At 35.6% G+C, this 62,015-nt stretch overlaps 1 pseudogene; it reads left to right on the top strand.

Annotated features, from left to right (window-relative positions):
- Positions 1 to 1,734: 1,734 nt before the first annotated feature.
- LOC113925501 lies at positions 1,735 to 46,379 on the top strand (annotated as a pseudogene).
- The last annotated feature ends 15,636 nt before the right edge of the window (positions 46,380 to 62,015 follow it).

Raw genomic sequence — 62,015 nt, 5'->3', positions numbered from 1 at the left:
ACTCAAGACATTAAGTTGATGTTACTCAGAAGGATGAATGAGATGATCTAAGTGTCATGCTGATTCAGTTGTTTATGTCTTTAATAATTTTGCTTAAGTTTATGATACTTTTGCTTGTTTTCAATAATTCTGTATTATTAGTCATACAATTTTGTGCTCAGTGAATTCTAATCTTTACAATCCACCAGATATTTCTTAAAATTAAATGTTTTCTATCTGTATTGGAGGTACATTGTGATTTTCAGATTGATTGGTTGATTTAATGGATGATGATGAAGAGATGGATCTTCCATGCTGGAAAATAGAACTAATGAGATAATGCCCATGCAGTGGATAGTGCATGCCTGGTACCTAGGAAGAGTTCAATAAATGTTAGCTATCATTCCCATTCATATGGCAAAATTGACAAGAGTGTTCATTTAGAGCAAATGAATAAAATCATCCACAGGAGTTATATTCAGTCTTTAAATTAAAAAGAACATTGTAAAACTCAGTGTATTATTTACCTGCTGCTGTTTAACAATAGTACTAAAAGCTCTGTGGCTTCAAACACACACATTTATTGCCTCACAGTTTCTCTGGGTCAAGAGTCTGAGCACAGCTTAGCTTAGGGTGTCACAAAGCTGCAATCAAGGTGTCAGCCAAGTGGTGATCTCATTTGAGACTTGACTGTAAGAGACCCGACTTCCTAACTTACAGTCTTTTTTTTTTTTTTTTTTTTAAAGATTTTATTTATTTATTTGAGAGAGAGAGAGAATGAGAGATAGAGAGCACAAGAGGGAAGAGGGTCAGAGGGAGAAGCAGACTCCCTGCCGAGCAGGGAGCCCGATGCGGGACTCGATCCCGGGACTCCAGGATCATGACCTGAGCCAAAGGCAGTCGCTTGACCAACTGAGCCACCCAGGCGCCCCTAACTTACAGTCTTGTTGGTAGAATTCAGTCCCTTGTAGTTTGCCAGACTGTGGGCCTAAGGGCATCCTCAACTTCTTGCCACATGTCCTTCACATGGCAACTCACAATATGGCAGCTTGCTTCAAATCCAGCAAGAGAGAGAATCTACTAGTAAAATGGGTTACAATATTTTGTAATATATATACACATATATATCACCTATATGTGTCACCTTTGTCATATTCTATTAATTAGAAGCAATTCAAAAGTCCCACCCACACTAGAAGGAAAAGTATTAGACAAAACAAGAACACCAGGGGGCATGGATAATGAGGTCACCCTAGAGTCTGCCAACAACATTCCATGGAACAAAAATCACAAAGCAGTAGCTGTAATTCTTTGTTTAAATTCACTAATATCTTTCTTGCTACCCTTTCATAATGAGAAATATTTTTTTCTAATTGAAACATTTGATTTTTTTTTGTAAGAAGTAGGCAATTTAATGAGACAGTAGCATCTTAACTATGTTTAAAGGTATTTGGATGGTTCATGTTGTCAACCTTCTAGAAATTCTGAAATTCCTATCAGTTTTGAGAAAGCAGTATTCTGCAAGGAAGTCTCAAATAAATTAATAGAAAAACTAAAATATTTTAAGATCTACGTAATAAATAAATAAAACTGGAAATGGCAGACTCTTGATCTACTAAACATTTGAGGAAAAAAAGCTCTATTGTAAATTTTTCAGTACTAAAGAGTTGGAAAGAGTTAATAACTTGGTTTGCATGACACTTTAGAGTTCACAATACATTAATATTTATGAATATTATTTTTTCAGACTCGAAGATGGAGGATGGAAGTAATATCAATTTCAATATTGTAACAGAGTTAGGCTCCAGGTAAAGACTTAATTACAGCATCCTGCTGTTTATTTGATGAATTCAATATGTCCTCGCCCCAACTTTAGCCATTCTTTTAAATAATTTTGTTAATTAAAAGTAACTCATAATGGAATGGTGGTAAGGGAGTGGGCAGAAGGCAGGCTTACACTATGACCAGATAAGCTGTCAAGTGCCAAGAGCACTGTATTGAAGGCATCAAGATGAGGTGCATCATAGGTCAACTGGAAAAATGGATGATAAGGATGAATTAAATTAGTGACATAGATCATTTAATTTCTTTGTTTGAAATACATGTTTTGAACCATTTTCTGGAGCTTGTCTACAAGTTCTGTGTGCAGATGGTCTGGTAGTCAAGAGAATACTGCAACAGGACATGAAAACCAGAGCTCCACACACAACTCCAAAAATACAGCCGCCTTCTATTCTCAAAATAAAATTGCTTACCTCACAACTAAGACTGTACCTTCTGCTCCAGCAGTAAACAAATGCCACACATACTACTTACAGACACTTGGATCTGAAATACTCTCTTCTTGCAGAGAAGTTACCTGGTATCTATGTGTAGCCATTCTATAGCCCTTCAGTAATGTGGTTTGGAGTAACATTCATACGGACTTTATCAAGATGGCATATTTCAGTTTACACTGTTTATCTGATAACTACCCAAATGGTGACTGTTCATGATGGGGTTTGATATTTCTGTCTTTCACTGATAGCCAGTTGATCCCAACTCGGGTCAACTAGATATGCAGAGAACATTTGCAAAATGCAGGTGGAACCATAAACATAGTTGTTAAGTATTTATTAATCCATGGAGAGTTGAAACAGCACAGCTCCTAAACCCAGAGGCTATAATACTATATGAAAAGATATTCAGCTTTCTGAACGTAAAATGCTTGACAACACTAGAATGTGCACTCCTTGTTTGTTTGATAAATCTAAATTAGAAGACCCTATGCAATTAGCTTTTCTCCATGGAAATCTTCTATATGTGATGAACTCATAGAGAAGATGCTGTCTCATAAAAAGAAGCCTGATGAACACCACAATAAATGTGTTCATGTTACAGAATTCCAGTCTAAACTCCAATGTATAAAGAACTTGTAAGTTGTCAGTTCTATGACTACAACAAGAAAAGTTAGAACAAACTGAAAATCCATGACTTTTCTTGGATGCATCAGACCAGGAACCTTGCTGCCCTGAAATCTGGAGAGACAGGCAAATCTAGAGTCACCTCTGAGATCTGCTTACCTCGAGCAGAAGCTGCTGAAGCCATAAACTGAGAAGGACACTTAGACGGTAATTTTGAAGACTTGCTGGAGGCTGAGTGAGGACTAGTGTGAGAGTAAGAAGCTCAAGGGGGCTGCAGTCTTGGATGACCCCCACACTTTCATAGGTTTTATTTCCAGGAGCTTTACCAGGTTCTCACGGTGAACATAAAAGTTCTCTGACCTTGTGACTTCGGCTGAAGAGGGGAAGAGTAATCACTGTGAAATCTGCCCAGAGTATTCTTCATAACAAAGGCCTACTTTTCAAGGGGAAAAGACTTTACACAGAGCCTTATCCCGGATAAGGGAAGGGAATTTTTCCCACTCCAACTATCTCTTGCCTTCCTGTCAATGTCTTAGCCCAGAGTTACAGACTCACTAAAAGACCAAGATTTAATCATAAGATGACAGGATCGTTCCCCTGTCCCACATCTTAGCACCACACACACTGGATTTCAGTATAATGACAGCAGAAATTGTTGAAAGAGCTGCAAGATACAGACACACCCTTAGGAGGGAGTACCTAGGGAAGACCAAAGTGAAGGAGGGAAACAAAAATAATAGCAAAATAAAAAAATAATTTAAAGCCACTGGCATCCACAGCCACAGCAAACATTAATCACTGCTCAACTTCTACCCAGATTAGCATACATGCTCATACTAAGACCTCTTTACTGTGGTTCCTATTCCCCAATACACCATGACTCATGTTGAACAAAAAACTACAAACATGCCAAAAAGCAAGAAAAAAAAATCTGAAGAGATAAGGCAAACATCAGTAGCAGACTCAGATATGACACAAATTTTGGAATTATCAGAAAAACAATTTAAGATAACTATGAATTGCATGCTAAGTGCTCCAATTGAAAACATAAGTCCATATTCAGGAAGAGATGACTAATGTAAGCAGACAGGTGGGAACTCTATAAAAGTTCAAAAGGAAATGCTAGAAATCAAAAACACTGTAACACAAAGAATAACTTCAAAGCTCTTATCAGTATGGAAACACTGAGAAAGGATTCAGAGAGCTTCACGACAGACCAATGGAAGCTTCCCAAACTGAAATACAAAGAGTGAAGAAAAAAAAAGAGAGAGAGAGAAGAAGAATAGAAACTCTGAGAACTTGGAACATTTCAAAAATTAGCATATATGTATTAGGAATGTCAGAAGAAGAAAGAGACAATATGGAGCAAAATAAATATTTGAAGTAATAATGGACAAAACATCTTCAAAATTAATAGCTGACACCAGACTACAGATCCAGGAATCTCAGAGAATAACACAGCATAAATACAAAACAAGCAAATAAACAAATTAAAACTATACTTAGGCATATAGTCACACTATAGAAAAAAAAAAAAAAAAGAAGCAAATCTTTAAAGAAACCAGAAGGGAGGGAGGGGAACTATCTTACTTACTAAGCAAAAGAAAAAAAAATTTTTCTATGGACTTCACATCAGCAATCATACAAACAAGAAGAGGAGAGTGAAATATTCAAATTATTGAAAGAAAGAAAAGAAGCATCTAGAATTCTATACCCAGTGAGATTACCCTTCAGAAGGATGTCCTTCCAAAGAACATAAAGACTTTTTGGGTCTTTGTCTCTCTTGTGTGTGTACACACACACACCACATGTATACACACTCACAACTAAGGGAATTCACTCTCAGCACACCTGCTTGCTCTGAAGGAAATATTAAAAGTTCTTTAGGGAGAAGTAAAATAATGTAAGTCTGAAACTCAGATCTACATAAAGAAAAAGGTTGAAGAATAATGAATGAATGAAAATAAAATATTCTATTTTTCTTTTTTAATAGATCTAAAATATAACTTTTTATAGGGATAGTAGTAACAATTTATTTTGTGATTATAGCATATAAATAAGTGAAATGAGTGACAAATGCCATAAGGGATGGAGGGAGGAATTGTGAATACTCTTCATGGGAAAGCCATCTTACACATGAAGTGGTATAGTACTGTTTAGAAGTGACTTTGATTAATTTAAATATATATTTCAAACTCTCAGGAAACTTAAAAATTTTTTAAGTAGCATAATTTATATGCTAGGAAAGGAGAGAAAACTCAAATTATATAACATGCTCAATGAAATCCAGAGAAAGCAGAAAAAAGAGGGGGAAAAGTAAGCAAAGAATATTAAAAAGTTGCATACGTGGTAAATACTACTCCAACTCTATCAATAATCAATGTAAGTGATAGTGGTATAAATGCACCAATTAAAAGACATAGATTATCAGAGTGAATAAAACTACATGTTGTCTACAGGAAACCCACTCTAAATATAAAAACTCAACAAGGTTAAAATTACAGGATGGAGAAAAGTATATACAATGTTAACATTGATTAAAAGAAAACCGGAATACCTATATCACTTTCAGAAAAAGCAGACCTCAGGGCAAGGAAAATTATCAGAGATGATGATGGGCACCATGTACTAATAAAGGGATTAATTCTCTGAGAAGATATCACAGTCTTAAACATGTGTGTGCTCACCAACAAAGCATCAAAATATGTGAAGCAACAAGTGATATAACTGAAAGGAATAATAGACAAACCAGTATTGTAGTTGGAGTCTTCAAGGCACCTCTTCCAGTGGTTGAGAGATCTCAGAAGCATAAAAACACTGATAGAGTTTACCTGAAAAACACTAACAGTCAACTTGACCAAATTGACCTTTACAGAATGCTCTATCTAATGATAGTTGAAAAACCTTCTCAAGCTCACACAGCATTTGCTAAAATATACCATATTCTTGGTCATAAAACACATCTTAACAAATTTAAAAGAATAGAAATCATACACATATTTCTCAGGCCACAGTGAAATTAAACTAGAAATCAAAAATAAAAAGATAGCTAGGAAATTGTCAAGTATTTGGAATTAAACAACATACTTGGAAATAAAACAGGGGTCAAAAAAGTGTCTCAAGAGAAATTTAAAATATTTTGATATGAAAGTAAATGAAAATATAATATAAAAATATGTGGGATGCAGTAAAATCAATGCTTAGAGGAAAATTTATGTAGTGTTATATAACAAATAATGTAACATTAAATTCATGTACTAGGGAAAGAATATATACGATCAATAACATAAATTTCCACTCTAAGAAACTAGGGAAAGAATAACAACTGAAGACTGAAGGAGGCGGAAGAAAATAATAAAATTTGACACAAAAATCAGTGAAACTGAAAAGAGAAAGAATAGAGAATATCAGCATAACCAAAAGCTGGTTCTCTGAAAAAATTAATGAAATTGATAAACATTTAGCCAGGCTAACAGAGAAAAAAGAGGACACAAATTACCAATATTAGAAATGAAATAGGACTGGTTCTGTGAGTGCCAAAAAGATAATGAAAGAATACCAAATAACTTTATGTCCATGATTTTATTAACTAGAAAAAGTGGACCAACTCATTGAAAGATACAAATTACCAGAATTCATAAAGAGAAATAAATAATCTAAATTGGCCTATATCTGTTAAAGAAATGGAATCAATAATTAATAACCTTCCAAAAAAGAGAACCCCAGAGCCAGATGTTTTCACTGGTGAATTCTATAAAAGATTTGAGGAAGAAATGATACTAATTCTACAAAGTATATTCCAAAAATAAAAGCAGATGAAAACTTTCTAGCACATTCCATGAGAATAGCATTACCCTAATAGCTATGCAGTCAACAGTTAACTCAGCTGACCAAGATCACTCAAACCCTGCACATTCCAAAGAAAGGTTTGTCTTCAGGAGGCCTGGTTGTTGCCCGGCTAGTGAGAGATAACCTCAGAGAGCTTGTAATATTGTATCTGATAATGGTGATTTTGTATGCTTGAAGTCTTGGACCACACTGTATCAGTTTGGTCAGTTTATGCTAATAATATGATTTATGGTGAGTTCCTGTTTTCGTATGCCTGAAGTCATAGGCCATGCTGGTATCAGGGTTCTGCCCCTGTAGCTATGCCAGGCCACCCTATTCCCGTGGCTCTGCCAGGTGGTCCCTTGCCCAAGACTCCAGGTGGTTCCATCCCCATGTTTCTTCCAGGTAGTCCTACCTCCAAGTCTCTGTAAAGTGGTCCCATTCCCAAGGTTTCAGGTGGAGGCTATCTGGCCTTTTGAAACCAAGATGGTTTTCCTGATGATATTTCCTGATGATCCTGATGCCTTCAGGGTCGTTTTTCCTTCTTCTTGAAGAAAAGATAGCACTTCATCAACTGAACAATTCTATCATTCCATTCTGTTAAATCCAAGAAGTCTGACAGGCTTTTTTCAGTGTGTCTGTCTCCATCTCCTTCAGGTCAAATTGACAGTACTTCTGCTGTATAATCCCATAAATTCTTCGCAGGGTGATAGTCCAGCCATACTCTTGGTGTTCTCTTCAGAACATGCTTTCTCATTTTTTGCAATATAGAAAGACTGAGAAGTTTCCAAATCTTCAAGTTCTGGTTCCTTTTTGCCTGCCATTTTCTTCTTTAATTTCCCTCTCTCTTCTTCCATTTTACTATAAGTAGCCATGAGGAACCAAGTCACTCTTTCAACACTTAGACTTACCTTCAACTAAATATCCAATTTCTTTGCTCACAAGTTCTACCTTTTACAAAATGCTAAGATAAGAACAAATTTTTTAGTCAAGTTTTTTGCTACCTTATAACAAGGGTCACCTTTCCTGTCCTTTCCTTCAGTTTCCAATAACATGTTCTTCATTTCTGTCTGAGACCTCACCATAATGACCTTTTATATCCACATTTTCACCAATATTCTATTGTGGTTACTTATGATTATTTATGGATTCTCTAAGAAGATGGAAACTTTCTCTCCAGCTCTCTCTTCCTTTCTTTCCGAGTCCTCACTGGAATCTCTCTTACTGCCCGTATTTGTAGCATATACCTCAAAACTCTTCCAGTCTTCATCCAATACCCAGTTCCAAAGCCACCTCCACACATGAGGTTTTTGTTACAGCAGCGCCCCACTTCTTGGCACTAAAATCTATCTTAATACCTAACCTATCAAAATACCATAGACTGGGTGGCTTAAACAACAGAAATTTATTTGTCTTAGTTCTGGAGGCTGGGAAGTCCAAAATCAGGGTGCATGGTGATTTGGCTCCTGGTGAGAGTTCTTTTTCTATCTTGCAGATCTATGTCTTCACATGTCCGTTCCTCAGTGCATGCACTTGGAAAGAGATCACTTTCTTTCTTCCTCTACTTATAAGACCAAAAAGCCTATGGAATTAGAACCCATCTCAGTCTGTTAAGACTACTATAACAGAAATACCATAGACTGGATGGCTCACAAGCAGAAATTTATTTCTCACAGCCTGGAGGTTAGGAAGTTCAAGATCAAAATGCTGGCAGATTCCATGTCTGATGAGGCCCTTCATCTTGGTTTGTAGATAATCACCTTTTTGCTGTGTCCTCACATGGCAGAGGAGGAAGAGAGCTCCCTGGGGCGTCTTCTGTAAGGGCATTAATCCCATTGATGAGGACTCCATCTTCATGCCTTAATCATCTCCCAAAAGCCCCACCTCCAAATCTTCCAAATGGGGATTAGGTTTCAACATACGAATTTTGGGGAGACACAAGTATTCAATTTATAGTAAGACCTAAACCTTATGACCTTATTTAGCTTAATTACCTTTTAAAAAAGACTTATCTCCAAATATAATCACATTGGGGATTAGGGCTTCATCATATGAATTTTAGGAGAACCCCATTAAGTCCCCATTACAGATAACCAGAAAGGGCTGGAGTTGAGTTACATCCCTTTCCCTGGTCAGTAAGGCACTGAAAAAATTTCTGTGGTTAGGCTCTGGTAAAACAGTTTATCTTGAGGGCAAGCCTTGTTAAGAAGACCAGAATGCTCTGGTGTATTTCAAAACTGGTTACTTTTCCACTCCTCCAGCCAAAGGCAAAGAGATTTTTCTCCAGTATTCGCTGTGAGAACCAGGTCAAGCCCTGAAGGTAAAATTCATAAGTGGGTGGAGACCTCCCTATGACTGGGAACCCTGGAGTTTTTAACTCTCAAACTTGTCCACACGGAGCCTCCAGCAATTCCTCAATTAGAGTTCAGGGTTTTTTTATCCTGGTACTGGCTCCCAGGGAAGTTTCTGCTCAGGTAAATTATGAATCTCTGTACCTGGAAGCCCTTGTGTCTCTCCAATTTTGAGGGCAGCAGTTTGCCCTGTGACCTCATTTCAGATGGATTTAAGAGGATTTGTTGTTGACTTTTCAGTTTGTTCAATTTTTTGCTTGTTGTTAAGATGAAGTGGCAACTTCCAAGCTCCTTACATGCTTGGACTAGAAACCAGAAGTCTCAAGTCATTGACAATTGAAGAGACTAGACCACTTGCCTTTGGGGATTTTTCTGATTTGTTTGTTGCCATGTTGTTGTTATTTATTTCTCTATCTCTTTATTTTACCTACACTGGAAAAGAGGTTAAAGGCTTCATTATTTCCAGTCTGTTTCATCATATTGTATCACAGTAGGGGGCACATAATATCAGATATTTCTCAGTATTAATGATGCTAAATTTGGTTACTAAGTTAAGGTGTTGACCACCAGATTCCTCCATTATAAAGGTTAATTATCAAAAAAAGTTAATTATCCAAAAAATGTTAATAATCCTTTTGAATTAGCATGCAATCTTTGAAGTAATATTTTGGAAATATTTCAGTATCCATAGATGATCCTTGCCTGAATTGACTGTTTCATTGGGTGTCACTATAAGTGATTTTTCTAAATCTATTGCTCTTTTGACATTTATTATTGAGAATACTTCTAGAATAAGATCTTTCCTTCACCAACTTGAGATGTACTACATTTTCTCCAAAAGGCAGAGTAAGTGCTAGTACTTAACCACTAATTACGAATTTTTATATTAAGGTATTGTAATAGTCCATTTAGGTGGTGGAAAAATTTCTCTTCCCTCCCCTCCCTTCCCTGCCCCTCCTCTCCCACTCTCCCTTCTGTCTACAAGTATTATTATGAACATATACATTTAATTAGTAGAATATTTTACAATCAAACACACTTATTATTCTTTTCTATGCTTAAAATGTCCCAAATTTGGGCATTGGGAGCCTACTAAACTGGTTTCTTTGTCCTTTTGACATTCTTCCTTTAGTGCTTCCTTAGTTTCTGGTACATTGAGATGTCAGGGCTCACCTTACACTTTCCCTGCTGATACCCCAATCAGTCATTTCCCCATGGGCCTCTGGCTCCCTTTAATGTGAAATGTATTTAGAAATCTAGGTCTCTGCGTACATGTGCTCATTGCTTCTGGTTGTTACTATCTCCAGGCTCTTTCCATGGACAGATTCAGGATCTGTATTTAAAAAAAATAAAATGAATTAAAATTTTCCTCAAAGACAAAGAACTTTGTTTGTAAACAAAAATAGGAAACCATATATATATCATCAAATTTTAAATAAAATTTTTAGTAAATTTAAATTAATATTAAATAGTTCATTTTTGGACAATATCTTCCATCTTATAGAGATTTCAATTCTGCTATTACTCTCCATAGAAGTCAATAAGTACTAGAATTACTGTGTTCAACTTTAGCTTGCAGAATATGCTTTTCTTAATTTTTAATGGAAATTTTAAAAAGATACACGAAAATATAGATAATACTAATACTACTATGAATTTTATGCCAACCTAGTAAGGTGAAGCTTAGATATTTTGGTTATTTGACAAATATAATTAATGTGCTAAAAAATGCCTAGCAACTTGAAGGCATTGGGGAGAAAAAAAAGTTAGGCCCCTATACATCTAGTTCCAGTGTTAGGCAGAAGCGGGTTAAAATCCAATTCTGACATGTAGTAGTCATGTGATGCTACAGATCACAGTTCTTTGACATCAGAGTCCGAGTTGGAATCTAAAGATCCCTGTCCAGGGTTTGTGTCAGTACTCAATGACAGATGAATGAAATAGTGCTTGCAAGCCATAGACAAGTTACATGTATCTACCTCAAAAGCAGGTAGCAAGGAATAGATGATGCTTCGCACAGTAATAATATTCCCACAAACGGGCTCGCTACACTGATTAAATTAACACCGTGCCGGCTTCCCTTACAGAGCTAAATGCTTAAGAAAAAGAACTTCTAAAAATGTTGTTTTTCAAAGTAGCCACATGGTGGCAGACTTTAGCCAAAAAGGGACAATGTTTCTAAAAAGCCATTTACAATATCATTTTTCTTTAGATCATTTGTAAAACCCAAAATTTCATAAAATTAAACACAGAACGGGCACTATATCTTTACTCATCTTTATAGTTTAAAAACATAAAAAGAGAATTTCATGTATTAAGGAGCATTCTGTTTTGGTATCAGATGGGATGTGGGAGAGGGCTCTTTCCCACGTCCCAGAGGTTGCTCTGGAGGGAGGAAGATATGCATTTCCTTTCACTGGATAGTTTTTCTCCTCCAAACCTCTTTTTTTTTTTTTTTTTTTTGACCAAGTAGAGACAGGTTCTGCCTAATAGAAAAAAATCAATTGTATTATAAGAGTTTAAGAACATGAATATTAAAATCAAAATCAAAAAAATTCATAGGTTCTTATTCTGGCTTTACCCCTTACATTCTTGAACGACCTCAGGCAAGTTTGTTAATATTCCTTGCCTCAGTTTTCTTTCCTATAAAATGGGAATAATAAAAACAATTGCCTCAAAGATTCATTGTGAGAATTGAATGTGCATGCAGAGCACAAAGAGGACTCGCACAAAGCAAACACACAGTGCATGCTGTTATTATCATTAATATTAGTTATCATTAGCAAAAGGAAGGAAAAGAATGAAGGGCTAGCAGGCTTATCACCTATATCTGAAAATTAGGAAAATGTCATAGAAAAAAGTTGAATTGCAGAATTTTGGAACAGCTCAGTGTCTGGAAAGATTACAAGCACATAATCCCTTTTCCTTCCCAAGTATCCTTCTGCTCTTCTGTTCCTCATTCGTAGCCACCCCACCCAGCCATGACTCCCCTCGTGGACACACAGACATGCATGTGTGCCCACAACACCTCAAAGAGTAACATAGGGCATCACATCTGGAAACATCAAAGAATGAGGATGCTATGGTGAGAATTTAAAAACAAAGACAGTTGTTTTTAAATAAATAAATAAAAAGAAGGTTGAAAAAATGCCACTATAGCAAATCCTCTCTTTTCTCCACTTCTAGTTGGTGCTCTCAGCATGAGGGAAAGATGAAGAGGAATATGTAAATGTGGGACTAAGAAGTTTCTATTTTTCTCAGAATCCACTATAACTGGTAAAAGAAGATAGTTGTTGGGCCCAGAAGTTATGGGAAGAAAAGCCACAAAAAGAATGGCCATTAAAGAACAGAGACTACCGGCTGAAATTACACATTTTGTTCCATTTTTCTTATCCCACCTGAGAAGGACTCTAAGAATTTAAATTAGAATGGCCTTTAGCTTATAGAGAGAGTTAAATACAAACACATTGTTCATTTCTTCCTTCTTTTATTCATTTTCTCATCCATCTACTCATACAAAAAACATTCATAAGACCCTGTCATAACTTAGAGGCTAGTGGGTGCTTTGAGTGTACGTCTGCGTATGGTTTGAACAAACATGGACGTGATGGTTTAGTGATGGGAAAGCTACTGGAAAGCCTGCGAGAATGAAAAACTGGGATAAGGTGAAAGTTAAACGAGCACATTACATATGTTAATTACAAAACAATAAAGCACAGAAAGTCCTAGAGTTGAAAAAATTATATAAAATAATAAAAAGCATTTTCTATAGTCAAAAATTTACAAACTGGTTATGTGGCACAAGACGAATTAAGTTGCATTTATAAGGACCGTAGATAGCACTTTCTCCATGGTTCCAGCATTTAATGATCACTAAAAACTAGAAAAAGTTCTGTAGAGTGTATATTTACCTTCTTTCCCTTAGCATATTTTACAAAAACTCACTACTCTCTACTTTTTGAAAAAAATTATCTTCTTTTTATTAAATTTTTCTTCAAAGGCTCAATTCACATATGACTGTACATCACAATATATTATAGTAGTCTACCACTAGTGTATATTTTGCCTTTTACTGCATCAGAGTAATTTTCCCAACCAACTGTTGATTCTTCCTGTCATATGTAGAGAACAGGCCTTTCTCTCTCCCATTACACATCACTGCCCCCACCAAAATATACAATATGCTCATTGTCTTTTACGGAAATATTACAATATATTATATATGTCAATATATACTCATTGTCTTATATGGGAATTATTATAACACATTAACTTTCAAAGGGGAATTATAATATTAGGATTTCTATTAATTTTAATCTTATCTACAATCTTATTGAAGATATATAATATTTGCATTTTATATGTTAGTATGCTTTTAAAAGTACTACAAAAGCAGCTATAATATAAGTAAATTAGCATATTAGCTGTCACTGAAAGTTCTGGTCTCTGAGGAGAGCTGGCAGAAAACAACTTTATTTTTTTCCCTGTCTACTCCCTCCTTGGACCCCATCTGCCATCTACTATCTCTCCACTCATTTGGATAAAATCTTGATGAGTTGCAGTGTTTGGGGTATTTTCAAAACCAGTCCAGTCTAGCATAAAATCTTCAGACTACCTACCAATTTACAGCATTTCTTATTGCCCTACCTTGGGTCTGCCTCCAATATGCACACTGGCAGTGTGGTGAGAAGGTAGTGGCTGACAATTTCTCTTTTCTTCATGCTACTCTATTTGTGCTACTCCATCTCCAGGTTTGAAGAATACGGAGGAGTAGCAGTGAAGGACAGAAGAAGTCTTTTTCTTCTTGGGGTGCCTGGGTGGCTCAGTCAGTTAAGTATCCAGCTTGGGATTTTGGCTCAGGTCATGATCTCATGGCTCATGGAATCAAGCCCAGCATCCAGCTCCCCGCTTAGTCAGGAGCCTGCTTGAGATTCTCTTCCTCTGCCCCTCCCCCCACACGTGATTTCTCTCTCTCTCTCCCTCTCTCTCTCTCAAATAAATAAATCTCTTTTTTTAAGTCGTCGTCGTCTTCCTCTTCTTCTTCTTCTTCTTTTTCTTCTTCTTTTTGAAAAAGTCTTCTTAAGTGGAAGAATTGCAATCAGAGGGGACAGGTGTCTATAACTACCTCTTTCTCAGGGCTCTGTAGAGACTCTGTGCTGTGGACCTCCAGCTGAAGTTCTCTGTGGGCGATGCCTTTTCCAGCTGCTCACTTACAACCTCCCATTCTATTATCACACTTAATGCCCATGCCCTCTCTGCTGAGGTCACCTCCCTCCTATCAGGAAAACTTTTTGAATGCATCCTATTCCAGCATGCTTGCTTTCATCCAGATGTCCACAAATGACTCATGACAATCACACCTCTGGCTCTCTGTCAGTGAAAGTATAGATCAATCCCAGAGGGACCTCTCCTGAAATGCTCACTCTATAAATAGCCCTTTAATTTCAGACTTTCTAGGTCTGTCTCTTTCTTATTTATTCCGGAGCACACACATCAACCTCTCCCTCTGGCTTAACCTAAGGTGAAATGGCATACCACTCTATTTGCCACTGTGGAGGGGGTTGGGTACTGGGAAAGACATGACAAATGAGCTTTTCAAAATTCAACTTCAAATCTCCTCTTGGTCTTCTCTTCTGTAGGCTGGGGTACAGGTGATGCACTGATGCTGACAGAAATAAATTCACAGTGTTCTGAGTAGGTGGCCCATTACCTCACTTTAGCATATGAAGGTTTTGAGGGTTTATTATATTGACCTCAGCAGCTGGGATTTTTATAAGTCTATAATACAATGGAAATATCATATTTAAATCTTATGCTATACCTATTTGGATTTTATTAAACTGAAAATGATATGCAATAAAAATTTTTTAGACAGTTGTTTAGTAGTTAAAATATAAACTAGATAATTGGTCTGTTTGAGAGCAGGATGGGATTATTATTAGCTTTGCCAAGTTACTTAATTTCAGGGCCTCCTTTTCGTCTTTAAAGATTTTTTTTTTACATTTTTATTTATTTGACAGCGAGACAGGAAACAGAAGCAGGGGGAGTGGGAGAGGGAGAAGCAGGCCTCCCACTGAGCAGGGAGCCCAATACAGGGCTCGATCCCAGGATCCTGGGATCATGACCTGAGCCAAAGGCAGACACTTAACAAATGAGCCACCCAAGCGTCCCTTCTTTTCATCTTTCAGAGAGAATAATGAAAAAATTGTTATGGTATAGAATTAAATGAGATAATGCATAAAAATTACTTAACATAGTTTCTATTCTATTAAGCTCATTTAATAAATGGTGGTTTTTAAGACATCTCCACTTCATTGTTCTTCAGCAACCATGCTCTCACTCCTCAAATTGGTCCTATACCCTACTATCAAATTGATGCTCTAAATATCCCACACCGATCACATGCCTAGTTAACTTACCAATTAGCAGTGCTTCCTTGGTGGGAGTCAAATGTAAATGTTTTAGCCTAACAATCAATCCTGTTCAAATTCTTTACCAAACCCTCTGTTGAGTCATTTTTTTTAAAGTATTATATGTTTATTGTATATTTTTAAATCTTCACATTTTTAGTTGTGTCATTATTCTCATTCTTAACATTGATTACATCTTTTTTAAATAATTTTTATTGTTATGTTAATCACCATACATTACATCATTAGTTTTTGATGTGTTCCATGATTCATTGTTTGTGCATAACACCCAGTGCTCCATGCAGAATGTGCCCTCTTTAATACCCATCACCAGGCTAATCCATCCCCCCACCCCCTCCCTTCTAGAACCCTCAGTTTGTTTTTCAGATTCCGTCGTCTCTAATGGTTCGTCTCCCCCTCCGACTTACTCCACTTCATTCTTCCCCTCCTGCTATCTTTTTCTTCTTTTTTTTTCTTAACATATATATTGCATTATTTGTTTCAGAAGTACAGATCCGTGATTCATCACTCTTGTACAATTCACAGCGCTCACCATAGCACATACCCTCCCCAATGTCTATCACCCAGCCACCCCATCCCTCCCACCCCCCACCACTCAGCAACACTCAGTTTGTTTCCTGAGATTAAGAATTCCTCATATCAGTGAGGTCATATGATACATGTCTTTCTCTGATTGACTTATTTCACTCAGCATAACACCCTCCAGTTCCATCCACATAGTTGCAAATGCAAGATCTCATTCCTTTTGATGGCTGCATAATATTCCATTGTGTATATATACCACTTCTTCTTTATCCATTCATCTGTCCATGGACATCTTGGCTCTTTCCACAGTTTGGCTATTGTGGACATTGCTGCTATAAACTTTGGGGTGCACGTACCCCTTCGGATCCCTACATTTGTATCTTTGTGGTAAATACCCAGTAGTGCAATTGCTGGATCGTATGGTAGCTCTATTTTCAACTGTTTGAGGAACCTCCATACTGTTTTCCAGAGTGGCTGCACCAGCTTGCATTCCCACCAACAGTGTAGGAGGGTTCCTCTTTCTCCACATCCCCGCCAACATCTATCGTTTCCTGACTCGTTAATTTTAGCCATTCTGACGGGTGTGAGGTGGTATCTCATTGAGGTTTTGATTTGGATTTCCCTGATGCCAAGCGATGTGGAGCACTTTTTCGTGTGTCTATTGGCCATTTGGATGTCTTCTTTGGAAAAATGTCTGTTCATGTCTTCTGCCCATTTCTTGATTGGATTATTTGTTCTTTGGGTGTTGAGTTTGATAAGTTCTTTTTGGATTTTGGATACTAGCCCTTTATCTGATACGTCATTTGCAAATACTTTCTCCCCTTCTGTCGGTTGTCTTCTGGTTTTGTGGACTGTTTCTTTTGCTGTACAAAAGCTTTTTATCTTGATGAAATCCCAATAGTTCATTTTTGCCCTGACTTCCCTTGCCTTTGGCGATGTTTCTAGGAAGAAGTTGCTGCCGCTGAGGTCGAAGAGGTCGCTGCCTCTGTTCTCCTTTAGGATTTTGATGAACTCCTGTTTCATGTTTAGGTCTTTAAACCATTTGGAGTCTATTTTTGTGTGTGGTGTAAAGAAATGGTCCAGTTTCATTCTTCTGCATGTGGCGGTCCAATTTTCCCAACACCATTTGTTGAAGAGACTGTCTTTTTTCCATTGGACATTCTTGCCTGCTTTGTCAAAGATGAGTTGAACATAGAGTTGAGGGTCCATTTCTGGGCTCTCGATTCTGTTCCATTGATCTATGTGTTTGTTTTTGTGCCAGTACCATACTGTCCTGATGATGACAGCATTGTAATAGAGCTGGAAGTCTGGAATTGTGATGCCACCAGCTTTGCTTTTCTTTTTCAAGATTCCTCTGGCTATTCGGGGTCTCTTCTGGTTCCATACAAATTTTAGGATTATTTGTTCCATTTCTTTGAAAAAAGTGGATGGTATTTTGATGGGGATTGCATTGAATGTGTAGATTGCTCTAGGTAGCATTGACATCTTCACAATGTTGGTTCTTCCAATCCATGAGCATGGAACGTTTTTCCATTTCTTTGTGTCTTCTTCAATTTCTTTCCTGAGTATTTTATAGTTTTCTGAGTACAGATCCTTTGCCTCTTTGGTTAAATTTATTCCTAGGTATCTTATGGTTTTGGGGGCAATTGTAAATGGGATAGACTCCTTGATTTGTCTCTCTTCTGTCTTGTTGTTGGTGTATAGGAATGCCACTGATTCTGTGCATTGATTTTATATCCTGCTTCTTTACTGAATTCCTGTATGAGTTCTAGCAGTTTTGGGGTGGACTCTTTTGGGTTTTCCACATACAGTATCATATCATGTGCAAAGAGTGAGAGTTTGACTTCCTCTTTGCCGATTTGGATGCCTTTGATTTCTTTTTGTTGTCTGATTGCTGTGGCTAGGACTTCTAATACTATGTTGAATAGCAGTGGTGAGAGTGGACATCTCTGCCGCGTTCCTGACCTTAGGGGAAAAGCTCTCAGCTTTTCCCCATTGAGAATGATATCTGCTGTAGGTTTTTCATAGATGGCTTTTATGATATTGAGGTATGTACCCTCTATCCCTATACTCTGAAGAGTTTTGATCAAGAAAGGATGCTGTACTTTGTCAAATGCTTTTTCTGCATCTATTGAGAGGATCATATGATTCTTGTTCTTTCTTTAGTTAATGTATTGTATCACGTTGATTGATTTGCAGATTTTGAACCAGCCTTGCAGCCCAGGGATAAATCCCACTTGATCATGGTGAATAATCCTTTTAATATACTGTTGGACCCTATTGGCTAGTATTTTGGCGAGAATTTTTGCATCCATGCTCATCAAGGATATTGGTCTGTAATTCTCCTTTTTGATGGGGTCTTTGTCTGGCTTTGGGATCAAGGTGATGGTGGCCTCCTAAAATGAGTTTGGAAGTTTTCCTTCCATTTCTATATTTTGGAACAGTTTCAGGAGAATAGGTATTAATTCTTCTTTAAATGTCTGATAGAATTCCCCTGGGAAGCCATCTAGCCCTGGGCTTTTGTTTGTTGGGAGATTTTGGATGACTGCTTCAATTTCCTTAGTGGTTATAGGTCTGTTCAGGTTTCCTATTTCTTCCGGGTTCAATTTTGGTAGTTGATACATCTCTAGGAATGCACCCATTTCTTCCAGGTTATCTAATTTGCTGGCATAGAGTTGCTCATAATATGTTCTTATAATTGTTTGTATTTCTTTGGTGTTGGTTGTGATCTCTCCTCTTTCATTCATGATTTTGTTGATTTGGGTCATTTCTCCTTTCTTTTTGATAAGTCTGGCCAGGGGTTTATCAATCTTATTAATTCTTTCAAAGAACCAGCTCCTAGTTTCGTTGATCTGTTCTACTGTTCTTTTGGTTTCTAGTTCATTGATTTCTGCTCTGATCTTTATTATTTCTCTTATCCTGCTGGATTTAGGTGTTATTTGCTGTTTTTTCTCTAGCTCTTTTAGGTGTAGGGTTAAGTTGTGTATTTGAGACCTTTCTTGTTTCTTGAGAAAGTCTTGTTTTGCTGTATACTTTCCTCTCAGGACTGCCTTTGCTGTATCCCAAAGATTTTGAACAGTTGTGTTTTCATTTTCATTGGTTTCCATGAATTTTTTTAATTCTTCTTTAATTTCCTGGTTGACCCATTCATTCTTTAGTAGGATGCTCTTTAGCCTCCATGTATTTGAGTTCTTTCCGACTTTCCTCTTGTGATTGAGTTCTAGTTTCAAAGCATTGTGGTCTGAAAATATGCAGGGAATGATCCTAAACTTTTGGTACCAGTTGAGACCTGATTTGTGACCTAGGATGTGATCAATTCTGGAGAATGTTCCATGGACACTAGAGAAGAATGTGTATTCTGTTGCTTTGGGATGGAATGTTCTGAATATGTCTGTGAAGTCCATTTGGTCTAGTGTTTCATTTAAGGTCTTTATTTCCTTGTTGATCTTTTGCTTAGATGATCTGTCCAGTTCAGTCAGGGGGGTGTTAAAGTCCCCCACTATTACTGTATTGTTGTCAATGTGTTTCTTTGCTTTTGTTATTAATTGCCTTATATAATTGGCTGCTCCCATGTTAGGGGCATAGATATTTACAATTGTTAGATCTTCTTGTTGGATAGACCCTTTAAGTAGGATATAGTGTCCTTCTTCATCTTGTATTACAGTCTTTATTTTAAAATCTAATTTGTCTGATATATGGATTGCCACCCCAGCTTTCTTTTGGTGTCCGTTAGCATGGTAAATGGTTTTCCACCCCCTCACTTTCAATCTGGGGGTGTCTTTGGGTCTAAAATGAGTCTCTTGCAGACAGCATATGGATGGGTCTTGTTTTTTTAATCCAATCTGGTAGCCTATGTCTTTTGATTGGGACATTTAGCCCATTTACATTCAGGGTAACTATTGAAAGGTATGAATTTAGTGCCATTGTATTGCCTGTAAGGTGACTGTTACTGTATATTGTCTGTGTTCCTTTCTGATCTATGCTGCTTTTAGGCTCTCTGTTTGCTTAGAGGACCTCTTTCAGTATTTCTTGTAGGGCTGGTTTTGTGTTTGCAAATTCCTTTAGTTTTTTGTTTGTCCTTGAAGCTTTTTATCTCTCCTTCTATTTTCAATGATAGCCTAGATGGATATAGTATTCTTGGCTGCATATTTTTCTCGTTTAGTGCTCTGAAGGTATCATGCCAGTCCTTTCTGGCCTGCCAGGTCTCTGTGGCTAGGTCTGTTGCCAATCTAATGTTTCTACCATTGTAGGTTACATATCTCTTCTCCCGAGCTGCTTTCAGGATTTTCTCTTTGTCTCTAAGACTCGTAAGTTTTACTATTAGATGTCGGGGTGTTGACCTATTTTTATTGATTTTGAGAGGGGTTCTCTGTGCCTCCTGGATTTTGATGCCTGTTTCCTTCCCCACGTTAAGGAAGTTCTCTGCTATTATTTGCTCCAATATGCCTTCTGCCCCTCTCTCTCTTTCTTCTTCTTCTGGGATCCCAATTATTCTAATGTTGTTTCTTCTTATCATATCGCTTATCTCTCGAATTCTGCCCTCGTGATCCTGTAGTTGGTTCTCTCTTTTTCTCAGCCTCTTTATTTTCCATCATTTGGTCTTCTATATCGCTGGTTCTCTCTTCTGCCTCATTTATCCTAGCAGTTAGTGCCGCCATTTTTGATTGCACTTCATTAATAGCCTTTTTGATTTCGACTTGGTTAGATTTTAATTCTTTTATTTCTCCAGAAAGGGTTTCTCTAATACCTTCCATGCTTTTTTCAAGCCCAGCTAGTATCTCTAAAGTCATGATTCTGAACTCTAGGTCCTAGAGTACTAGTTAGTCCTCTCTCCCTCTCCCACCCCCCCCCACTCTCTCTCTCTCAAATAAATAAATAAGTCTTTTTAAAAAATTAAATAAAATAAATTTAAATTTAAATATATAAAATATAAATTTATATAAAACATAAATTAAAATTAAAATTTAAATAAAATGAACCTGAACTGTTCTATTATGATAATATTATATCATTATAGAACTAGGGGTATGTTTAAAAAGCATGTAATGCAACCTTGACACTGTTGATGCAAAATTCTAGAAATGAGACTTAGAAAATTTAAACAAAGACCTCCTTTGAGGTTGTTTTAAAGAAATAAGAAGATCTTTGGATAACTGTATTGTACTGATGAAGATTTATTTTTAAATCTAATATTTTAAAATGTGCTTTGTAAGGTAAGACCATCACAATATAAAATACATGTGGCTATTAATTATAATTTAGTATAGAGCAATGGAATTAGTGACCACATCGTGTATATCAGTGTCTTATAAAATCAATAAATAGTTATTTAATAAATATTGACTGTGTTTAAATTACTAGGCTATATACAACATAGATGAATTTGTGAAAAAAATAGGAAAAAGTATGGAGGGAATCGATTGATCTATATATAAGACTCTTACCAATATTCTAAAAGGCTATATCAGCCTTAGAAAGAATTCTGATTTCTTGGAATGGGAAATGAGGAAATGAGAATAAAAGAACAAATAGAGAACAATTTTTAGAGCAGAGTCACTATTTGAAGCTAAAATTATCATACTCTGTTGATGGCTTCTCGATAGTGTCTGTCTCCTCTCTCTCTTTTAGTGAATAAACTTTATTTTGTAGAGCAGTTCTAGGCTGACAGCAAAATTGAGAGAGAAGTGCAGATACCCCCTGCCCCCATACAAGCACAACGTCCCTCAATATCAACATTCCACACCACAGTAGTACATTTGTTACAACTGATGAACCTATATTGATAAATCATAATCCCTCAAAGTCTATAGTTTATATTAAGGTTCACTATTGTACATTCTATGGGTTTGGGCAAATATATAATGAATGTATCCATCCATATAGTATCATTCACAATAGTTAGGTCATCTGTGCTCTGCCTAGTCATCTCTTACTCCCTCACAACTAGACCCTGACAACCATAGATCTTTTTTTACTGTCTCTATAGTTTTGTCTTTTCCAGAATGTCTTGTAGTTAGAATCACACAATATGTAGCCTTTCTAGATTGAGTTCTTTCACTTAGTAATATGTTTTTAAGATTCCTCATGTCTTTTCATGGCTTGATAGCTCATTTCTTTTTGATGTTGAATGATATTCCATTGCCCAGATGTACCACAGTTTATTTATCTACTCACCTACTAAAGGACATCTTGGTTGCTTCTAAGTTTCAGTAGTTACGAATAAAACTACAATAAATAGCTGTGAGCAGAATTTTGGGTGGATGTAAGCTTTCAACTTGTTTAGGTAAATACCAAGAAGGGCAACGGCTGGATCACATAGTGAGAGGATGTTAAGCTTTGTAAGAAACTGCCAAACTGACTTCCAAAATGAACCTACCATTTTATATTCCCAAGAGCAATGACTGAGACTTCCTGTTGCTCTCTATCTTCCCCAGCTTTTAGTGTTATCAGCATTCCGATTTTAGCCATTCTAATAGGTGTGTAGTGGTACCTTATTGTTTTAATCTGCAGTTTCCTAATGACGTAGAATGATCTTTTCATATGCTTACTTGCCATCTGTATATCTTCTTTGGTAAAGTGTCTGTTCAGGTCTTTGACCCATTTTTTAGTTGGGTTATTTGTTTTCTTATTATTTAATTTAAGATTTCTTTGTATATTTAAGAACAGTCATTTAACAAATGTGTCTTTTGCAAATATTTTCTCCCAGTCTATGGCTTGTCTTCTCATTCTTTTGACATTGTCTTTCACAGGGCAGAAGTTTTTCATTTTAAGGAGGTATAGCTTATCAATTATTTCCTTCAGTGACCAGAACTTTGGTATTGTATCTAAAAAGTCATTACCATACCCAAGATCATCTGGGTTTTCTCCTACATTATCTTCAAGAGTTTTATAACTTAGTATTTACATTTAGGTCTATGATCCATTTTCAGTTAGTTTTTGTGAAGGGTATAAGGTCTGTGTCTAGATTCATTTTTTTTTCCATTTGAATGTCTAGTTTTTTCAGTACTATTTTTTGAAAAGACCGTCTTTGTTCCATAATATTGCCTTTACTCTGTTCTCAAAGATCAGTTGTTTATATTTGTGTGGGTGTATTTCTGGATTTTCTCTTCTGTTCCATTGACCAATTTGTCTATTTATGTATTATTAATATCATGCTCTCTTGATTACTATAGCTTTATAGTAAATCATCAAGTTGGGGAGTGTTAGTCCTTCAACTTTGTTCTTCTCCTTCAACACTGAGTTGGATGTTCTGGTCTGCTGTCTCTCCATAAAAACTTTAGAATGAGTATTGCATCTTCCTATTTTTGCACATGGAATTACCTCTCCATTTATTTGGTTCTTCTTTGATATCTTTCATCAGAGTTTTGCAGTTTTCCTCATCATTCTTATACACATTTTGTTAGTTTTATATCAAAATATTTCATTTTTAGGGCACCTGGATGGCTCAGTTGTTAAGCATCTGCCTTCAGCTCAGGTCATGATCCCAGGGTCCTGGGATCAAGCCCCACATTGAGCTCACTGCTCAGCAGGAGGCTTGCTTCTGTGTCTCCCATTCCCCCTGCTTGTGTTCCCTCGCTCTCTGTCTCTCTCTTTCAAATAAATAAAATCTTTCATTTTTCTGGGGTTAATGTAAATGGTAACGTGTTTTTAACTTCAAAATCCAGTGTTCATTATATAGGAAGCCATTGCCTTATATATATTAACCTTATATCCTGCAACCTTCTTATAATCATATATTAATTCTAAGAACTTTTTTGTTGATTCTTTTGGATTTCCTACTTAGATGATTATGTCATCTGTGTACAAAGACAATTTTATTTCTTCCTTCCCAGTCGGTATGCCATTTGTTTCTTTTTCTTGTTTTATTGCATTACCTTGAATTTCCAGTATGATGTTGAAAAGCAGTGGTGAGAAAAAAAAAAATCTTTACTGGATTCTTTGCTTGAAACAGGAAAGCTTCAAGTTTGTCAGCATTTAGTATGATATTAGCTGTACATTTTTTTTTAGATTCTTTATCATCAAGCTGAGGAGTCTTCATCTATTCTGAGTTTTCTGAGAGTTGTTATCATGAATGGGTGTTGGATTTTATTAAATGCTTTTTCTTCATCTATTGATATTATCATTTGACATTTCTTCATTAGATTATGTGTGGGATTACATTAATTGGTTTCAATCAATATCATCATTATTGTTTTAGTTTCTTAATTGTTGAAATGTCTGTTGTTTGTTGTATACAGTTTTTTTTACATAGTTTCCTACATACAGCACATCTGCCACATGGAAGAGTCATTCATTTATTCAATATTTGTTAGCATCTACTTGGTGTCAATCACCATTCTCATCACTAGGCATATAGCAATACAGAAAACAGAACAGATTGAGGTAGATATAAATATAGTTTATTGTCTCTCCTCCACTAAAATCTATGTGTCTATGTATCTATCTAATATTTATTATATATGTAAACACATATTACATATAGTATATTATATACTGATAAATATTAAGGAGAAAAACTAAAACAGCAAAGGTAGGGAGTTACAGTTAGGTCAGTTTTTGGTTAGTCTTTTGGAATATTAAATAGAAGGATGAGGGAGGGTCTTACTAAAAACAAAAAAGGCATTTGAATAAAAACCTGAAGCAATTGAGGGAGTTTCTCCTGTGAATTTCTAGTAGAAAATCAGATACATGATCTGTGAATACCTGGTGGAAATGCAAAGGTCCTGAAGCAATAATGTGTCAGGCATATTCAAGGAACAAGAAAGCCAATGTGGCTGGAGTGAAACAAATGAGAAAAAAAAAGAGAGAGAGATGAGATAGAGAGATAACAGGGTGGTGGGGGTGAATCATGTTGGTCATATTGAATTTCATCATCATTTTAATCTTTTGCATTGATTTTCTTCAAACAAAATTAATTAAATATTGTATTATGTTTCTTGAGAGAAACAGAAGTGTGTATGTATATGTGTATGCATATATGTATATAATGTATAATTATATGTATCTATTACATATATACATATTATAAGGAATTGGCTTAGGCAGTTATAGAGGCTGACAAGTCCAAAGACTTTCTGTCAGCAAACTGGAGATCCAGGAGATCTCCAGTTTGTCAGATGGCTCTTCACTCAGAGATGCTGTGGACTTGAAAGGGCACTGGGCTGCCAGATATGTTGCTTTTAAGACTGTGGTGGCTGTGGGTGGCTTAGCAGGCCCGGTGGCAACTCTAGGCCTCATTAGCTACCTGCACAAGAAAAAAAACATGATGTTAAATCACTAAGGATTTTCAAATAAAGTGGTTGAAGTAAAAAAAAAAAAAAATATCAGGAGACCTGATATTTCAGTTTGGGGTCAAAGGCAGGAAAAGCCAATGTCCTAGCTCTAACACAGTTAGGCAAAAGGAATTCTCTTTTACTCAGCTTTTTGTTCTGTTCAGATCTTCAACTCATTGGATGAGGTCTACATATATTAAGGTGGGCATTCTGCTTTATTCAGTCTACTGATTTAAATGTTATCCTTATTCAGAAATACCCTCAAAGACACACCCAGAATAATGTTTGACCAAATACCTGAGCTCCTCATGTACCAGTCAAATTGACACATAAAATTAATCATCATGAGTGTTATTCCTTATTAATATTTCTATATCTAAATTATTATTTAGAAGAAATGAGTATTAATACTTTTGCCACCTCATAAGTAACTTCTGGATAAGGGTATTTTATTTTTCATGTATATTATTAACAGTTATGTAACAATTATGTTGAAAAATTTACCTGGATTCTAAGAGTCATGACTCTACTTATACCACTTTAAAGATCCAAGTAATTCTACCTTTACTCAGAGTAGTCCACATGACAGTCAGCATTTCTTTTCCTTCCTAATCTTCTCATTCACTTTACTAAAAGAAGACCTTAAATATTCATTAGGGAGAAACTAGGTGACATTCTTCAGAGATTTCTAAGCAATCGACTAAGAAATCAGAAGTTTGAAACATGCTGTTGAAATGACACTGTTGGGTGCCTGGGTGGCTCAGTTGGTTAAGCAACTGCCTTGGGGCTCAGGTCATGATCCTGGAGTCCCTGGATCAAGTCCCGCATTGGACTCCCTGCTCGTCAGGGAGTCTGCTTCTCCCTCTGACTCTCCTCCCTCTCATGTGCTCTCTCTCATTCTCTCTCTCAAATAAATAAATAAAATCTTAAAAAAAAAAAAAAGAAAGAAAGAAATGACATCATCTCCATGTGCTCACTCCTTGAATACTGTGACCTGAAGTGAAGTGTATTGCTCTACCTCAAAAAAAACCCCACTTCTTAAAACTCCTGAGCATGGTTGATTATGTTGACCGTTCAGATAGATGCAATTATATTCAATAATTATAGCTACCTACTTGTCTTTAAAAAAATAAAAAAAAAAAACTCCGGGCTAAAAATTATATTTGTATATTAAAAATGTAATGAACTTAATTAAAATAATCTTGTTTGTACCTGTTTGCTTTGTTTTGTTTTACTTGCATTTTTCTTTCCTCTTTAATGAGTACATCTAAAACATCTTAGCATAGGCATTTATATTTCTGTTTTAAAATGAATTTCATCATCTCTGGGGCTATTGAGTTATCCTTCCAAGGGCCACTAGAGCCAGCCTACACTGGATCCCAAGAGCAATCACATATATCTCATTGCAACCCCGTCTTCAATGGTGTCATGTTAGGATAGCTTGAAATGGACAATGATGGGAGTATTTATATTATATAAATGGACAAATGCAATATATCAGGCTTCCCTTTCCTTCTGCTCCCCACCCCACATCCTACAGGCTGGTTGTTAAACATTACTACTTATTACTCTTACTTATGGATATTTTTTTTAATAAATATACTAAAGACAATTTATTACATGTAAAAAATTGAATCTCTTTTTAATATAGCTTAAAATAATTAACAAATTTTATAATTTTATGTAGGCAAAATGGAAATTTTTGCCATTTTTTAGGTCTTATGCTTTTTGGTAACCTTTTAAAAACTCAGAGTAGAGGGGTGCCTGCGTGGCTCAGTCGTTAAGCGTCTGTCTTGGGCTCAGGTCATGATCCCAGGGTCTCGGGATCGAGCCCCGCATCAGGCTCCCTGTTTGGCGGGAAGCCTGCTTCTCCCTCTCCCACTCCCCCTGCTTGCGTTCGCTCTCGCTGTGTCTCTCTCTGTCAAATAAATAAAATCTTTAAAAATAAAATAAAAAAAATAAAAACTCAGAGTAGAAAGTGTATTAAGTTAAATAAATGTGATAAATGTAAATAATATTACCTATTCCAAAGAATTTTATTAAATATTAAATAATTAATGCAAATGCTTATTTCAATATCTGCCATATAGTAAGTACTTAACATATGTTTTTGCTAATAGTAGCAGAATTAGAAATTAATTATTGTAGTAAAACAACATGATGCAACTGCCTCCTCCCTCATGCGCCCTGCCCCCACCTAATCCAGCTATTCAAGGAAAATTTATGTACTTGTGTATGAAGACATTGACTTGTATGAAACAATATAAAATAGAATATACACTAGAATACCATAAACTTCTAGACATCTCTATATTTATACTTATATGTAAACATACATCCTGTGCACACAAATATATATGTACTTGTTTTTAATGGAAATATGCCATGCTTCAAAAACTTTTTCAAGACCTAATGTATCACAGTAATCTTTCCACGCTAGTGCATAGATGTAAGTTAATATATATTTATAGGTCCACACTCTCTTACTTCAAACCCTTGGAACTAGATGTGATTTGAAATTCAGTTGTTTTTTTTTTAATTTTGGAAAGGTAGTATGATACACATACTGTATATTATTATAGCACTTCCAATGAATTATGTCTTGGGTGGCACCCAATACTCAAACAAATTAATATTTCTGCAGGGACCTGAATGCATAGTCACACTAAACAGGATAAATAAAGATTATGAATAACCTCATGTCGAGTCAGGTTAGGTTTTTATCTCCAAAAATTTCATGTTAGATTTACAGAAGAGATTATGGGTCTTTATAATTTCCTGCCTTTTAAAAAGGTTGTTAATAAGCAATATATCTTTTAAAAAATGCACTGAGAAATGATGGTCCGGATGAAGCACAGAGGAAGTCAGTTCAAAAGGCCAGAGGGTTCTCTGGAATCCCGGTGTTCTCAGAAGTGGCATGATGCTCCAGGCAAGTAAAAGATCTGCAGAATGATGGTTTCGCCCAGTGTCTTTTGTGACCATAAAATGCAAACCAGGCACTGAGCCATATTCAGCTTCTTGATCAAATCCTGACATGCATGCTCCACAGGCGTGCATTCTGTACACTCTGGGAAGGGGTGGTGTGCAGAGAGCTTTACTCATGAGCTGAAGGATTTACTGAGTCATCTGAAGAAAACCAGTGTGGGAAAATGCTATTCTGCCAACATGGGGAAGAAGCAGGAAGGAACAACTGGATAATGGATATGCTGCAATGTTCCCACATGTAGAAAGAGGCACAGTCATATCTGCTGCTCACACACTTTCAGGAATATTATGAAATAGGAAAAGGTTGTATCCTTGGATTGATTTTGACCTCTTTGAAAGAATTCAAAGAAGTGATTGTGATTCATGTGTACTAGTCATGAAATCAGGCAATATTTCTTTGTAATCCCATGCCGCATACAATAAAATATATTCTCTTGGAAAAATCAAAACCATCTACTTCTGTCCACATTACCACTGGACACTACATGGGCAGACCAACACTAAAGGCATCTTGTTCTGGCTCGGAGAGCTCTGCCATTGTCTTTGATTTCCAGTGAAAATGCTTGTAAGTAAAAAAAAAAAAAGTAATTTAGAAGCATGCTTACACCTATACATTTATCTGTGTATACATTATAATGTAATTATTTTAGGTGTATCACATTCATTGTCCACTCTCAATTCTCTAGTCTATTTAGTGTTCAGCATGATTTTATATTTCTTACAATATGTTTAAGCTACAGTATAAAAATATCAATATATACTTTATAAAAGTTAATAAAATAAGGGCTCATCAGTTAAAAGCTCCATGATGAAATAGAGATAATGATTTAAAACCGGAAAACTTGATTTTATTCCTGATTCTGCCTTATGCCCTTTTTAAAGCTGCTTAACTTCTTTGAAATTATCTTGCCCTTATCAAAGAATTATTGTGAGTGTTGGATATTCTGGGTATTAGATAATGACTATGAAAATATTTTTATACACATTTAAAGCACTATTGTTTTGTATTCAGGTATTTATAAAATATTTCTTGAATCTGTTAAATGCCAGGCATTGTTAGCTCCTGGGGTATACTTTAGATATAAAAAAAAGCATTTTGAGAAGGCAGATGCTGAGGAAAAGGTGGGGTATGAAATGCATATGGGATATTCCAGTAGAGTATATAGCACACATACTTCACAGCCGGTAACAGTATGTGTGTGAAACCAGGGGAATATTTTAGTGTGGAGAAATAAATGTGGGGTTATTAGCTCAATACCGTAGTAGGTGAAAATGATCACAGAGGGACGCCTGGGTGGCTCAGTCATTAAGCTTCTGCCTTCGGCTCAGGTCATGATCCAAGGGTCCTGGGATTGAGCCCCGCATCGGGCTCCCTGCTCAGCGGGGAGTCTGCTTCTCCCTCTGCCTCTCCCCCAGCTTGTGCTCTCTCTCTTTCACTCTCTCTCAAATAAATAAATAAATAAAATCTCTAAAAAAAGAAAAAGAAAAGAAAAGAAAATGCTCACAGAGGTAAAACGTTGAGGAAGCAAAAAGGGAATATCGAAAGTTACAGTGCATTTAGAAGAGTAATCTCCAATGAAACTGAAAGGAGAAAAGTATGAGGGAAAAGAGAACAGACTAATGTGAGTTATGGTTAATTGTACAGTTAACAGACAATAGCATCAAAAGGATGGTAATCCAGGAAATAAAGGTAAATGAAATGAGGTAACAAGTAGATGGTGGAAATGATTAGAAGAAAGCTCTTTGTAATATAATTACTACAAGTGATCTTTTATGCTTTACACATCCTGAGCCACTCTTTGAAATGGTCTGCTGGGTATCAGGATTATTTATGAAATTTTGTGAATTGTAATCCTAGTATGGCAGATTCAGTCTGAGAAATACCAGTATAGAAATTAAGATAGTCGATGTAGTTACTATATTAAAAGTTTGTCTAAATATTTTGCTGGTGAAACCATGAGAAATAGAAACATATAAGCACATATTTGTTAAAAATGTGGATTACAAGATTTCTGAAAACAATTTAGGGCATTAAAGTATTGAAGTGCATAATCTATGATCCAGTAATTTCACTTCTAGAAATCTAGTTTATAAAAACTAAAATCCTGGTCTTTGTTTAGATAGGTAAAAAGATATTTATTGTAGCATTCTTTATACAGATCTACAAAACATTAACCAAAACCCTTGGGGCCAGATACACTTAAAAATTCTGATGTTTTGGTATTCTTAAAGCAATAATATAAAGCATATCTCATATATTATTAATACCACTAGGAGTTCAGGAGCAGTACCTCATAATCAAGCACATTCATATTTTTTCAGCAAAATGTATGAATATTCAAATTAAGTAGTTTAAAGAAAGATAATACATAATATCATATGGCTTCAGGTTAGAGTTCCCATTTGAGTGAGAAAAAAATTAATTTTGGAATTGCAAATAAGGTATTGTAGACCTGTAATGAAATTATTTTTTAAAAAAGAATAATCAGAATGGCCATAGAAAATGTTATGCTTCCATTTAAAATATTAAGTTAGCTTTGTAAGTGTTGACCTGGGAAAACAACTGTGATAAATTGGAGAATGGGAAAAAATTGTTTTCCAGATTAGTGTGGATAGTATAATCCCATTTCTGTAAAACAAAACAAAACAAAACACATCTGTGTTTTGACTTGTATTTTGTAATAAGCATGGGGAAAAGTATCAAAGTATACTTGCACAGAAAATGGCTATTCTATATAATTTTTAAACCCAACAATATACTAGAAAAGTTACAAAACAAAGCAGGACTTATTGAATGTATCATAAAATGACCTCATTCTTGGCTTGGAGCAGTTTGGCTATTTATAGATAGTTTACAATCAAAAGTATGGATAGTGTTGCTTTAAATTGTCTGATGAGGTGAACAAATCACCAATGTCTGATTAACAGTTAGATATAAAAATGTATTAACTCAATTAATTAACAATGCAGAGAGCAATTAAAATATACAAGAAATATGCATCTATTTTTCCTGATAAGATTAGTTCTTTTCACTAAATAGAGAAATGATATTTAGGTCAAGGAAACTGTAGCCTCTAAAGAATCAATCCTTCTCTAAATATTATTAAAATCATGGTGTATTAAAATTATCAAATATTTAATGATATATATCTATAATAATGTAATAGCATAGAGTGGGATAAATTAAATTAAAGATTGCATCATTATTTAGTGTAAGATCCCAATTTTGTTAAGTGACTAATAAATTTTAAAAAATTAGTAATTTCTCTAAATGCCCTGTTTCTGTGTTATGAATTTAGTTTTTTAGCATTTATAGGGCATGTAAACTTCTAGAGATTATAAAATTGTTTCAGAAGTTCAATTTTATGCAGTGGGCTGAGGTTGACTATGTATATTATAAGGCCCTACAAGAAAAACACTTTAATAAGTATTACAGAATAGGAGCTGTAATCTCCTTCATTTAGGAGTTCATACATTGTACCTATCCCTACTCAGCCCAGCAGGGCTGGTGTTCACCTCATTTCCATGGGCAGGGCTCTATTAGGCTATTAAGACTGGTGACTCTTACAGTTTGCAAGTGTCTGGGACTTATTTGTCATTAAATATTTTGAGTATTCCTTCACCAAGGATCTTGAAAAATAACATCCCTTCCAAGGAGTTATTAGAATAAAGTGAATTATATAAAGTATATATAAAATAGTACCCCTTCCAAGGAGTTATTAGAATAAAGTGAATTACATAAAATGAATTATATAAACTATATAAAATCATTGTAGTAGTTTTCAAACTCTTCTTTCTGATTATACCATTGCCTTAATATAAGCTCTTCTCAAAGATAATACAGAGTAATTCTGTCAAATGATGATTTTCTTCTGCTCAAAACCCTCCAATGGTTTCCTATCTCACTCTGTAAAAATGAAAGATTAGTCCCTTCATGACCTGGCTCTCACCTAATTCACTACCCTCATTTCCTCATGCTCCCCCTGCTCTAGCCATACTAGTCTGCTTACTGTTTCAAGAACATATAGGGCCCACTCTTGACTCAGAATGTTTGCACTCAGGATTTCTTCCAAGTAGAATGTTCTTTTCCTAAAAATCCACATGCTCCAATCTTTCACATATTTCAAGTCTTCACTAAGTTGTTACCTTCTTTGTAAAGACTTCCCTGGTATCTGATTTAAAATTTCGAATTACACCCATAGCACTGTTCATCTCCCACCCTTGTTAAGTTTTCATCATATTACTAGTAACATTATAAAATACTATATAGTTTATAATTTTATTTTGTTTATTGTCTCACTTTGTCAACTAGTATATATATGCCCTATGAGACCAGGATTTTTGGTCTAATTTGTTCACTATTGTAGTTCCAGCACATAGAAGAATACATAGTGCTTAGAATGCACACAATACACATTTGCTCATGAGAAAAATGCAGAGGAGTCAAAGATGACTTTAACATTTTGACTGAGCAAAATGAAGGAGTGAGTTGACTTTAAATTAAATGAGATAGATTAAAAAAGGAGTAGATCTTTAAGGTGAGAGCAATCAGCAGCTCACTTTTCGACGTTACATTTGAGATGCCTATCCAAATGAAAATACTGACAAAGGAGTTGAATACATGAGCCTGCAGTTCAAGGCACAGTTTCACTTAAAAGATACAGAGTTGGGAGTCACTGCATATAGAAAGAGAATGAGATTGCCAAGAGGTTGAGTGTAGATAGAAGAGAAAAGAGGTCTAAGACTAAGGCATGGACCATTTCAACACTATCAGGTGAAGGAGAGAAGTTATTTATGGAAGAAGAGAATAAACACAGCCAGAGATGAAAGGAAATTCATGAGGAAGTCATGTTCTAGACACCAAGAGAAGATAGTGAGCAACTCTGTCAAGTACTGCTGACAGATTGAGGAAGCTGGGGATGAGAACGGACAGGTGGATTGGCAGAGTGGAGGGTTACTCCAGGCTTTGACAAGGGCAGTTATTTAAGAGAGGTAATGGTGAAAACCTGGTTCAAGTGTTTCAAGAAGAAGGGGAGGTAAGGAATTGGAAACAATGAACATAGACTTTGGTTTCAAAGAGTTTTATTAAAAGGAATGAGAGAAGTGAAATGGTATTTGAAGACGGAAATGAAGTTGAGAGGATTTGATTTTGGCTTGTTTATTTTTCTTCTTTTAAAGGTATCAGGAATTATGGCATATTACAGAGAGATTCAAGAGAAAGAAAACCTCATGATGGCGGAGAAAGTGTGATATTCAAAAGAAATGTCCTTGAATGGTGAGAGGTAATGGAACAGAGTTTACATGAGGAGGTTTTGCTATAACTGGAAAATCAGGCATTCATGTATAGTAACAAGAGAAATGGCAAGTTTATGTGGCTGGATGTAGGTAGGTGGAGAGAGTTGATGGTGGTAGTTTCTTCTGAGGCTTCAGATAGTTTCATCAAAACCAAAAGCAAGGTCATTAAGTAAAACTGAGAAACGAGGAGTAAATATGAAATGCTTGTTTAGGAGAGCTGGAAAGTGAGTGGATTAGGAAAACTTACTTTGATTACCATATTATTAGGGGACAATTTGGGTTAGTGATAGTAAATTTAAAGTGAGGGGGTTCCAGGTGGCTCAGTTGGTTAAGTGTCTGCCTTCAGCTCAGGTCATGATCTGAGGGTCCTGGGATCGAGGTTTGCATTGGGCTCCTTGCTCAGCTGTGAGTCTGCTTCTCCCTCTCCCTCTGTGATCTCTCTCACTTTTGCTCTCTCTCAAATAAATAAACAAAATCTTTAAAAAAAATAAAAATAAGAACAAAAAAATAAATTTGAAGTGGGAAAGGTCAGCAAGTTTGTGTGTGTAGGTGTGTTTCCTTTATCCCATACATCACAGGTATAGGCATAGAGTAAACTGGGCATGAATTTGGGTATATGGAAGATAGTGGTTGTAATGCTTGATCATGAGACTTAAATTGGGGAAAGGGATATATAAGAAAATGAAAGGGGAGAAACAGGGAAAGACGGCCAAGTCAAAGCCCCGGGGGGGGGGGGGCTAACAAATTATTGGAGTCAGGGTACTGTGGAAAATGAGCTGAAGTTTGGGTGGAAGTTTAGGTTACTTGAAATTGTGGCTATGGAAAAGTTGTAGTTACTAAAAATGACAAGGTCTTGGTCATAACAAAGGGATTATGTAGCTAAGGTGGGGGAGCAAGATCATTAGTGGACAAAGGACAGCAACTCAGAGATCAAGCATTGGAGGATTACTTACCTGAATTATGACTGTGGAATGCAGAAGGAAACAAAATATTAAATCTTTAAGAAAAGAGGGAGAATGGATCAGGAGCTGGTAGATGACTGCAAAGTGAAGGGACAGTTTTGTTGTAATAATCCTATATCATAAAATTCTCAGATGATTTTTCTCAGGGAAGAATAAAGGAGAAGGCTCTGGAAGCATCGATGAGAACCAAGAGGGATGCCTTCAGCACCATATGAGTGGAGAGGTATGGGTGGGATTTAAAATAACCCTTACCTGCAAGAACTTTAGTGGAAATATATACTCAGGGAGAGCCTGGTTGCAGTTAGATCGAGAAAAGGAAAGGAATATTCAGAGAAAGGTTTGAGGGGATTTTTCAGGTAACTGACGTTGGTTAATCCAGAAGGTATCAAGAGAGGGTTGGGAGTTTGGGGACATATAGGAAATAAAGCCAGAAATGTGATTTATAGAGCCTTATAAGTCCATATAATTTATTATCAAAACCTAAAAAGAGGCCCCAATAGTAATTACACCAAGATAAAAAGCGTACACTGAGATTGTCCCAGGAAAATTCTGTTAAATGGTTATCCTACCCATCAGACTTGCAAATTAGAAGGTTATCTGAAAGAACAGGAGAAAAGTGAGTAAAGATATTGGTCTTGATGGTCCCAAGGCAGATTGTCCCAAAGCAGATAATTGTAGCTGTAATTGTAGTGGCAATGGGGATAGGCAAAGGGCAAAGTTTTCTCTGTAGGAATATATAGAATTCTTGACTATCACTTCAATCCTCTTTATAGAGCTGTGGCCATTAGCATTGAAACTGTATTATATCAAGCTAATAGTGAATGTAAAACTTTTGCCAAGCTGTACTCAGTGGATGTAGTTCTCCTCTCTTTTTATTATTCAACAGTTTCATCCTTGCTATTTGTTACATTGTTATCTTTACCTGGAGTTTTCTTTGCTCCAACTACATGGTGGTATGCAAATACCACAGTTTTCCCATCCAGGCTGAAGTATCATGGCCTTCATAAGCTTGTCCTTGACACTTTCCTGTGAGCATTAGCCGTCCCTCCTCTAAATTCTCCCAGCATTTTATCAATACTTCCATTTTGGGATTTATTACTTTCTGCCTTTTACAGTATTAAATTACTTACGTAGCTTACCTTTCCTTTTAGATGAACAAGTTCCTTAGGGACAGAATTTATATTTGCAAACCTCCATTATCCTACCACTATGTGTTTTACATAAGAGAGGCTTTCAGAAACTGTACAGATAAATAATGGAGTGCATGTACTTTGAAGAGAATCCACAAAAGGTTTTATATCTGTTAAATACTGGGAAATAAGAAGACCTGCTCAGAAATCAATCTGGCATACAGCAAAGAATAAAATGTTAGAAAAAAAAGAGAACCACAAACAGTAAGACACTAAGTAAATAACAACTCTACAGACAAACTTGATGTTTGCTGTGAAATATACAAATGTTACTGTGCATTATGTTTCCCTAGAATTTTAAGAAAGTATAATTTTAATAACCATATAAATTTTCTTTAATAAAACTTTATTTTTCTTTAGATCAAGCTATGTGTACATATTGATCTTTATTTTGTAAAGAAACTAATTGCAACTTGTATGTTAACATATCATGTCTAAATTGAAGACCTAAAGAAACTCAAGATATAAAATATTTCCTCTTTCTCATAATATCGATGTGTAAAATAACATTGTTAAATTTTTAATGGATAGGAATTTACATGAGATATGAATTTTAAAAATCGGTGTTAGTTATTTCACTTAAGTATTAAAAGAAATGTGCTTCAGAACAGAAGTTTATAACAATTCTTGAAACGAGAGTTTATGGATAATGACTAAACATTTGCTTGTTCAAGTTTCTAGACAATACATGTCTTAAAACAATGAGTCAAAGCAGGCCATGTTTCAATCTTATGTATGTGTGTATGCATGTGTGTATTTTTGTCTACTCTAAATTCCTTTAGATTAACTATTTAGGTATTTTAGAAAGGTTAATACATGATAAAATTGTAAAGTAGCAGTAGTATACTCAAAAGACTCTTTTAGGAAGGTTATTTTCCTATTGCACTAGACTTGCTCAGTGAAAAAAGGAATACATAGGCTTTCCTTTTTTGAGAATATTCTTTTCATAACTTTTTTATTCCAGACATACCTCAAATGAATTAGTGGACATTTCTTATAAAACTTTAGACTAATTATTTTTTAGACTAATTATTGTATAAAGATTAAAAAATGAAACAGATCAAGCATCTCAAAATACCAAGTAAAGTAAGGATTATTTGATATTAATTAATAGATGTTAATCATGGGTATTTATGTAACAAGTTACCCTACGCACATCACTCATTTGTTCAGGTTTATAAACAATTCATGCCCAGGGGCATCTGGGGGGTTCAGTCAGTTAATCGTCTAACTCTTGGTTTCAGGTCAGGTCATGATCTCAGGGTTGTGAGATCAATCCCTGTGAAGGACTCAGAGCTCAGCATGGAGTCGGCTTGAGATTCTCTCCCTCTCCCTCTGTGCCTCTAGCTCATGCTTTCTTTCTTATTTCTCTCTAAAATAAATAAATAAATCTGAAAAAAATTTATGCCAAAGCGTTTCATTTTTGTTTGTCTTTGATGTAGTTAGTCCAGGACCATTCCAATAATTGAGAAACTTCAGTTTTACCTAAGAAATCTGTTTGAGATGTTGAGGATATTTTCCCTTTAATATCCACTGTATAATTGTACTCTTATATTAATAAAAAGAAGGCTTATATCGGGTGCCTGGGTGGCCCAGTTGGTTAAGCAACTGCCTTCGGCTCAGGTCATGATCCTGGAGTCCCAGGATCGAGTCCCGCATCGGGCTCCCTGCTCAGCGGGGAGTCTGCCTCTCCCTCTGACCTTCTTCCCTCTCATGCTCTCTCTCTACCATTCTCTGTCTCTCTCAATAAATAAATAAAAAAATCTTTAAAAAAAAAAGAAGGCTTATATCAACAAAATCTGTGGGGAATTTTATGGGTAACTTAAGAATAAAAATGTGTGATTATAGAAATTAGGAAAGTTGTGATTGATAGAATCAGAAACTGAGTGTTGGATAAAAACTTAAAGGGTAAATGCAAGTTCCCTCTGACATAAGGAATTCCCTGGGCTGTTGTTAAAACTCAGTGCCTGGCCTTCTTTGTCTTTGGGAAGTAGTAGTTCTGAAACTCAGAATTAGATACTACGAGTAAATAAGAAAAACAAGGTAAGGATTGTGCACCCAATTCTGATGTGTGGGGAAAGGGGTTCCCACACCACCAAGCAATCCTCCATCAGCTGGCTGTCTTAACAGTTTAGCTCAATTCTGACAACTTCTACTGGGAGATGACTTCAGATCCCACAGGTGAAGGGCTCAGTCCCACAAGACTGCTCCCCCACACCCTTCCCTGCTGCCACACACACACTTCAGATACCAATGGCAAGTCCAGTTTGTTATACGTACTTCTGACCAACTGGCTGTAAATCAGAGATTCCCACAAACCCCTCCTTGGGTTTAATGAATTTGCTAGAGTGGCTCACACAACTCAGAGAAACATTTTACTTACTAGATCACTGGTTTATTATAAAAGGATGTATCTAAGAGACATCCAGATGGAAGAGATGCATAGGGCAAGGTATGGGGAAAGGTTTCCATGTCCTCTCGAAGTGCAGTATTCTCACCAAATTTCCACATGGTCACCAACTTAGAAGCTCTTCAAACCTCATTCTTCTGGGTTTGGACGAATGTTTCATTACAAAGATATGATTGATTAGATCATCGGCCATTGACCATGGATTCAACCTCCAGCCCTGCAGAAGTCAAGGAATGGGACTAAAAGTTTTAACCCTTTAATCACAGGTTGGTTCTCTAGGAAATCAGTGTCCTGTCCTTAAATGCAATCCAAAGTCACTTCATTAACATAACAAGATGCCTTTCTGTTCTCATCACAGAAATTTAAGCGTTTTAGGAGCTCTGTTCCAGGAACAGATTTTTAAGACATTTATTAAATAAATCTGTCAATCTTGATTCTTTCTTTGTAATTCCTGATTCTTAAATATCGTGTGTACACATTCTACACATTGTATTATTCAAACATGGAAAAATGGTTGACTTAATAATACTATGTTGATCATTGTCTTTGTTTAAGGAAATAGAATAAATTATTGCTAAAAGACAAAAGCATCCTCTTTTAAGGTCAAATTTCTATGTAAGTGTCTTGTTTAGTCCTTTCTTTTAATGCCTTGGGACTATAACTCTCAGAAAAATTTAAGTATTAAATTTTCTTTGAGAACAAAATTATATCAGCTTAGTTAAAGCTTATGAGGTTAGATTTTTATTTATGTCTATCAGGCATTGTTTTACCTCACTGAAACTACTGTTGTCAGGAAAGCATAAATGCTATTTTTTTTTAAGTGAATAACATTCTCACCTCCGTGGAAGGCTTGGTTTGGTCTGGATTAATAGGCTATTAAAGGTTAACAAACAACAGGGCTCCCGCCACAGTAAAATTAGCTTAGCTTCACCTGGCTTTGTTCACCAGTCTTGAAGATTCATTATTCAGGTCCCAGTCCTTTAGGATTCTTTCCTAATTTCTGCCCCAAGTCTGAGTTAGGGTCCATTTTACAGCATTCTTCTTAAAGCCCAACAGTAAAATGTACTTAATCAGTTATTCTCAAAATGTTTTCCTAGGAATAGCAAAATCAACATTGCACAAGGACTTGTTAGTCATGCACAAAGGATCATGGGTCCCCCACGCCTCTTGAATCAGAAATTCTGGGGTTGTACTTGGCAGTCTGTATGTTCTGGCATTCCAGGTGATTGAAATCCACTGCACTAATCATATTCCATTTAATCCCTTATTTACCTATTTAGCTCCTAGGACAGTAAAAGCCCCTAGAATATGTCCAATAAATGTTTATTGTATCGATTATCAAAAAGAAATTCAGGCTATATATATATATATATATATATATATATATATATATATATATATATAAACCTGTTAGGTCCAGCTAGAGAGTAAATTCAGTCAATTTCATTTTGCTGTTTTCAATGATAAAGAATGACTCCAAAATGGAAAAATTAGTTTTTGAACAAATATTAAGTGGAAAGTAAATTTTGTAACAGATAAAAGGAAAATAAAAACTATTAATAAGGATAATTTATTGTTTAGTCTAATTATTTTATGCCTGACAAATTGTAGATTTATGTTCCTTTGATCTTTTTCTCATAATCTTCTTATTCATAATCATAGCTAATATTTACATAGGCTGATTCTTTTATGAACTCTTCTAGTCCTCACTAAATCCCCATTATCTTTATCCTTATTTTATAGATGAAAAATTTGAGGCAATAGAGGTAAAATAACAAAACTACCACCCGGCAGAGCAATGCCTCGAAATCAGGGAATCGGGGTTCAGAGTCCATCTCCCAACTAGTACTAATCACTCTGCTTATATTTTTTTTAAGCTATACGATTATTTTTAAAATGTCTACTGAAATCCTTTCTTTATTTTTTAAAAAGATTTTATTTATTTGAGAGAGACAGAGAACATGAGTAGGGGGAATATCAGAGGGGGAAGGAGAAGCAGGCTCCCCACTGAGCAGGGAGCCAGACTCAGGGCTCAATCCCAGGACCCTGGGATCATGACCTGAACTGAAGGCAGACTGACTGAGCCACCCAGGTGCCCCAAATCCTTTCTAATCCATAAAAATTTTTTTAATGATTCAAAAATTACAGTACCCTTCAACTTTATCCTTGAATTTCATAAAGTTCCTGTTCACTCACTTTCCCATCAAATGGTCTTTAGAGCAAATGTTAAGTTCTTGCTGCTTTAGTGTATATGTTAACTGATGCTTAATTGCTCATATGCTGATAACTAACTGCTCTTCAGAATTGCTTTCAGATTTTATATTCTTCAGAAGAAGGCACCATATATGCCTAAATGCATTTGTCTAGTGATTCATTAACAATTTTTGTGGTAACATTCTATGACAGTTATTTGTACATTATTGATAGAAAATTGTTTCAGCTTTTCACTACTGCATTAGAAGTTTTGTTTCTTTAAGTTGTAAAAAGTCCATTTTCTTTCTTAGGTAAGAATTCCCATTTCTGAAAAGTAAATTAGACTTTTTTTTTTCAATTCTGAGGATTAAACAGATTCCCATCTTGCTTCAATTTTTTTTTTGATAAATTAAGGTCACAAACAATTGGATTAAATGTTTGAAAGTCAGAATTCACACATCTGACAGCTTAAAATAAGAACTTTGATCTGCTAACCCGGTGTAAGGAAGAGGGAAGAAAATAGAAGGAAGGTTTAAAGACAAAAAAGTCAATAAAAGTTAAAAACATAAAACAATTTATACATGAGAATTTTAATAATATTGGATACAAACACAAATAAACAGAAGTATATGAAGACAGAAAGTGAAGAATTAATCAACAAAATGGAAGAAATTGTTTTTGAAACAACAGTGAATGGAAATCAAAGTTAGGAATAGATAATAGGAAAATTTTAAAAAATTATAATGCTGATTTATTGTTTAATCTAATTATTCTTTTGGCCAAGTTATTGACTAGATATAAATCTAATATTCATTCTCTTCTATAGGTTTTTATTGATTTTTTTTTTCCTTTAAAACTCTCTAGCTGAAGGAGTGAATGCTGACTTTCAGCTATCTTATGGGATGATTCTTAGAAAACTTGGAAGTATTTTTTTTAAGTGTCACAAGGCAATTTATAGCTATTATGAAATAATTTTACCCATGTGGGGATACATATATATATGATATATGTGAGCACATATACTGTATTCAGTATGTAGACATTTGATTCTTGTTTGTATACATGCATGATGCATCTATGTATAAACACTTATGATAAAAAAACAATAATTTTCTTTGACTCTAAAATATATTTAAACATTTATTTAGTTAATGGTTGGCTCTCCATGACATTGTTTCTTTCTGAACAATTCTAACAGTTGGAGTTTAGGTGAGTTTCCAAATCCTAGTGTGACACTAATATTTACAAGCGAGTTTTTGTTCATTGCTAATCAAATGTGTTTGAAAAATAAATGAGTATTTGTGTGATTATGTACAATTTTTCTATGAATCTATAGTACTTTATAAACAGTAGAAATGAAGATGTCAGTTTCTATTTCAGTTAGAAAGTCTGTACACTGGTTTATCAGTGTTCTGAACAGTCATTTTTTGAGGGAGAGGTCTGTCTGTGAAAGACTATTAATCCCTCATCAATTAGACTAAACATTTCAGTAAATCATTTAAATTTATTGTCCTTTGAATGGTTTAGATTTCCATCCTGTTATGTTAGTGTCTGCCTCACTAGAGGCCACTGTTGTCTTTTAGATATACTTCATAACCGTGAAAATCTTTAAATAGTATGTCTGAATAATCTCAAAAGCTATCAATTTTTGAAATAGAAGATAAGTTCTATTATCTTTTGTGCAGTCAGCCTATTTGAAATATTAGAAAAATAGGGGTGCCTGGGGGGCTCGGTCGTTAAGCGTCTGCCTTTGGCTCGGGTCATGATCTCAGGGTCCTGGGGTCAAGCCCCGCATCGGGTTCCCTGCTCAGCGGGAAGCCTGCTTCTCCCTCTCCCACTCCCCCTACTTGCGTTCCCTCTCTCTCTGTCTCTCTCCCTGCATCAAAGAAATAAATAAAATCTTTTTAAAAAATATTAGAAAAGTGATTTTTAGGTACTTTTAAAGCAAAATATGAACTTTTCATTTAAAAACCAAGTTACTACATTTATATATAAGTATATATGTTATATATAAATATAGATGTTACTCCTTATATTGCATATATTTTCTCCAAAGCCTATGTTCCTCAATAGTTACAGAAGCATCATAAATGTACTTCCAGTGAAATATCTTTGAAAAATGATTGATTCTAAAAGATACTAATAGAAATTCAAGGCCAAGTAGAATAGTTAAAGTTACTGAATGCCAAACATTATTCTAAGAACATTACATTCCTTATACCATTTAATTCTTATAACAGTGTTGCCAATTACCTACCAACAGTATTCTCAAAGTATGGTTGAAGAAACCAGGGGACAGAGAATTTAAATAAGTGGCCCAAGATTATATGCCATTAGCAATATGTTACCAAAAAGAAAAGTAGATATGGGATATAGATGTATGCATATGTAAGTGTATATGAAGTTCTATCTATAAAGTTATAAATCATGCCTGTACACACCACACACACACACACACACAATTTTGATAGTGATGCCATTGTCTAGAGCTTTGCAGTGTTGAGATTTTACTCTATTTGCAAGAAAATCAACATATTACTGTTTTATATATGCTGACAACACAAAACTCCTGGATCAGAGATAAAGGACGTTATTACTCACAGCAAAAATAATAGCCAGAGTTTCATATTTATGCCAGCTCCCATATGCCCTCCAGATGCCCCAGATGCCTGCACATGTAGCGGATGCATTAGAGCAGAGTGACGCTCAGCTGGGGGATTTACTGATTTTAGAGCAAGAACAAGCCGGCCATCTGTCCAAGGAGAGACGCTACCTGTCCTTCAGTGTTGCTCACTGAAGTCACACCTTTTGAGAAATTGCTCAGGGAAAGAGCTGTTAAGAGTGCTGAATTCTTAGACTATCCAACAAGAACATGCAAACACCAATGGCTGATTTCCTCTCCAAACAGCCATGATTATCTTATCTCATCTCATCTCATCTCATCTCATCTCATCTTATCTTATCTTATCAATCTTAAGTTGTTTGTGGCTCACTCCTCGATTCTGGAGGGACAGAGGGAAGGATGATATATGTAGTGTTGTACAAGCAAGACAAAGACACATCTATTTCCCTCAATTGCATTTCTGCCCCTTTCTTCTAGATTGTATTAATTTCACTTGGCAGTTCGAGCTTCGTTTTATTCCCCCTATTGTCTTGTTACATTCTCATTCAGTAAGTATTTTTTTCAGTGGCCACTTCGTATTGAGAAAATTTCTGGGTTAAGACATGTTCATAACCTGAAAATATAAATTTTATTTGATGTAATTTAAGTACTTGAGGCTGTGGTAGTCTTCTTAAAAGTCTAATATATGAGAAGGTAATGATATTTTTCTTTTTAACATTATACCAAGTACCATGTATCAAAGATAAACTGTATTGGGCTCCTGGGTGGCTCAGTTGGTTAAGCGACTGCCTTCGGCTCAGGTCATGATCCTGGAGTCCCGGGATCGAATCCCACATCGGGTTCCCGGCTCAGCAGGGAGTCTGCTTGTCCCTCTGACCCTCTTCCCTCTCGTGCTCTCTCTCTCTCTCTCATTCTCTCTTTCTCTCAAATAAATAAATAAAATCTTAAAAAAAACAAAAAAAAGAAACTGTATTACCAAATTCTCTCCTTGATTTTATGAATATAAGCAGCTATACTACTACTAAAATTTTTATTTTGTAAAATACCTTCAATTTTTGTAACTAACCATTTGTTGAAATCGAGTAGTATCTTCTTAAAAACAGTTTTATTCTCAACACTTTAAAAAGTGCTTTTCAATGTAAACTAATTTGAAATAATTTTTATAATAATTTTGCAAAAGAAAGAGTGCTTTATACATTACCATTTCTCTTACATTCTGCTTTAGTATTTATAACATCATCCTTTACTGAAAATCACAAAATAAAAAAGCTGACTTCACAAATGGATTTCTAAATGACCTCTAATTGCAAAAATCATCAAATATAATTAAAACATAAATTTTGAATGGTGGCAACCTAACATTGGAATTGATAACATTTATATGTTATCTAAATCCATATTAATTTATCATTTTTTCTGGTCAGATTGAAGCTACCATTTAATCCCAAATTTCAAGTATTAGTTACATGACATTGAGTTTTTCATGTCATGCTTCTTGTCTTCATCCATTCTGGAAAAAGAAAGTTTAAAAATGTTATCTAAGAGTTTTTCTTGGAGGGGCGCCGGGGTGGCTCAGTCAGTTGGTGTCTGTCTTCGGCTCAGGTCATGATCCCAGGGTCCTGGGATAGAGCCCCGCATTGGGCTCCCTGCTTCGTGGGGAGTCTGCTTCTCCCTCTTCCCCTGCTCCTGCTCTCTCTCTCTCTCTCGCTATCTCTCTCTCTCTCTTTCAAATAAATAAATAAAGTCTTAAAAAAAAGAGTTTTTCTTGGATTTTAAAAATATAATTAGGGGCGCCTGGGTGGCTCAGTCACTAAGCGTCTGCCTTCAGCTCAGGGCGTGATCCCAGTGTTCTGGGATCAAGCCCCGCGAGGATCCTTGCTCGGTGGGAAGCCTGCTTCTCCCTCTCCCACTCCCCTTGCTTGTGTTCCCTCTCTCGCTGTGTCTCTGTCAAAAAATAAATAAAATCTTCAAAAAAAAAATATATATATAATTAACACATATTGGTAAAGACAATATACCCTTTATTATGAAAATTTTGTCAATATGCATTTGTCCAGTGAAATTTTCTTTTAATCAAAATTCCAATATTCCATTTCTTGAATTATTATTGAATGTCAACTTTTGAACTTAATTTTTTTTTGAGAAACCATAGAATTTTGTAGTTCGCAGAAGTCTTGAAGGTTTGTTATTCCACTTGTCCTGTCATTCAGGGAGGAAGATGTGCCTGCAAGTATACTTATGAGGTAGCCATCCATCCTTTGCATGAACATTGTTTGTATACTTACTCAAATATATGGACCCAAATTTATTTTTTATATAATACAAGTATACTGATACCTGTTTATTCAAATATTTAAGTTAGAGTAACATGCTGTGGAGAAAAGAATCTGAGTCTTAGAATTAGAAGTTGCAACATTGGCTCTGTCATTTACTAACCAAAAATATTGCTATTTATTCTTTCTGAATCTCAGTTCTCTCCATTTTTCTCATTCTTAAAATGTCAGAGTGAAAGTGTGGGATAGATAAAATTGTCTTCATCACATGATGCAATGGTAGTTAAGAACCTAGAAAGTTGCCCAGAAATCAGTCAATGGTGGCTACTCCTTTTTTTCTTTTTTGCTATCCCCCTTATATCAATTTTTATGTCTTTATAGCCCAGTATAATTAGTGTAATCTTGCACACTATCTTATGCACAGACAGCTTATAGACACTTAAGTAAGAAAATAAATAGCAGCACTCTAAATGAGGAAAGAAATAAATATAACCATATTAGGTTATTCTAAAGTATTCGTGAGGAGTTAATTTCTTTTTGTGTCAATAAACATAATTCAAAAGTATTTCACCAGTTATTTCTTTCTTTGAAAGAGCAAGGGTCAATTGCAGATCTATCATTTCTCAGGCATGGATTTTTCACCTCTCATTTAATGATGATAAAACTATATTTATCCCTTGTAAGTTTTCTATCGATTGCATAAGTTTATTTCTCTAGAAATCCGATATGAAATAAGATTAAATAATGCTAGACATACATTCCTTTGAAAATGAAGAGGAGATTCATTTTTCCCTACACGCTTTTTACCAAAAAAAACACTGCCTTAAAATTAAATAGGAAGTTGATGGAACACCTGGGAGGCTTTATCAGCGCTATGCAAATAGCTAATTACTAGGAGAAGGAAGAAGAATATGCTTTAGACTACAGACTTCCTGGGAATGTGAGGGGATTTGGGGTTTATTTCATAAAAGGGCTATTTCCTGACAGTCATATTTTACAACTGGAATCTACAGGGTCCCGTTAACATGACCAAATTTATTCAGCCAAAAATATTTTAATAGATCCTCAAGAATTTTTCTCTTTACAGGTACGACACCTCAAAGCCACTGTGAGTTTTAAGAGAAATGAATTCTTCCGAGGTGCTCTACCGGTACACTAACCCGTTGGAATATTTCTCCAGCACACTTAATATAGATGATCCCGCCTTTTCGAAAGTTGGGAGTTGCACCAGTTTGCTTCTGTGAAAGATCCATGTTGATATCTGTTTTTGCTAACCAAGAGAAATCCAAAGAGGATTTTCACTTTCATGAAAAACGACGAAAAGTGAAAATAAGGATTCAGCATTTGTTTTGTAGTGAGCTGTTACAGCGACAGCACGCGCCCGGAACATCGAGAGTGGCGCCACCAAGCTCCTTCCCCAGGAACTACACTCATCATCCCAGCATCAAGCCGCCAGAACTTTGAGCTGTGTCTGTGAGCGTCTGTACTTTATCTCAAGTTATTTGCGCATCCATTAGCAAGATATGTCCCTAGGTATCAGAAGAGCCTGAGAGGTTATTTTTTGGGTCTGGGAACACTCAAATTTTTCCCCCATGTAAATTAATGGTAATTACTTCTTTGCTTTAAGCCATTTGGCTAACAAAAGCTTTCATAGGAATACTCTCCTTTTGGGTATCATGGGGAAACCTGTATAATGATTGTAAGTATGAGTTATCATGTTAGCTATGGTTTGTGTCTGTACCTGAATGGAAGGATCATAAAACTGGTCAAGATAAATCATAGATTTATGTAGGATTGATGACTTGGAGTATTTGGGAGAGAATTACAAGCAAATTAATGCAGCAATAGGTGCAGTGAATAAAGGCTTTTGTACAAACAGGTATGACTTTCTGATTAACTAAACCTGTCAGTTCCCATTGGTTTCACACATGCAGATTGTATTTGAAACAACTGACTAAAACAGCCAGTTACTGTTATTTAATTACTGATATGAACAATGAGAATGGATGTCAGCAATTTTATTTTTCTGTTAGGATGAGAAAGCAAATATTTTTAGCTTTGTGGGACATAAGATCTCTGTCCCAACATAAGATCTCTGTCCCAAGTAGTCGGCTCTGCCACTGTAGCATGTAAACAGTCAGAGGCAATAGGTAAATTAATGGGTATGGCTGTGTTTTGATCATTTGGTTATTTACCAAAAGTTAGCAGGTTGTACTTGGAATATGAGCTGTAGTTTGCAAACCAATCACAGCATTTTGGCTTATGCTCACCAACTGAAGTGTCTCGAGGACAGAGACCTCATCTGTCCTGCTTACCCCTTTGGACTTCAGAGTTTTGCACCTGGGAGACAGGAGGAGTTAATACGATTTGTTTAATTAAAAAGTAAACGTGTATACACTGTAAAATAATTTCTTTTTTTTAAAGATTTTATTTATTTATTTGAGAGAGAGAGAGAATGAGAGATAGAAAGCACGGGAGGGAAGAGGGTCAGAGGGAGAAGCAGACTCCCTGCTGAGCAGGAAGCCTGATGTGGGACTCGATCCCGGGACTCCAGGATCATGACCTGAGCCAAAGGCAGTCGCTTAACCAACTGAGCCACCCAGGCACCCTGTAAAATAATTTCTAATAATTCTCCAAACAGTTACTTCATCCCAACTTAATTTGTATCAATAGTTATGCTTTAGAAACACACTAATACATTTTAGGAAATTTCATCATAGTTCTCAGAAGGAAACAGGTCCTAACTTTTGACATGATTTCTAGGCTATTGACAGTATATACCTTTGATCATTCTGTCTTTCTTATAAACATTTTTTAGGAATGTCTCTAAAATAGAAAACTAAAACAATCCTTTTAAAACATGTGCTACCCACCAAAGGTCTTTAATGGACAAGAACATTCTCTTCAGTGTAATAGCACTCCAACCAGTCTTAAGAGTTAACTCCCTTCAAGCTTACGCACTCCTCACTTGCTGACTTAAGCCCCTTGGTCTGTAGCTGAATTAACCTACTTTCCTTGAGATCTGCAGACCACTGGCTTTGAGGAGGAAAGCACCAGGAGTAAGATAAGCTCTGACTATATTTGAAAACAGCTGCCACTGGTACCAGCAAGTCTGTTCAGGGTCATGTGGACATTCAACTAACTGTCTGGACACCAGCTTCTCCCGCACATAAGCCTTCCCCCACTTTCCCTCACCTTCCCCTTTACAACCGTCTGGAATTTCCCCTGGAAGGGGAAATTGGTCTTTGGGATGTTAGCCCACCATCTTCCCAGGTTGTTGGCTTTCTGAATAAAGCAACCTTCCTGTCCCGCCATCACTTGTCCCTCAAGTATTGATTTTCAAGCTTCGAGCAGCCAAACCTGAATTCAGAACTGGTTCTCTGTCCTGTAACACCAGTACATAAGCCACGGGGAATGTGCACGTACATTCTGCTTGTCTATTGTTTTAACGATTTTATTTATTTATTTGACAGAGAGAGACACAATAAGAGAGGGAACACAGCAGGGGGAGTGGGAGAGGGAGAAGCAGGCTTCCCGCGGAGCAGGAAGCCCGATGCGGGGCTCGATCCCAGGACCCTGGGATCATGACCTGAGCCGAAGGCAGACGCTTAACAACTGAGCCACCCAGGCGCCCCTCTTTTAAAAAAAAAACATGTACTAATACTCAGTGATATTTAAAGAGATGAAACTAAAATTATGATAAAAACTGTTTTTTAAAAAATGCTCTTACATTGTATCCAGGCCCTCTTTATAGATGGCTTTCTAACGTAGCCCAAATAAGGTTGTAAAAACCATGCTTATATACAGGTTTCATGTTGTAATGCACAGTTTCGATTTTATTTATGTTGTAAACAGGAATTTTGGTTGAGTTTCTCAGCAAGCAAACATATATTAGTTTCAATCTTGTAATTCCTCTATCATTTGTCTGCCTCAGGATAGTCATTCTGAGGAGGAAAAAAAAAAATTACAGCTACCCTACTTACTCCACTACTAGGAATTCCTAGATGTTATCAAGCAGTATCAGCAGACAGGAGTCTGGCTTGGCTCGCTGAAACCTTAGAGCCCACCTGGGTCATGGCTACTTTTGTAGCACTTAAACTTGAATCCTCTCCAGCACTACAATGCATGATCTGGCAATAATCTGGAATCAGTCACTTTTGTGTTTTTGTGGTGAGATTGTTTCTCAACCAAGTTGATGCCTAGCAGCTGTGAATATCAAATTTTGCATGAGCTTCTGAAAACAAAAGAAATAATTGTAGCACATGCTTCTAAAACCATAAAGCCAGTCAGCAGGAGTTCCTGTCATATAGTTAGGGATACTTTTAGTTCAAATTGATAAGGTCTGTTTGCTAAATTATCAACAGCTAGGATTCCACTCTTAAAAGGACAGAGGTTGCAATCCTCCAGCTATGCATGTGGTGGTGAGTGTGTGTGAAACACTGAGCTGCATAAAAGAAGAATGAACAAAGTCGTTAGGATCTTAAAGACTGTGCTTGTTAAATTACTCTACAGATATTAGAAAATCTCTTAAATCAATCTAAAGACAGATGTTTCTTAGCTGCCTTCCATGATATTAAATACGTTGTATTACCATGCCAAACGACAAAGAAAGTAACAACACAAACTCAAGTTTTGACCCCCGTTCCCGGTGCCCTCCCTGAAGCTCATCAGTGAAGCACTGAATAGGGTGCTGGTGTGTGTGAGCACAATACCTTGGGCTCTAATGCCCTGCTACTTCACAAGGCCAGACCGTCAGCTTTGTGAGTGGGGACAATGGTGCATTATTTGTTCAAGACCCTGACATGTGACACTCAGGGATGGAGCTGGTGGAGGGAGCAGCAGCTGCTTGCTCAACCATTCCATCTGAAAGCCCTCTGCGCCCTAGGCCGGTGTAGCCGGTGCAACGCAGAGCTGACTCCATTCGGAGACAGAAAATGGATCCGCGAGTTTGCAGTAAAAGTAGCTGGAAAGGAAATGTTCCACCAACTGTGTAAATACTCTGCCAAAGCAACACTGGGTTTTGTTTGGTTTGGTTTTGTAGTAGTGTTCATTTAATGGCCACTTTAGGAAACTCTGTAAAATTTCACAAATGATAATCTAACACATAAATAAGTGAAGGTTTTTCTGCATTTGAATATGTTAGTTTCACAAAATGTGCTGCATAATAGAGTATTTTTGCCTGAAAAAGGTTCACGTATAAACACAATAAAATGTCCATGGAAGCATGGTAAAACCCAAGATTATGGTTTTGTTTTATTTATATTTATATTTATATTTATATATTATATATATATAAATATATCTTTATATTTATTTTATTTATATTTATTTTTGAATATATATTTATATTTATATACTTATATTTATATTTTGTTTTCATTTTAATTCTTAAAATTTTTCCTTTTTTTTAGTAAAAACTAGAATCCTATTTTTTAAAGATCAGTGTGTCTCCGAAAAACAATAAAAATATTTTTCATCATGAGTAATGTGCATTAGCATTTTTTGAGTAGAGCACTGAGCTATTTTGATAAGTAGGCTGCTTAAGCACGAAAAGATGCTGACTTGAATTTGAACAATGCAGAGCAGGAAGAAAGGATGTGAATCTAAAGCTGGCGCCACCTGGACATCATGTCCTTGAACAAAGGCAGAAATAGGATTTCTTAAAATCTTTCAACCAAAACCAAAAATGTACAAAAACACAGCACAACCAAAAAAACAAAAACAAAAAAACAAACAAAAGCCTAAATTTAGGGACGCATCTTCCTTAACTTTTTGCAGTAGTTTTCATTATATCTCCTGAAAATTTCCTGCCAACTGATGCAGGTGGCGCTGGGCTACCCATGTTCTAGGACCCTATAATAAAAGAGAGGAAACTTGGGGTCTATATTCCTCTCCTTTCAATGATCCCCAGCTGATTGACTATCACTTCAAATGTGTGACAAAATCTTTCAGACTTGTACAACAAAAAGCTAGTTGATCTTTTGAGGTCTTTTTTAACTGTAGGGTCATTAGTTTTATGCTAATTACGCATAATTTTGTAAAAACATGCCCTAAGTAGGTAATTTTTTATTGTGCCAACTCAATATGTGAAAGTCACTGCTTTCCTTTCACGATATAGTGATTCCTGTGTGTATATAATTGTTGCAGATACAAAATGAATTCACTACTAGTTTAAATAAAAATGCTGTATAAATCAATCCTTTGGAAACATGAATAATATGTTTGGGTTGAAGTTCCTTAATCACTACTTCTAACTTTTATTCATATATATTTATATTTTAAATCCACGAGAGTAATTAAAAACAAGTTATTTTGATATATGCCTTAAAGTAGGATGGAACTCTTAAACTGTATTTTTGCATGAGCTTCTGAAAACAAAAGAAATAATTGTAGCAAAAATCCTTGTATTTGGGACTCAATTACAACAAATTTTTTAAAATTTATTAACTGGTTAACATGGGCTGCAAGTACTGCTAATTGGGCATTTTAGGAACAAAGATAAAGTTACCATGTCCATGGCTTCCCTGGCCACCCTATTTACAATAGCACATCCTTTATTCTATCATCGTCTTTCCCTGGTTTAACATATGACTAGGAGGCATCGTCTTGTATACAAATTGATCTACTTTATGCAAGTTCTAGTCTCTAGAACCAGAAGGACATCTCTGGAAGGATGTAGTAGTGGCTTCATAAATGACCTGGGAAGCATGGCTTCACAATCCGAACACTGCTTTGAGAGCTCAAGCGAGCTACATAGCTTCTCTATGGCTCATAAGGGCAAAATGGGGATGGTAACACCTGAAGATTTACGTCAACTAAGATTTTATTGAATACTTACTCTGTGCCAGGCCCCGTTCTAATAACCGGATAAAAGAGCAAAAACACAGAAGAGAGCCCATTGAAGTGGAAAAGACAAGTTATCGAAAAGAAATTCCTACATTATCAAGGTACCATGGCACCAGGTTAAATCATTAATCACTTGCTGCTATCATTAACACTCTTATTCCAAGGTTTGGAGGTTTTATCAGAGTCCGTAGGGGCTTCGTTGTTGAACTTGGGAGCTCTAAACCAAGACAGCTAACACTGCTAGAGTTAAGCTGTGAGTCTAAGTTAATTTAAGTTAAGTTAAGTTAAGCTGTGAGGAGAAAGATTACCTCAATATGCCAACAGATGTGTCAAGGAGAAAGTCATCTGAAGAGGAGATTAAAGACAAGTACATTTAGGTTTTAGAGTGCAGATTTTGGGGAAGGAAGAATAAGCTTAAGCAAGCTGGGATGAAATCAGTTGGGAGTGTAGGAAGTTTTGCTGAGACATATTACAGGGAGGCCTGAGCATAATATTTAGGAGGAATAGTCAGGCTTTAAGGGCCATGAGGAGGAATAGATAGGAATTGCCCAGGGACTTAGCTTATATTTTGACATTACTCAGAAACAATGATTTGCCATAGTAACATAGCATAGTATTTTTTTTTTAAATATAGGTTTGGGAATCAGAAGATAGAGGTTACAGTGTATTTAGTTTCTGATCTTTCATGAATCATGTAGTTACTTAGGTCTTAGGTCCCTTATTTTAAAATGAAGTCTTATAACATTATATGGAAACCTATATCTTATTCTAGAAGTCATCCCCTTATCTTATAATGACCTATGCTATTCATTTTGAAAATAATTGATTGCCCATAATTTATTTTTTAATTTTATTTATTTATTTGAAAGAGAGAGAAAGAACACAAATGGCGGGCAGCAGGCAGAGGGAGAAGCAGGCTTCCCGCAGAGCAGGGAGCCAGATATAGGACTCAATCCCAGGACTCTGGGATCATGACTTGAGCCGAAGGCAGATGCTTAACTGACTGAGCCACCCAGGTGCCCCTGATTTTCCATAATTTAAAATATGTTTTGAATAAAATCTTGCATTTATGAAATCACAAAATACACTTAATAACTTCTGTATTTGACACATTTTTATATATGGCAAAAAAGTACTCAATAAAGTAGATCTGTTTATTGAAGGAAAAAAATGGAGTAGATGGAGATGCATTTAGTTAGTAAATTTATTTTTTGGATTTTATAGAGTACACAGATTTTTGGGGGGGCATGAGAGTGTGGTCATACAAGATGCTTAATTTTTAAGGTAAAATCATTTTAACTCACCTCAGCAAAAGCTAAGTGAATGGTATAACATCGAACATTAACTTTCACACATCACAGATGTCAGTCCTACTCACAGTTCAATCAGTTTCTGTATCCTGCTTTCATCCATCCTACATCAGTGCCTGCTGTTTATTGGATATGTTAGAAACCAAATCTTAATGCTCTCAGATACTCCGTATTTTGTGTTTGATTCTCCCTTTTTTTATATCCATGACAATTTTATAGATCTTACTCAGGATGACTCAGAGGAAGAGTCTTATTTCCTTCAAAAATATGATTTTCAATTTGGACTAAGTGGAATCATTCATTAAATAGTAACTTTTTTTAATTAAAATCTTTTTTTTCCTATTCTGCAAAAAACAACAGCAAAAAACCCAATAAACAAAACCGTATACTTCTACATGAAATTAAATCCTCTTCTTTAGTGGTTGGTGATGGGCAGAGAATTTTCATGTCAAGAGGATAATTTAGAACTTCCAGAATCAGCTCTTGATTTTCAAAGCCCAGTGCCCATGTGGCTTTCTGCCACCACCCTAGTGCTCCCCCTCTCCCAGTACTAACATAGACATAAATGACACAAGACTAATAATTGGGAAAAAAATAGTTATTACTAAAGAATAGTAGGGTTAACTACCAAAAAAATGAACACAGAACACAACATATAATCAGATTACTAGCTTAAATATAAAGCTTTATGATCTTAAACTTGGTTTCTCCTATAGGATGCTATTCTGCCCAGCTCCACCCTTGTATGGTCAAAGTCTTATGAGACATTTAAAACTTAGCCATTTCCTCAAAACCTAGAGACAAGAGAAAGAGTCTCTGGAAGAGAAATACGGTCCCTTCACCATGTGTATAAGACCTGAATTGTATGTTTCAATTTTCTGTCATAACATTTGATATTGGTTGCTAGACGTTAAGAATAATCCTCTTCAAGGTACAGCTTAACTTATCACCAGGGGATGGAACCCTGCTCTGTGATGTCAAAAGTATAAATCTGTCAAAACAATTTATGATAAATGTAATATCCATTCAAAAGAGACATATGGAATAAGGTGGAGGGTAATATTTTTTTCATATTCCTACTAGGATTTAATTCTTGAAAAAGCAATATTGAAAAACTTAGGCCAATGAAAGTAATTCTGAAAGCTGGAGCTGGTATTTGAAACTATTTTAAGAAATGGAACTATAATGGATGCCTAGCTGAAATTACCATTTTATAGCACTTTAATTTGATTTCCAGCTGAATGATCCTTTTGAAGGAAAACTCTAATGTCTTCTTGTTTTAATTATGTGTTCTTTGTCTAAGAGAATACCATTTAACTTACCCTGATAAACCACTAAAATAATGCCCTAGTCCTCAACTTTGTAATGATGATGATCATTTTTGTTCTTGCTGTGAGTAGTTTTCCTGTGTTATGTATTTATATCTCAACTTTAGTCTTTCAGTTTCTACTCATTCGAAAGTATTCAATATTAATTGGATTGTTTAGTTCCTTTACATTCAGTATAATAATGTAATAATTCATGTCTTTCACCTTGCAATTTGTTTTCACTTTGTTCCTTGTTTCTTTATTTTTTTAAAGACATTTATTTATTTTTTTAATTTATTTGAGAGAGTGCACAAGCCCACACAAGTTGGAGGGGAGGCAGAGGGAGAGGGAGAAGAAGACTTCCTCCTGAGCAGGGACCCTGATGTGGGGCTTGATCCCAGGCCCCCGGGATTAAGACCTGAGCTGAAGGCAGATGCTTAATCAACTGAGCCACCCAGGTGCCCACCCTCTTTGTTTCTTTATTTCACCTTTTTTTACTTATTTTGGATTCATCAGTATTTTCATTCTATTTTTCTCCTTGAATTAGCCTTTTAGTAATCTATTCTTACATTATTCTTTTAGTGATTTACCTATACTACAATATATTGTCCTGACCTATTATAATTTATCTTATGTAAATATTCTCACCACTTTCTGAAAAATGCAAGAAACTTAACATGACTTAATTTCATGCATTGTCTCTTGTCCTTTTTGATGTTATTGTCATTTATTTTATTGCTGCATAAGTTGTAATTCCACAGGACATTGTGCTATTGTATTTTTTATTGAAGAATAAACTAATAAAGGTGAATAAGATGTTCTGATCTTAGGTTTTCACCTTGATTTTATACACAGAAACACACACATGTGCACCCACATATATATATTATATATATGTTATATATAAAACATATTATATATATATAGAGAGAGAGGTGCAATTGTATACATCAGTAGTTCACTCTTTGTAATTGTTATGTAGTGTTTCATTGTATAGATATATCTCAATTTTTATCCATTCTTTTGTTGATGAGCTTTCAGTTTTTGTCTATTATAAACAATTGATAGCATTTATATACATGTCTTTTTGTGAACACATTTACTCATTTTTTTCATTGATATATGCTCAGAACTGAAATTGCTAAATCGTAACACACATATACCTTAGTTTTAGGAGAAAAATGGAAAGCTTTTCAGTAGTATGTACATTATTTTTATGCTCATACCAGCAATGAGATAGTTTTAGTTCCACATTCTTGCTGGAATGTGGTTTTAACAGTGGTGGTGAGTGTATAATAGTATTTTATTGTATTTTCAATTTGCATTTCTATATGAGTTTTCTATTGTTGCTCTAATAAATCACAACACAATTAGTAGTGTAAAAAGCTCCCACAAATTCATTATCTTGCAGTTTTGTAGGTTGGCAGTCTCACGTGGTCTTACCAGGCTTAAGTGAAACCACCAGCTGCATTCCTTTCCCGAGTGAGTATCCAGGGGACAATCTGCCTTTTGCGGATTCTAGAAGCCATGCACATACATTCCTGACTCATCGCCACCTTGAAAGTGAGCTTCCCTTGAAAGTGAGCAACCTTACAACTCTGACCATTCTTCTGTAGTCACTTCTCTTACTCACCCACTCACCATGTGTTTCCTTCCAGGTTTATTCACCTTCAGCCTGAATAACTTCCTTTAATATTTCTTCTACTGTGGATCTTTTCCTAAATGAATTGCCCGAGCTTTTGTTTGCATAAAAACATATCTGTTTTACTTTAATTTTTGAAGGATATTTTTTCTGGCTGTAGAATTTGAGTCTACTAAGTTATTTTTCTTTCTTTTAGAATGTTAATGCTAATATTTTCTTAGGCTTTCATGTTGTTTGTTGAAAATCCATTATCACTTATTATTAATTCTTTGAGGTTAACATTTCTCTTTTTTTTATTGTTCTTTTTTCTTCTGTTTCAATTGGCTTTGGCAGTTTGAATATTATATACCTAAAGTTGCCTTCTTTGTAATTATTCTGCTTGAGGTTTGCAGAACTTCTGGATTCCTGGATTGACAAATACTTTCCATCAATTTTGAAAAATTCTCTGTGTATATTTCTTCCGATATTGTTTCTGTCCTATTTTCTTTCTTTTCTTTTTCTGGAACTCCAGTTAAATACTAAATATTAGACCATTTGACTGAGTCCCATGTCATATCTCTTAGGCTTGGATCTTTCTAGCCTTTTCTCTGTTTCAGTTGAAATACATTCTTATAACTTTTCAGTATGTTTACTAATTCTATCTTCTGTTTTGTTTAGTCTCCTTTAAGCCTCTCTACTGAGTTCTTAATTTTAGGTTCTGGATTTTTCAGTTCTAGGATGTCCATTTGATTTTGTTTTCAATATAGATTTCAATTCCTTGTTGAAATTCTCAATATTTCCATCTATTTTGTATATTTTTCCTTTATTTTAAAAATGTTAGTCATAATTATTTTAAAACATCTGACTGTTAAATCCAGTATCTGGATCACTCCTGGAATGGCTTCTATTTTTATTTTCTTTTAATTATTATAAGTCATTTTTTCCTGGGTATTCACATTTCCACAAATTTTTATTAATAATACAAGAACTATAGAGCTTCAAATGACATGCAATTTATTTCCTAAAATAGGACTTTTGCTGTCAAACCCTCTCTCTCTCTTTCTTGTATAAGAAAAAGATAGGCTAAGATGATAAAAAGTTCACTACTGAGTTAAATGAATAAACTCACAGTTACAATGTACAAAATCCATACCTCTGTCAATGTTAGAGTCATTTTGCTTTTTAAACCTTCTGAAGAAAATGAGGACCAAAGGAACTTCAAACTCTAATCATGAGGGGATTTATAGTTATAAACTCGTTTTTCAGATTCTACTAGGATAATGAAATACTAGACACTTAGGAAGGATCTTACGACAAGTGCCATTACATATCTGGGAACATCACTAATGGGTTACCTTGTTAACCGCAAAAATGTGGTTAACATTTGTGTAAAAGATCATAAATCTAGACCTCCCGTATTTCTCAAGTTCTCATCCTTCCCATTTATAAAGACTACAAGGATGAAATAACCATATAAGTTTCTCTTTGGTTTTTTTCTTTTCATTAATCATTTTTTAAATACTTGAACAATTTAAACATTTTTCCTGTCTTACAAATATGTTTTCTTAGTCAAGCCACTGATCTTTAATGTGTCTTAATTTTCTTATCTGTGAAATGAAAAAAATCAAACTTTTTACAAAATAAAAAAAATCAAAATTTTAGGTCTTTGGTTTGGAGAATATGTTATTTCTAATGATGTGTCAAAATGGGATATTTGATAGGACTCGCATAAATCTAAAATCACCCACAGCTTACTCTACTCGATAACTTTCAATACAATACTATTTTTGATAATTAGTTGGTGTCCAGAGGTTAGTGGTCGGAGTTCTATGGGTAAATCTCATTATTATGATTGTGGATCACATTCCAAGTGAGTGTGGTTTTTCATTGCTCTGAGAATTTCTACATTCTTGAACACACACCTAAAACCAAAACTAAATCCCAGGATGCTTTTAGTTGTTGAATATATTTCAAATGCTGTATTTCTAACTTTTGAGTCAATGCAACACCCTCTAAATATATTCCTTTTACTTTTATGCTATACTTTCCGGACAACAAATTATTTGCCATACTGTTGTTTTGTTTCTTCTTAAATAACTTATGCCTTTACTCAGGCTTATGGCCACTAACTATACAATTATTCTTGTAATAAAGTATTATTTTTACTATATTGGAATGAGTTATAAGGAAAGATCATATATCTCTCCTCTCCCCTTGAATTTGGCAACAATTTGGTTCTGTAAGTAAATTTGACGTTGATGCTTCTTTTTAGCTGGGTCACCTGAGTGTGGTAAATCTCCATGATTGTCATGTGAAGAGGGATAATATATATTAACTTATACAAATTTACACCTTTTCCACATATATACTCATGTGAATTTCATCTTTGCACCTTTGGCTTTTCATTTGACTACCCGCCCATTGTTCCCTAAGAGAAAGTCTGTTCTTGTCAGCTTACCTTCCTAGCTTTTGGTGACGGAAAGTAGAAAATGTAAGCAGGAAAAGATAAGATCAGAGAAAGAATTAGAAAGACTATGATAGTATTATTTGTTGGAATATTTCCCAGGCCTTCTTTATTGCAGAAAATGGGAATAGAAAACAGAGGAATGAGAGAAAATAAAGTTTTGTTCTTTCAAAACCAAACCAAACCACCACAAAAAAAGGTCCAAAAAAATCTAGAAATTGTTAACTTTATCTATTATAGTAAAAAAAAAAAAAAAAAAAAAACGAGACAGAGAGTATCCAAAAGTGAGCAGCATTAAGTGAAGATTTTGAGGATGTGAGAAAGTTCAGGTGTGTGAGAGAGTACAAATGGAGAGAAATGGGATTATAAGAACTTTCATTTTGGGTTATGAGTTAGATATCTTTTAGTATTTTTATATAAATACACTTCAAGTTTTTTTAAGATTTTATTTATTTATTTAACACAGAGACAGCATGCAAGAGCAGAAGCAGGGGAAGGGGCAGAGGAAGAGGGAGAAGCAGACTCCCCGCTGAGCAAGGAGCCCGATAAGGGGTTCAATCCCAGGACCCCGGGATCACGACCTGAGCTGAAGGCAGATGCCCAACTGACTGAGCCACTCAAGCACCCCTACACCTCAAGATTTTTAATTAATTATTGTAGGTAACTTGATTGTGTTTTTAATTGGGTCACTAAAGTGAGCCTAAACCACATGGGAGTCCTCTATGACTTGAACACACCATCACTGCTTTTCCTGTTGCCAAATTCAGTGGTTTGTTTCTCTTTCTGTCCTCATATTTCTTAATCTCCTGACAGAATTTGGCAGAATTCACCACTCCCTCTTTCTGGAACGTTGTCCTCTCTCAGTTTCTATAACACCATTTTCTTCTAGTTTTTCTTCCAACTCTGGCTGCTCTTTACTTTGAGCTCTTCCCCTCTCCCTGGCAGTCTCTCGGGATCAGTACTAACTAGGTCTCTTCTCTGCCTCCATACCCCCTCTCCTAATTCTGTGGCTTTAGAGACCATTGGAGATGGATGAATCCCAAATTTGTATCTATAGTCCAGAATAAGATAATTATACACTTGAAAATTTCCTCGGATGTCAGACTAAAATCTCAAAATTAGAATTCTAAAGCGACATTTCTGCTTTTACCCTTAAAGCCTCATCTACTGTATTTTCACAAGTGGCACTATCATTCAGTCAGTTCCAAAATCTATATTCCTGAGAACTGTTCTTTTCTTTCTTCTTTTTACTTTGATCTCCACATGCAATCCATCAGTTTTTCCTCCAAAGTATCTCTCACATCTGCATTCTTCTTTCCATCTTCCCCACCATGCCCCTGGTCACCTCTTCATGTTTCTACAGTCTTCCTCTAACATTTTTATTCAACTCCATTCCAAACAATTATGGAATAATATTTAAAACACACACACACAAATTTGGCCATATGATATCCTAGTAAAATTTCCCATCGGCTTCTTATTTTCACTTAGAGAAATCTGAATTTCTAATATTGGCATATAGGATTCTAAATTATCTTGCTCATCTTAACTTGTTCAGTCTTCATATTATTTTCCCTCTTTCCACACTCTATCTACCTGAACATTGTTTACTTCTTAAAATGTGCTATATCTCCTGTTGGAGCCTTTGAAAATACAGTTTTTGCTCTCATAAAAACTTTCATTTTAATTTTTCTTGGACAACTGTCAAATAACTTGACAAAAGTGAAATATCATCTTTGATCTTCCATGATTACTCTTGGTAAAAATGACCTCCTTCTATTCTCTTTCAGGAGAATCTGTGTCCTTCCCAGAATTTGAACATTTACAACTGATATATTGGTTATGTATTGTCTTATTCCTGATTGAATGGGAACCTCCAAAAGAGAAGGGAGTTTGTTTTACTTACTAAGCAAACTGCTTGGCACAAAGAAGTCATGCAATAAATATTAAATAACTTTAAAAAATGAATTTATTTCCTTTGGTCTACATTAAGGGGTGTTTGATGGGTCTTCAACAGAGGTTTTTAAAATAGATTTTTTTGGGGGGGAGGGACAGATGGAGAGGGAGAGAGAGAATCTTAAGCAGGCTCCACACCCAACATGGAAACTGATGGGGGGCTTGATCTCACAACCCTGAGATCATGACCTGAGCTGAAATCAAGAGCGGGACACTTAACCAACTGAGTCACCCAGGTGCCCCTCTTTTTTTTTTGTTGTTGTTTAACTAGGCCCCGTGGAGCCCAATGTGGGGCTTGAACTCATGACACTAAGGTCAAGACCTGAGCTGAGATCAAGAGTCTGTTGCTTAACCTACTGAGTCACCCAGGCACCCCTAAAATAGATATTTTTTAAGAGCATAGTCTTTTGCACAACTAGTTAAATATGCCTATGAGCACTACAACCTCTTATTTAGTATGAATTCTTTTCCAGCCACTGCATGAAGCTCTTTTAGATGCTCTTTGTCATTAACTACATACTATTTCTATCTCTATTTAATTAAAAACAGAAATTAAAGCTTGGAAAAGTTAAGTTCAACCTTCTTGATTTGAATTAGGAAAACAGAGTTGTACAATGCCACAAAATCTCATAATATTTGCCCTTTTCATCTTTGAGACAAGCCACTAGTCAAGCAATTATCCAGGGATCATGATGACTGAATTTTTCCATTTCTTTTGGTAGACTCCCATGGTATTCAGCTGTAGAGCTCATCATTCCCTACCATAACAGTCCACATCCAAGGATCACGAGTATGTAGAAACAGTCTCTGATCCCTGAATTTCCTACCTTTCATAACTTATATATGAATTGAGGTTGACTTGCAAGTGTCTTTGATCACCTTTGATTTCCTAATGGGGAAAATTTTTAAAAAGGACTAATCCTACCACTTAATCTTGTTTTCAGAAGTTTAAATTAATATTCTTACTACACAATGATTAAAGCATCTAGTGAGTCTTTCAACATTTTCTGTCCAACACATTTTGATTATGTAAAACATTGTTTTCTCATTTTAGAACATGGAAGAGCAAGTTAGGAGGGGTTAGTCTCATTGTTTGGCATTGCATTTTTCTCTCATGTGATGAACAGAACATAAGAATTAAATCTGAAGTGAGTTTAGTTTTTTTCTAAGCAGTCAGTAGTTAATCTAGAAGCTCTGAGAGAGAGGGAGGGTTTTGTTAACATTTCCATCTTTTCTTGTGCTAAGTAGTACCCCATTGAATGTAGCAGCTGCCTACTATATCAGTAAGATA

Source organism: Zalophus californianus, chromosome 2 (genome assembly GCF_009762305.2).
Source record: "Zalophus californianus isolate mZalCal1 chromosome 2, mZalCal1.pri.v2, whole genome shotgun sequence".
Classification (NCBI taxonomy): domain Eukaryota; kingdom Metazoa; phylum Chordata; class Mammalia; order Carnivora; family Otariidae; genus Zalophus; species Zalophus californianus.
The sequence above is the reverse complement of the archived record's forward strand: the minus strand, read 5'-3'. Positions and strand labels throughout refer to the sequence as shown.